Raw genomic sequence first — 72,089 nt, 5'->3', positions numbered from 1 at the left:
ACTTGACTTGCAGTCATTATTTATCGTACAACTTAACTAGAAAATATAGTGATTATAATAATCATGCTTCATTAAAGTAGCATTGAAGAGTACAAGCTCTTTTGTAATCTTTTATCATTATTAAACTATTTCACTAAATGACTTCATGGAAAATTTTCAATTTATTCATATAACCACTTGTGAATTCCAACTTCTAAGTCTTTGACGTTGTACAATCAAACATGTATAGAGTATAACAAGTGTTAAAATTATATAAATAATAAAGACAATAATAATCACTCATTATCTATTTAATCTTATGTAATATGATTATATTCTATTTCCAAAATACTAATTTTTCTTATCATTCTAGTTTTATGTGAGTTGGGTTTGAATTCTAAGTTCACATGCAAATTACTTGAATTCTAAATTCGAGTTTAGACTTCCTTTTGATCAGACCAAACAAGTCTTTAAGTGACTTTACTTTGAAAGTTGCATAAAAAATTCTAGAAATTTTCTTTGCATTTAATCAAAGTTAAACATATCTTAAATAAATGTCAATCAATATTGACTTACTATTTATTTCTTTTAGCTTTGAACATCAAAATGTTCAACATACATCTCTATGTATTAACTAAATAATTATGTGATTTTTGAGCCTTTATAAGAGAAAAGTCTTTTGGTTAACTTTAATTAACAAACTATATAAACAAGGAGAGAACCAATGAATGATTCCAATAAAAGACTGGCTTTTATTTATTTTATGCGTCTTATTAATCACAAGCCAATCTCTTTAATAATTCACATATATGTTTTACTTAATTGTGGTTGGAATAAGATGTCTTATTTATTAAATCTATAATTTGCACAATAATGAATAATTCATAATTATCATTTATACTCTTTGATGAAATAGGTGGAACAAGTATATTTCAAAAATAACAACTGAATTTATTATTCAAAAGAAATATTAAACATGTCACTCATCAAATAAAGGAATCTAAAAACATAGTTTCTATAAAGAATTCTAGAACTAATTTAAAGAAAGAGGACTTAATACAAAGTTGAAAATGAAAAAAATTAATTTCCATATCAGTTATCTTTTGGTCTACCAATCTGCAATCATTTTCTTGTTTCTCTTTCACATTATTTTCTTTTCTTGAATAATGTGTTCCTGAAAACAAGACAAAAATATGGTTTATGGCATAAAAATTGAATAAACTATTAAAATATATTAAAAGGAGATGAGTAAATCATATTTACCTTTTCTTCTTGCAAACTTCTCAAGTGATCAAAAGAATCTCTTTTGATCCTTTCCCATATCTCGTATGTAGATCTAAGATTCACATATCTCAATTTAACATCGTCAGGCATAATCTTTAGTATGCAATGACGAGCCAAATAATCAGAACTCATCCAATCCGCATATTTTTTATGACTATCATAATCATATAGAGTTGATGGATCATCTGGAGGCACATCAATGATTGCATCATACACTTTTAGTTCACCCAGAACTATGTGTATGATTCTGTACCAAACATCAAGATTGTTGAAGTCCAAATGAAAAGTACTTAGTTAGCTATCACGATGATTCAGTGGTTCTTTCATATATTGAGGTTCTTAATCAGGATTAAGAGAATTAACCATTGTTGCTGGAAATAAATAAATAAAATATATTTAATTAAAACATATAATAAATACCAGATTTTATTTATAAAATTAAATATGAAGCATGAATGCAACATATAAAAACACATAAAATATATACTAATCCACGATAAATTAATTTGAAAAATTAATGGACCGCCATGGGGTAGGTCAGACTAACTCCAAATTAATTTTGAGACAAATCTCAATTTCATGCGTGAAAAGTTAAAAACACCTTTTTCTCTTTTGACTTATGAACTACCGCTAGTTTGATCAAGATGTACCAGTCGTGCTCGAAAGCCTAGATACACCTTTGGAGTATAACCCATTATTTTCAATCAATGACTTAACTCAAGAGTGTGCCTTAGGGTCACTCAAACTTTAAATACATCACTAATTATATTCTCATAAGAGAAGTCAACCTTTAGATAAAATAAACATATTCGGAAGCCTTTCTTTAGGGAGGCCGCAAACGGAGGCGACACGAGGCCCTTCCTATGCCTCTCGGTGTTCAACCAATAATGGAGACCATGAGACATATCGTCATAACTCCCTCTTCCACTCACTATTTTGGAAAAAATGTGTTTTTCACAAAATCAATATTTTTCAATTTAGTTGTAAAAATAAATTTAATTATTTTTACTAAATGATATTCTATTAATTACTAAACCAATTAAGCAAAATAAAAAAAAATTGTGCCCTTAATTCTAATTCTAATTTTGTTTTAATTAAGAGAATATCATTTTTATTTTAATAAAATATTTTTCATTAAAACAACAAATTAAACAACGTTAATTTTGACTTACCATCTTAACTAATTATGACTAAATTTATTATTTTATGATTTATCATATATAAACATATAACAAAAAACATAGGACGTTTCTAATAACATGTTTCTACCCAAATGTAATGTATGCTAATTGCATACTTTGTGGGCATATGAATAACATGTTATAATGCATGACAAAGTATTAAACACTTTAATCACATTCAAACATTAATAATAAGTTACTAAAAGCATGTATGGTAACTTTTGGGTATTTCTAGAAAAATTACAACACTTGCAAAAAATACATGAAAATGTAACCTAGACTATTTAAGGCCTGATGAAGAGCACCTTGACCTTGAACCTTAAGATGCAGTCATGTTGAGCCAATGCCACCCTTTTCCATATCCATTTTGAATTATACAACTTTTTAAATTATTTTAAACAAACTTTTAAAAATAAATAAACTTTGGGTTTTAACACCCAAAAAGTTTTTAAGACCCAATTTGAATTTGGGTGATTTAATTCAAAAATAAAATTAAACAATTTAATTTTAATAAATTAAAATTCAAGATAATAATTTTAATTTTGGATATTTTAATTAAAAAAATTTTAATTATGGAAGATAACAATTAAAATATTTTTAATTATGGAAAATAATCAATATTATTTCAATTAAAGAAATTTCCAAATTAAAACCATTTTAATTAATTTTCTGATTTTAAATTAAATTAATAATTAAAACAATTATCGTAACTACACATTAGTGTTTTTAAGATACGAACCCTGGGTGTGTACCAAGTGGGGCAGCGGTGGAGGAGGCCACAGCTGGGTAGGCTGGGTGAGGCAGGACCGCGCGAGGCTGGTAGGGGCGCGGGTGGTGCAGGACCCTGGGGCACGGGCATGCATGCAGTGGCGTGGCTCGGGCTTGGGGTTCGGACCATCTTGGAATTCCACCTAGAATTTTTAAAAGAAAAATTACAAAATTCTCATGCCCCAAAAGTGGCTTACATATTTCATCTAGAAATTTCAAGAACAATTACTAAACCCAAAAGCACCATTATTAAACAACCCTTAAGAATCTATCATCATGAAAATAAATATCCATCCATTCAAACATATATCACATATAATATAAAAATGTACATAATCCACACAACAATTAATAATATGCATATATTAATGACCTGCTCTGGTACAAATTGTTGGAAAAACAATCAGAGTACGCAAGAGAATAGGCGTGGGGGACCCATTTTGTAAACAACAATAAAAAATCCATCCTTCATATAAACAGTTTATATGTTCATGAAACATTCAGACAGAAACATTAACATACAATATTATTAATCATGCAACATATATATAAATATACAATATATTTATATATATATATCATATAAACATATACATAAATATTCAAGAACATGAGTATTTACCTCTTAAAGCCTATCAAGAGTCCTTGAGTCTTTTTGTATATTTATCGATCTTCCTATCCAACGCTTTAAGTACTCAAACCACGACCTTCTAGAGCGTTCTCTACACTTCAAGATATGTGTAGGCACATAGAGTACTTGGGTTTGTAATTTAGGAATCACAAGTATTTCTCAACACATGAGAACTTGGATTATGGTATGAGAAAAGTCAGAATAAAGAAGAAGAAGACAATCTTTTGTCTGACAAAAATTCTGAAAACTATTTCGAATTCTTTCTGACTTATGTATGGCTCCTTGTACATTATGTCATCTCTCCCTCTTATTATTCTATATCATATATATAGAGATTATTCTATTACCTTATTATTCATAATAATAATAGTAATATAATAATAATAATATCATAATGATCATAGGAATTGATTTAGGTAAATATCTAACTTACCAAATTTGAAAATATATATTTTCAAATTATTTAAATATTAAATAAATAAAATAAAAACAACACTGATACAATATCAGTGCAGTGATACACGTATGGCAGAGTCATTGGACTATGTCATGCGTGAACTGCTATTTCCTTTTTCAGGATATTGCATTTTTCTTTTATTTATTTATTTAACTAAAATTAATCTTCCACAAATATAAGGTATTTATCTTCTTAAGGAAAATATGACAACCATATTTCAAAATTTAAATTTTAAATTCAAAATTCAAAATTCAAATTGATGATCATCATTATCATCATCTTTTAAAATTCAATAAATCAAAAACTATTTTTGACTTACCAAATTTATTTTCTCCCACTCAAATAAAATAATTAATTTCAAAAATTTATTTATTTATTTATATATGCATTTCAAAATTATATATTTAAATTAATAAACATATTTTTGAAAATTTAATAATTAATTCCAAATTAATTATTTAATCTCAATTATCATATAATTGTATACTTGACCCGAAGAATAAAATTCTTCTCAAATTTTCAAATTATGATTTTACCCTTGTATCAACTCTTACCTTGATGTGGTGTTGATAGAGCCACCCTAGGGACCTATGGACCTATAATATCAAGCTCCAATAAATATTAGATTATTAATCAAAGCTCTTTGATTAAATAATCGTATTTATTAGTCTCATGATTACTTCACTATAAATATGCGATTGAACTCTTGATAATTATAGACATATATTTACAAAGTACTTTATTAAAGAATAAAATGTCCATTGATATAATCATTACATACAACGTTAATCCTCTATTAGTGGTTCATAATTAAAAGGGAATAAATTTACTGTTTTACCCTTTTAGCTATATCTTGTTCCTATTGTACCATTGACTTTACTAGTGAAGGTTGTGTCACAACAAGTTTGTGACGTAAGCGCTCATATCCTTTTCAGTTCCAAAATCCAACCCAATAGGGAACCATTATTCAATCTATAAGAAGGTATAACTTCCATAACTGTTAAACTATGTCCCCAACCATACAAACCATTGAGTCCCCAAAACAATTGTTCTTAGCCTGATCATTCTGACAAACCTTATCGCATGAATCAAAGGATCAAATGACATATATAGGAGTTCATAGCAACCTCAGGATCAAGATCATCGTGTATATGATCATCGTTTGATGCATTTGATTAATACTATAAAACAATGTTTAAACAAGTATTAACAAATCACATCCGGTCCAGTTCTATATATCACTATATATAAAGTACCTTCACTAAGTGTCCTACTACACTAGTGACCCGGATCTAGGTCACTTGTATTCATAATACTAGCGAACCGTACTAGCACTAATTAATCTAAAGATTCCATAACTTCATTTTACTGCGAACTGTTTTAAGTTTATTATCTTAATCTCGACCATCTTATATCAATATGAGATTAAGACCATATAGATAAAATTTAGAATTTTTTGATATTTACTTAGTATTTTCAACATATTATCGGACGTAGTCTATATATATAATAATTCAAATAAATTATTTATTTCATTTAAAATATTTTTCAACTACAATTACTTTAAGGGAACTATTTCTAATAATCCCATAATAAACATTTGCAAAATTGTTTACAGTATCAAAAGGGTAATTACAACTCAAAAGTTACAACACGCCGACCTAAGCGGCAAAAATAAGGTTTAACCCTAGTTCCTTTGAGAAACCTTGGCCGTGGTGGTCAAGCGGTCACATATGTACACGTCGCCACCTAAGCTCTCCAACTCATGGCTGGTCCAACTTCCCTTTTCCCTTACCTAGACCATATTGCACCCGTGAGCCAAGGCCCAGCAAGAAAACTCAAACATGCTCATAAGCATTTATTAACATATTACCAAATCATAATAAGCATGTCTAGCAGTAATAACCCTACTCATGCATGAATACCATTAAAATAAATGACTGCAACATCATATGGGGCTAGATGCCCTAAGTAAATGAGTTACTGAATCTTATCGGTGCCCATTCCCAAGTTACATGATTAATAAATCACATTGGGGCCCAGCCCTAGGATATGGGACTAATAAGTCACCTTGGGGCTCATTTCCCTATCCTCTAAATAACTAGCCTTGGAGCTAGTCCAGCGTCCCTGGTGCTTTAGTTTTCCACGACCATTGGGTCGGACAAGAATATGATGCCTTCCTAATTAGATTTAATCAAAACGAACAACGTTCAGCACACTATCGTCGCCCTTGACTCATAAGTCAATGCTTTTCGACTAGCGCTCAGTGTTGTTGCCGTCATTGACTCTTAAGTCAATGTTTTTCAACTAGTGCTCAACGCTATTGTCGTCCTTGACTCATAAGTCAAGCCTTTCTCAATTATATAGTGCTAACAGACATTCATCATATAACAAATATTCAGGTACAAAGCATTCATCATGCTCAATCAAATAATCACATGCATAATGTAATGCCCTAATTCCTTAGAGCTGTTACTAAGTGAGTTAAAAACGTGCCTGTAACACCCTGGATAACCAAGACCGTTACACTGTGTGTTTAAAATAGTGCAAGACTTTCTAACCAAGTCATTTAAATAAAAAATGTGAACCTAAATTCATAAACAAGTTCGGTTTAAAAGATTTTGGTCATCAACAGATAGTTTTCATTAAAATAAATGTTTAGTACATGGGATCCCAAAACAGGGTTTAGAGGACATATTAATAAAATTTCCAAAAGTTATAAATAATCAAGGCCACTCTAATGGAAAAATACACATTTTGCACAATCTCGCGACCGTGGCGGCCGAGCAGCTAACAATGTACACCTTGCCCCCAGAGCTCTCCAATCCATGGTTGAACCATCTTACCTTTGCCTTTACCTACACCACGTAGCACCCGTGAGCCGAGGCCCAGCAAGAAAACCATAATATCATAGCATAATCAAATAATTCACAAGACATTAATCAATTATCCAGCAGGTTATAGCATTCACTTAATCAGTGATAACAATCGATAAATCAACAATCTAACATCCAGGTATTTGGCATATCATATTAATCAAATTAACAACAGTAGACATATCATACAATAACTAGGGTCGACACCCTTAGGCCGCACCCTCTGTTTAACCCATTGTCTTCGGCTCACTTAGGCCGAGCCCAGTGTTCAACCCACTGACTCTGGCTTGCTTAGGCTAAGCTCAGTGATTATTTAATTAACCTCAGCTACTAGTGGTCGAGCCACATCCTGTGCGCAAATATTAATTCCGGAACTCTTAGGCCGTTTATTTCATGCTTACATGGCATAATACCATCATACAACATTGCATACAAGTATAGGGAACTCTTAGTCCCAACATAGCCACACAACCGGGTGCAGTTTTCTTACCTTTGATTCCGAGCAGAGAAGGTGAACTAGTTCCAAGCATGGTCCTTAGCCTTGATCCATGGCGATAAACCTAGTCACAAGGGCCATTGGTATCCATCAACTTCCAATCAGAAATAAGATACCTAGGGAATAGAAATTAGCCTCCGGGACCTTAATTTCTACTAAACCGGGTAGTAGAAATTTTCCTGGGCACCTAGGTTCGAACTCTCGAGTCCTAACAATACTTGAAATACCTCAAAGACTTAACTTCCCAAGCGGGTCGTGACTTGGCTTAGCAAGTCATGACTTGCCCCAAGATAGAGAGCAAGCCCGCATGTCAAAGGGGAGGCGGGTCGCGACTTAGCTAGGGAAGTCGCGGCGCGCCCCAAGTTAGAGAGCACCCCAGACCAGAAGAGCCACACGCCCCACGGCGCCCCCTATCTAGGTCACGGTGCGCCCCCTTACACCCAGAAAATTCTAGGTTTTTCCTCCTCCTTCTTCCCAACCAAGAACACACACTTAAGCCCAGAATTTTCCCTATCTTTTCCCCCAAAATTAACACTAAACCAACCATAATTACAAGATTAAATTACACATTTATTAATCATCAAAACCTTAGCTATAATAGCAACATCATTGTCTCAATTCCACCAGAATCAAACACTCCAAAATCCTAGACTATTTCTGCTAAAGAACATAGGATTCAACCCAAACCAAATCAATCAAAAACAAAGATTAAACACCAAGGTTCTTACCTCAAATTGTAGCCTTATTCCCCAGCTAAATCCTTGCTCCAATTCAGCTTAATCCCTTGAATTGTCCTCTGTTTTCAAGCTCCAATTCCCAGCTTGAAACCCTTCTAGATTTCCTTCTAAGACTCCAATTCCAATTCCAAGCCCAAGCTTCAGCCCTTCCTTCACCCTTAGCTCTCAAGCCTTAAACTTCCTTCAATAGCCCCAAGAGTTTCAGTCATCAAGAGAGAGAGAGAGAGAGTAATATGTGAGAGTGAGAAAGAAGTGAGCTGAGGGAGTATTCTATTTCCTTCTACCAATTTCCACCACTTTCTGTCTTATCTCTAAAATAACTAAGTATATCCTTAGTTTATGAAAAGACCATTTTACCCTCCCAAAATAAAACTAACCTTTAACTTAATCTAGGGGTATAATATTCATTTGTTCCTAATTCCCACTAATTCCTCAAGTATTCCTAATATTTACCACTTAAATCCCATCATCCAATTAATCACCAATTATTTACCCAATGTATAATAATCTCCAATATATTTCCTAAATTCCCAAAAATAGCTCCAGGTTCTCCCGAGTCGGGTCTAAATCCCCGCCGTGACTATTTTGCCCATCTGCTCGCCAGGACCGTCTCGAGCCATATGCTACAAATATATCCATATAATTATGTGGTCTCAACAATTTATCACATATAATCAGATTTATGCCCTCAACGGGCCAAAAATACAAATATTCCCTTACAAGCTAAACAGGGCCCACATGTATATTTAATACTCATAAACATGCATTTAATCATATCCATATAATCATAAAATCAGGCATGCCACATAATCATGCATTTTATCATTAATTCACATAAATACCTATTATGCCCTCCCGGCACACTAATCAAGGCCCTTAAGCCTTATTAGCAATTTTGGGTCGTTATAGTGCCATTAGCTCGCTAATCGTCGTTTTAGGTTAAAAGTGTAGCTAAACTATAATAAAAGTTGTTTGAAGACACTAAGTATAAAAATTTGGTCATTCATTGAAAACGTAAAGAGTTATACATTTGGGATCCCAAAATACTGTTTAGAAAATACTTTACATCTCAAAATACATTTAAGGTCGACTTAGGCGACAAATCTACCAATACATTACACGTCGCTCCACGCTCTCCATACTTAATACATTACAAATCTACCAATACATAACCCTGGCCGTGGTAGTCAGGTAGGCCGAACATGTACACGTCGCTCCACGCTCTCCGTACTCATGGTTGGTCGACATTTCCTTTGCCCTTACCTGCACCATAGAGCACTCGTGAGCTGAAGCTCAGCAAGAAAACTCAACACAAAACATATATCATATGCATAGCAATCCATAGTATATAACAAAACAGCCAACATGCTAAACACATACCGACCAACGCCGTCCCAGTCGCTTTACCAGGCCCTGGGTTTGTGGTCTTCACTGAGAGGATGACTTTAGCATCCTAGGAGGGTCTCGCCCAAACAGCCTGCACTCAACGTGCTCAACGCCGTTCCCGGCTCCTTGCCGTAATCGGCTTCTTGTCGTTCTCATCCTTCACCGTTCACTCACAAATATGCATCACATAGCATAATATGAACAAATATTTAAACGCATACTGAATATAAACATTAGGGCCACGCCCTGCAATACAATAGATAGGGCTACACCCCGCAATACAAACAATAGGGCCATGCCTTGCTCTACGGGTACAACAGTTTTCTTACTTGTGTCCCCAGCTATCTGAGCACCGCAATCCCGAGCACAATCCCCTAACCCGAGCCTCGTTGAAAACCTTGTCACAACGCATTCATAATAACCATATATCAAGTTCTAAACCAATAAATAATTTCAGAATATAAATCTAGCCTCCGGGACCGTGGATTCTACAAATCTGGGTAGTAAAATCCTTCTTGAGCCTTAACATTTGAGTTCCCGAGCTAAAAAACCTTCAAACAGCCATTACTTTGCATTTGAGCCGCGACCCAACCCCTTAAGGGTCACAGCGTGCTCAAGTCAGAGGCAAAAATGCCTATTTTCTGAGGGACATGGGCCGCGGCGCTCCAAACCCAGAGCCATGACGCGACTAGGCTAACAGGGGCTTCCAGCCTCTTTGACACACACACACACAGGCCGCGATGCCTGAAGAACAGGGTCGCGGCCCGAGCCCCCAAACCTAGAAAACCAACATTCTTCCTCCATTTTCCTCGAGCCTAAACCCCAATTTCATATCCCAAACACCAATTAAACCCAGAATTAAGTTTAGATTCCTTATTCACATACCCTAGACAACACAACAAGTCCATAAACAACCCCATATACTCAACAAACATCCAAGATCATACTTAGAACCCATTTTCATGCATGCTTTAAGGTTCTAACAAAATTTCAATTGAGTTTAATATATTCAATGGCTGAAATTCCTTACCTTGCTGAAATCCCAACCACAGCCAGCTTCCAATTCCTCAAAGAACTAAGCCTAAAATCCTCCAATTGATCCAAGCCTTCAAACACCAAGGAAGAGAAAGAGAGAACCGAAGGAGAGAAAGACTTGAGCGCTTCTGCCTTGTTCTTCACTTAGTTCTAGTATTTTCTCAAGCCACTAAGTGTACATCCAACCTTAGCCAAAAGTCTAAAAGTCCCTTAAGCGTATCTAAACCCTCAAGTGCCACTAAGGGAAATTTCGTCAATTGCCAAGTCCCGCTAATTCCTCGAGTGCTCCTATAAATCCCCGTTTAACTCCGACATGTCCAAATCATTGCTAAATTATGACTCGTTACTTGGTAATTCCCGAACACATATAACATTCCCAAAATACCCCTAGGCTCCTCTCGAGTCGGGTATTCGACCCCCTTGTGATTATTCAACTAAACTACTCCCTAGGACCGTCTCAGATCGTGCATCACAAATATATGACCACTCACTCGTGGTATCAATCGTAATATACATAAATATTGCATTTATGCCCTCAACGGGCTAAAATTACAAATATGCCCCTAATAGCCAAATGGGGCCCACATGCATATTTAATTCACCTACACATGCATTTCTAATCACATAATCATCAAATTCATATTTTAATGTAATTAAATCAATTATTTCCATCCTGGCACGCTAATCAAGGCCCTAAGCCTTATTAGCAAATTTGGGATGCTACAACTATCCCCTCCTTACAGAAATTTCGTCCTCGAAATTACTTGAATAACTCGGGATACCGATCTTGCATATCTGTCTCAAGTTCCCAAGTCGCCACTTCCACTTTGTTGTTCCTCCACAACACTTTCACTAAGGTGATGGTCTTGCTCCGCAAGACTTTATCCTTTCCGTCGAGAACCTGAACCGGGTTCTCTTCATACGATAAATCCTAATCTAGCTCTAAGTTCTCATAACTCAGCACATGCGTAGAATCTAATACATACTTTTGGAGCATGGATATGTGAAACACATTGTGAACCCCTGATAGAGCTGGAGGCATCGCCAATCTGTAAGCTACTTCTCCAACCCATTCCAGAATCTCAAAGGAGCCAACATACCTAGGGCTCAGCTTGCCCCGCACACCAAACCATTTCACCTCTCTTAATGGAGAAACTCTGAGAAATATATGGTCACCGACTTGAAACTCTATGCTCATGCGTCTCAAGTCTAAGTAACTCTTCCATCGACTCTGGGAGGCGAGCATTCAAGCTCTAATCTTCTCAATCGCCTCATTGGTCCTCTGAACAACCTCAAGACCTAAATATATCCTCTCACCCATCTCATCCCAATGGATAGGTGATCTGCACATCCTCCCATATAATATCTCATACAGAGCCACTTCGATTGTCGCCTGATAATTGTTATTGTACACAAACTCACTCAAAGGGAGATACTTTCTCCAAGATCCCCCAAAATACAGCACGCAGGCTTGTAACTGTAACGCCCTACTACCCAGGGACCGTTACGTTGTGCATTTTAAAAAGTGCTAAACTCGCTAATCGAGTCATTTAGCCATAATCGTATAACTAAGTGCAATTACAGTTTAAGGTTAATTTTTTTGTTAAGATACAACGTTTAACTAAAACATTTACTATATACATTGGGATTCTGAAAATATATTTTAAAGGTTAATTACAAAAAATATTTACAACCAGCCGACCTAAGCGGCAAATTAGGGTTTAACCCTAGTTCCTCTTTAAGCCTTTGGCCGTGGTGGTCGAGCAGCCGCATATGTACACATCATCACCTAAGCTCTCCAACTCAAGGATGATCCAACTTTATTTTGCCTTTACATGCACCACATAGCACGTGTGAGCCGAGGCTCAACAAGAAAACTCAATATGCTTATGAACAGGAAATAACATGTCACTGAATCATAATAACATACCTAGCAATAATAGCCCTATTCATGCATACAAACAAGTCCAAATAAATGATTATGGAGTCTTGCGTCTGAATAGATGACTAATGAGTCAATCTCTGGGGACTTGCTTCTTGAATAGATGACTAATGAGTCAATCTCTGGGGACTTGCTTCTTGAATAGATGACTAATGAGTCAATTTCTAGGGATATGCTCCCTGAATAGATGACTAATGAGTCTATCTCTATGTGGGTGACTAATGAGTCACACCCTGTATAGGTGACTAATGAGTCACACTCTGTATAGATGACTAATGAGTCTATCTCTGTGTTGGTGACTAATGAGTCACACTCTGTATAGGTGACTAATGAGCCACACTCTGTATAGATGACTAATGAGTATATCTTTGTGTAGATGACTAATGAGTCTATCTCTGTGTAGAAGACTAATGAGTCTATCTCTGAGGTCCCATGCCCTCCTAGCCATGTGACATTTCCGTCACCTGAGCTTATAGCTCTGGCTCTATGTAACTAGCCTTTAGACTAGACAAGCACTTTTGTCTTCATCGAACTTAGGGTCGGTCAAGCATTTCATGCTTATGATGATAATGATTATGTCGATTAGATATAATCTTTTCGGCTTGTGTTAAACATGCTACTGCCGTTCTTGACTCATAAGCCAATACCATACGACCAGTGCTCAGTACTACTGCCGAACTTGACTAATAAGTCACAGATTCACAGTCAATACTAGCACCATTGTCGATTCCTGACTCATAGGTCAGTTCCACTCACAAGTAAGCAATACAACCAGGCATATATCATATGTAAAATATCCAAATATAGGGTATTCAATATGCTTACTCAACAATCACTAGCATAATTATGATCATGCAAATTTACAGAGACTCAAGCTCTGATCAATCTCATATTCAACATTCATGCCATGCCCTAATCACATGTATCTTATGCATCACATACTGGGTGCATTTTTCTTTCCTTTGGTCCAAGCACAGGTTACCAATAAATTAGCCACAAGCACGATCCTGTTTCCAAGCCCCTAGTGATAACCTAGTCACAACCATAATATAAAACCTCATCAAAATGAGTAAATAAATACTTCCAAACCCAAACCTAGCATCCGGGACGTCGAATCCTACTCAACTGGATAGTAGAATCGATCCAGACCCTTAGAGTTAAGTTCCCATGATTAAAAACCAAATCTAGGAAAAAATGCCCAAGCTGGTCACGACTTGGCCTAGTGAGTCGCGACTTGCCCCAAGTCAGAGAGCTCCCTTGGCTGGGCACTAGGGTGGGCCACGACTTGAGCCCTCCTGGGTCGCGGCATGCCCCCAAGGCTTCTCCTTTCTAACATCTGACTTCATCCAAGTCGCAACTTGCTAGAACCAGGTCGCGACTTGACCACGAAATCAACCATATCCTTCAATTTTTCCCACTTAAAACCTTCCAAAAACCTACCCAAACATATCCAAATTCAAAAATCAAAGTTCCCAAACACTCTAATTATCCAATACCAATAAAACCCAAGCTTCAATTTATTTAAAAACTCATCAAAACACAAAATCTTATCAAAGCTTAAAAACTTTAAAAACTTAGAACTTAAATCTTGGATTACCTCCAATTGAGTCTTTTCCTAACTAAATCCTCCGGTTAATAAGCTTCTAATCTTCCCTAGAATCGCTATGCCTTGATCCTTGCTTGAATCTGAGTCCTAAAACTCAAGTTTCCATCAAAAATGTGATTGGGTGTCGAAAAGGAAACGGGAGGGAGAGAGAACGTTCTGAATGCTCTTTTATTATTCTGACAGGTTACTTCAAGCTTAAGTAATCTCAAGCAAATCCTAATGCCCGAGGTCCCAAAAACGCCCCCGTGGGTAAAATGGTCAAAATTCCCAGAATTTCCCCCCTGATCTTACTAACTCCCAATTATCATCAAATATTTATTTCCATTACCCAATATCCCGATAATGTGCTAAATACCCCTTGACTCACTCCGAGTCAAGTATAAATCCCGTTGTGACTTTCCCACTAGCTTTCTTCCTAAGATCGCCTCATGCTGACTAACCCATGCATAACCAATTAATATGGAAGCACCACACACATACCACATATATGCCAAATATACCCAAAATGGCCAAAATATGAAAATCGCCCAATTAAACAGAAATGGGCCCACATGCATATTTAATACACCAAAACATGCATATCTAGTCATATAATGATATAACTCACATATTCACATAATGATACACATAAATATCACATAATCATATAATTCCATAATTTGCCATCCTGGCCCCCTAATCAAGGCCCTAAGCCTTATTAAGAAATTTGGGTCGTTACAACTATTCCCTCTTTATAGAAATTTCATCCTCAAAATTTTACTTGAGTATCCTAGAGTATCAATTCCGCATAACTGATTCCAATTCCTAGGTCGCTCGCTCGACCTCACTGTTTCTGTATCTATATAATACCTTAACCCAAGGTATAGCTTTGTTCTTCATAACCTTGTTCTGTCTGTTCAAAATCTGAACTGGCTACTCCTCATAGAATAACTCTACCTCCAATTCCAGATCCTCATAACTCAACACATGAGTCTCATCTAACACATGCTTCCTTAACATGGAAATATGAAGAACACTGTACACGGACGACAGTGCCAAAACTGATGTCAACCCAAAGGCAACCTGACTGATCCTTTCCAGGATTTCAAACTGTCCTCACTAATCTAGAGCTCAACTTGTCCTTATTTCCTCACCCCTTTCCATGGTGATATTCTAAGGATGATACAGTCCTCCACCTGGAACTCCATGTTCCTGCATTTCAAATTATCATAACTTTTCCATTTACCTTGAGAAGCGAGCATCTAAGCTCTAACCTTTCAATAATCCCAATGATCCCCTGAACTACCACAGGATCCAAACATAACCTCTTACTCATCTCATTCCAATGAATGGTAATATACATTCTCTACCATACAACATCTCATAAGGTTCCCCTCCCATACTAGATAACTCTCTCTCTGATTTACCATCAGTCTGAGGATAATGAACTGTACTAAATTCTAACTGTATACTCATCGCCTTCTTCAACCTTTCCCATGACTTGGAAGTAATAATGGGGTCCTCATCTAATAAGATACATCTTGAATTTCCATGAATGCGTACTACCTCTCTCACATAGAGGTCTGTATACTGATCAACCATATCACTTGTCCTTACTGATAGAAGTGAGCTAACTTAAATACTGGTCGATAATGACCCAGTCCAAATCATGCTGACCCACTATCATGGGCAGCCCCACCGCGAAACCTACCGCGATGCTTCCTTACTTCCACTATGGAAAACACAAAGCCTGTTATGGCCTTACTGGTTTCTGATACTCTGTCTTGACCTGCTAACATGTTAAGAACTTTGCCACGTATTATGTCATGTCCCTCCCCATCCCAAGCCACCAATATAAAACTTTCAGACTCTGTTACATCTTCATGGTGTTTGGATGAAGAGAATAAGGGGTAATATGAGATTCATCTAGAATCTCCCATTTAATCCCAGTGTCCATCGAATCCCAAGTCTGATCCTTATACCACAATAAACTCATACCTGACACGGTATAGTACTTAGCTAATCTAGCTAAGACTTTCCCCTCACTCATTCCCATCTGTGGGTCACTTAACTATTTTTTCTTTGATCCTCTCCACCAGAGTAACTCAAACATAATGTTGGCCACCTGGCCCACCAGTAACTCTACTCTAGTTCTGGTCATATCCTTCAAATAACATGACGCATAAGTAATCACTTTTCCCTGTCACTGAGGTTTCATAACAACTTACAAATTGGTTCTGATCTGTAAGAAGACTCAGAACTCTTCCACAAAGCACAAGTAATATCTTGCCCGTCCAAGGAAACTCTTGACCTCTAAGGCATTCTTTGACGTTGGAAAATCTCCAACCGAGAATATACCACAATATTATCGATCATGACGTTCACAAATCCAAGTCAGATAATCTTTGACTACTATGTTCATCTAATCCATCAAAATAACTTGACATTAATCAAATACTCAAAACATAACTCAGCACTCACGGTGCCCATAACTGATACACAAGATAGTCTTCTGTTTATCCTTCTCCCTGATCTTTAGCTGGTACTAACCAGATCAAAGATCCACCTTGGAGAATACCATCTTACTCAATAACTGAGTCCTTAGTTCTTACAATTCAGCTGAAGCCATTCAATACAGTACCCTAGACTTGATCTCGTCCCTGACACCAACCTAATCACCATTCTATCTCTTTATGTAAAGGTAATCCTGACAAATCCATTGGAGATACATCCAAAAACTCACAGACTAATCTAGTCTATCCGGGTCCCACTGGCATGACCTAAGTGGTATTCACTACACTAGCTAAGAGTTCTATGCATCATCCTACAATAGATCTCTCGCTCTAAATACAGATGTCATATGCACAGTGCCAACTACAACAAGGGTTTCCCACTCTCAAGCCCAAGAGTTACCATCCTTTCCTTGCAATCTAGCATTGCCCCCATACTTGGCTAACCAATCTATATCCAAGATCGTACTAAAGTCAGTCATAACCAACTCTATCAAAACAACTGATGAGTCCCTTCATTAATAATCTAACCCATCTCAACATAACCATGTATTATGTGTAACAAGTCTATGATTCTCTAGATGCAACAAGCAAAGAACAACATGGCACCAAAACCAATCAGCACAATACAAAAAAAAATCAAAACTAGAAAGCTGACCTGCCACCCCTGAGGAACCAGCCTCAGTCTTAGTCTCTGACTCTGACTGCATCGAAACGAACACTCGAGCTGGAGTCGAGTTGTCCACCCCCTTTTGCTTATATGTCCTCTGTCTTGGGCTATCCTTCATAAAGTTCCCAACCATTCCACATAAGAAACATGCCCTTGCTCGACATTCTCCCAGATGATGCCTCTTACACCGAGCGCATTTTGGATAAGTCCTCCAGTTCTTATTTTTGCTCGAACAAATAAACAGAGGTATCACTGTTTGAACTCTGTGCTCTCCTGCACTCTCTTTCATAATCTCATTTCTTGTGCTCTCAACAGCAAGAGCCTTCCCTACCACCTGAGCATAGGTAGAGATCTCATGCACTGGGGCAACTCTAATGCCCTGAGCTACACTGGGATTAAATCCCTGGATAAACCTTTCCTTCCGAGCCACATCTGTGGGTACCATATCAAAAGCAAACTTGGCCAACCCATCGAATTTGTTAACATACACTGTTATTGTTGCATTTCCCTGAACCAGATTCAAAAACTCATTCATCTTAGCAGTCTTGACTGCATCACAGTAATATCTTTCATTAAACAACTGCCTAAATTCTTTCTAGTTCATCACAGTTGTATCTCATGTTTGGGATACCACTTCCCACCAAATGCGGGCATCATCCCACAGTACAAATGTAGCACAGATCACCCTATCATGACCTACCACCACCATACTATTGAGAATGGAACTGATCATGCCCATTCATTGCTCAGCTCTGAATGGATCTAGGTCTCCCTCAAAGACTGGAGGGTAGTATTCCTGGAATCTTCCACAAAGGAATTCCCGTCTATTCTCAACCCTGGGCTGAGCCAATACTGGTGCCACTCCTACATAACAAAGGAAGAGGTGTTCCCTGACAGAACCTGCTGTTGTTTCAAACACCTAATCTTTTCATATTGCCTCTGCAATCATAATTGCATATCTGTAAACACCTGTTGGAAATTCTGAGGGGCAAGTGAAGAACTCAAACCCTGGCTATAATTTCCAGCCTCGGTATAACCACTACCAGGTCTCAATATCTGCCTTGGATACATACCCTCTGATTAAATCTACAGTCAATACCTTAACCCATTAAACATGATGAGCATATTCAAAAGCCTTCCCCACGGGAAAAATCATACCACACCACATTCACAAATCATTGCAGTGCTAAAAACATGCCATAGCATTTGTTCATCAATTCATAACCCCTGCTCTTCCAACACACATACCATGCCTCTAACTCAAGCATGAAAATAACACATTTATATATTCACCGAGCAAGTAATCATATAATCAAGAGTCAATCTCTATTAGAATCTCATGCTCCCTAATACAATATGCAAAAAAGAATTTACATTCTATTTAAGTAGTTAAGCACATAAGCACATAAATAGTTACCATACCCTGAGTGAAACTTGTATTTAATGACGAGTGTACATGTCCAGCTTGTCTACAGGAACCATTAACCTTGGCTCGCTCTAATACCAAGTTGTAACACCCTACTACCAAGGGACCATTACATTATGCATTTTAAATAGTGCTAAACTCGCTAACCGAGCCATTTGGCCATAATTGTGTAACTAAATGCGATTACGATTTAGGGTTAAAATTTTTGGTTAAGAAAAAACGTTTACTAAATACATTGGAATCTCAAAAATATATTTTAAAGGTTAATTACAACAAAATATTTACAACTAGTTGACCTAAGCGGAAAATTAGGGTTTAACCCTAGTTCCTCTTTAAACCCTCGATCGTGGTGGTCGAGCAGCCGCATATGTACACATCGTCACCCAAGCTCTCTAACTCAAGGATGGTCCAACTTTCTTTTGCCTTTACCAGTACCACATAGCACCTGTGAGCCGAGGCTCAACAAGAAAACTCAATATGCTTATGAGTAGGTAATAACATGTCACTGAATCATAATAGCATGCCTAGTAGTAATAGACCTATTCATGCATGCAAGCAAGTCCAAATAAATTATTTTGGGGTCCTATGTCTGAATAGATCACTAATGAGTCAATCTCTGGGGACCTGCTTCTTGAATAGATGACTAATGAGTCAATCTATGGGGACCTGCTTCTTGAATAGATGACTAATGAGTCAATCTCTCAGGATATGCTCCCTAAATAGATGACAAATGAGTCTATCTCTGTGTGGGTGACTAATGATTCACACTCTGTATAGATGACTGAGTCACACTCTGTGTAGATGACTAACGAGTCTATCTTTGAGTAGATGACTAATGAATCTATCTTTGTGTAGATGACTAATGAGTCTATCTTCGTGTAGATGACTAATGAGTCCTTCTCTGAGGTCCCATGCCCTACTAGCCATGTGACATTTTAGTCACCTGAGCTTATAGCCCTGGCTCTATTTAACTAGCCTTTAGAATAGACAAGCACTTTTGTTTTCATCGAACTTAGGGTCGGTCAAGCATTTCATGCTTATGATGATAATGCTTATATCGATTAGATATAATCTTTTAAGCTTACGTTAAACATGCTAATACCATTCTTGACTCATAAGACAATACCATATGACCAATGCTCAGTACTACTGCCGAACATGACTAATAAGTTACAGATTCACAGTCAATACTGACACCATTGCCGATTCCTGACTCACAGGTCAGTTCCACTCACAAGTAAGCAATTCAACCAGGCATATATCATATGTCAAAAATCCAAATACAGGGCATTCAACATGCTTACTCAAAAATCACTAGCATAATTATGATCATGCACATTTACAGAGACTCAAGCTCTGATCAATCTCATCTTCAACATTCATGCCATGCCCTAATCACATGTATCTTATGCATCACATGCATCAATTACTGGGTGCATTTTTCTTTCCTTTGGTCCAAGCACAGGTTACCAATAAATTAGCCACAAGCACGATCCTGTTTCCAAGCCCCTAGTGATAACCTAGTCACAACCATAATATAAAACCTCATCAAAATGAGTAAATAAATACTTCCAAACCCAAACCTAGCCTCCGGGACGTCGAATCCTACTCAACTGGATAGTAGAATCGATCCAGACCCTTAGAGTTAAGTTCCCATGATTAAAAACCAAATCTAGGCAAAAATTCCCAAGCCGGTCACGACTTGGCCTAGTGAGTCACGACTTGTCCCAAGTCAGAGAGCTCCCTTGCCTGGGCACTAGGGTGGCCCACGACTTGACCCATCCTGGGTCGCGGCGCTCCCCCAAGGCTTCTCCTTTCTGACATCTGACTTCATCCAAGGTCGCGACTTGACCACGAAATAAGCCACATCCTTCAATTTTTCCCACTTAAAACCTTCCAAAAACCTACCCAAACATATCCAAATTCAAAAATCAAAGTTCCCAAACATCCTAATTATCCAATACCAATAAAATCCAAGCTTCAATTTATTTAAAAACTCATCAAAACACAAAATCCAATCAAATCTTAAAAACTTTAAAATCTTAGAACTTAAAACTTGGATTACCTACAATTGAGTCGTTTCCTAACTAAATCCTCCGGCTAATACTCTTCTAATCTTCCCTAGAATTGCTATGCCTCGATCCTTGCTTGAATCCGAGTCCTAAAACTCAAGTTTCATTCGAATATGTGATCGGGTGTCGAAAAGGAAACGAGAGAGAGAGAGAGAACGTTCTAAACGTTCTTTTATTATTCAGACAGGTTACTTCAAGCTTATGTAAGCTCAAGCAAATCCTAATGCTCGGGGTCTCTAAAACGCCCCTGGGGGTAAAATAGTCAAAATTCCCAGAATTTCCCCCTGATCTCACTAACTCCCAATTTATCATCAAATATTTATTCCCATTACCCAATATTCCGGTAATGTGCTAAATACCCCTTGACTCACTCTGAGTCAAGTATAAATCTCGTTGTGACTTTCCCACTAGCTTGCTTCCTAGGGTCACCTTGTGCTGAGTAACCCATGCATAACCAAATAATAATGAAGCACCACACACATACCACATATACCCAAAATTGACAAAATATGAAAATTGCCCAATTAAACAGAAATGGGTCCACATGCATATTTAATACACCTAAACATGCATATCTAGTCATATTATGATATAACTCACTTATTCACATAATGATACACTTAAATATCACATAATCATATAATTCCATAATTTTCCATCCTGGCCCCCTAATCAAGGCCCTAAGCCTTATGAGGAAATTTGAGTCGTTACACTAACATATCCTTCATTATTTGAATTGTCCTCTTAGACTTCCCATCCGTTTGAGGATGATAAGCGGTACTAAACCGCAACTGTGTACCCATAGCCTTCTGCAGGCTCTCCCAAAACGTGGATGTGAAGGTGGGGTCCCTGTTGGACACTATCGACCTCGGAGCCCCATGTAGTTGCACGATTTCTTTCACATATAATTCAGCATACTGCTCCACAATATAAGTTGTCCTAACTGGTAAAAAGTGGGCATATTTGGTATACCTATCCATAATCACCCACACTGAATCATGTTGTCCCACGGTCTTCGGTAATCCAACCACGAAGTTCATGGTGATATCCTCCCATTTCCACCCCGGAATTCCTAGAGGTTGCAACAACCTTGTTGGTCTCTGATGTTTAGCCTTTATCTACTGACAAGTCAAACACTTGGCCATCTAATCCACCACATCCCTCTTCATTCCAATCCACCAATACAGAGTTCTCAAAGCTTGGTACATCTTCGTCGTACCCGGACGTAAAGAATAGGAAGTGATATGAGACTCATCCAAGATCTCTCGCCGGATACCAGAATCCATCGGAACACAAATCCGGCCCTTGTACTTCAATAATCCCATCTCCAAAATAGAAAATTCTTTAGCCGCTCAAGCTAAAATGCCCTCTTTGTGCTCTCTCAACTGGGGATCCTCCCCCTGTTCCTCCTTGATCCTCTCAAGGAGCGTAGACTGAAGAGTGATGTAGGCTAATTGACTAACCACCAACTCTATACTTGCTCTAGTCATCTCTTTAGCTAACTTATTTGATATCTGCCTCGAACTGAACAACTATCCTGGGCCTTTTCGACTCAGCGCGTCAACCACCACATTGGCCTTCTCAGGATGATATAGAATATCACAATCGTAATCCTTTACCAATTCTAGCCAATGTCCCTAGCGCATATTCATATCCTTCTTAGTAAAAAAGTACTTCAAACTCTTATGGTCGGTGTATATTTCGCACTTCTCGCCATACAAAAATGTCTCCAAACCTTAAGTGCAAATACCACCGGCCCCAATTCCAGATCATGTGTGGGATACCTCTGCTCATATTCCTTCAACTGTCTTGATGCATAATCCATTACTTTTCCAGCTTGCATCAGTACACACCCCAAACCATGTTTGGAAGCATCATAATAGACTACAAACTTTTCATTGTCTGATGGCAGACTCAATATTGGAGCGGTGATCAGTTGCCGCTTCAACTCCTGAAACTGTTCTCATACCTGTCTGTCCATACATACTTAGTCTTCTTACACATCAATTCAGTCAATGGTGTGGCTATCCTGGAGAATCCCTCGACGAACCGCCAATAGTACCCTGCCAATACCAAAAAGCTCCTAATCTCTGGTACACTACTCGGTCTGGGCCAATCTTACTTGGGTCAACCAGAATACCCTCCTTACTGACAAAATGACTCAGACATGTTACTTGGGGTAGCCAAAACTCACACAAGCTGAACTTAGCATATAACCTGTGCTCCCTTAATTGTTGTAATACTAGGCGTAGATGTTGCTCGCGCTCTGTCTCTGACTGAGAGTACACAAGTATGTCATCAATGAATACGATCACAAACTTGTCTAGATAATCCTTGAAGACCCTATTCATCAATTCCATAAAGGCTGCTGAGGCATTTTTTAATCCAAAGGACATAACCAAGAATTCATAGTGTCCGTACCTCATGCGGAAAGCAGTCTTTTGGTATGTCATCCTCTTTAATTCTTAACTGGTGGTAGCCTGACCAAAGATCAATCTTTGAGAACACTGTCTTCCCCTGTAGCTGGTCAAACAAGTCGTCGATCCTAGGCAGTGGGTACTTGTTCTTAATGGTCAACTTGTTCAACTCCCTGTAGTCAATACCCATTCTTAAAGATCCATCATTTTTCTTGACGAACAACACTGGAGCACCTCACAGCAAAAAGCTCGGTCTGATGAATCCCAAATTAGTTCCTTCAACTCTGCCGGAGCCATTCTATAAGGTGTCCTAGATACTGGCTTTGCCCCTGGCACCAACTCTATGACATACTTGATCTCTCGGTGTGGCGGAAACCCTGGCAAGTTTGCGGGGAACAAATCAGGAAACTCACATACTTGTCTGGTCTCACCCAGTCCAACCGACACAACTCTAGAGGTATTTACAATGTTTTCTAGGAATCCTATGCAATCCCCCTGCACCAGGTCTCTAGCCTTCAGTGTCAAAATCATAGGTACTCACGGTCCACTCACTGTCCCCACAAATACAAAGGGTACCTCCCCTTCTGGTTCAAAGGTACCATCCTGCGCTTGTAGTCAATCGTTGCCCCATACTTTGATAACCAATCCATCCCTAGGATCATATCAAAGTCATCCATTGCTAGCTCAATCAGATTCATAGATAACTCCCTACTGTCTATCTCTACTGGCAATGCTCTAACCTATCTCCTAGAGACTACCAGTTCCCCAGTTGGCAACAAAGTCTGAGATCCCCTAGCATACAATTCACTAGGTCTACACAGTTGATCTATCACTCTAGCATAAACAAATGAAAGAGTAGCCCCTGAGTTTATCAATGCAGTAAAATAAGAACCAGCTCTAGAAATCTAACATGTCACGACCGAGGGGCTAGCCTGAACCTCAATTTGGGTTAAGGTAAATACTCTAGCAGGAGTGAGACTGTCGCTATGTTTCAGCTCTTCCTTTCTGGCTTGTGGGCAATCCTTCCTCAAATGACTGATTCTCCCACAAGTAAAGTAGGCCCTGATCCTGCACTCTCCCTGATGTCATCGTCTGCATTGAGGACACACTGAGGAACTCCTCAAATTATCTCCCCCGCCCTGACGACCACTGAAAGCACCCCGTGCCTTCTTATTTGAGCCAGGAGGAACAAAAGAGTCTAGGGCCTTTCTGTTATGTTCACTGGGGCCACTACCCCGGCTAGATCAATTAAAAGGAGGCACCATCCTTCGAGCATTGCGCCTAGCAGCACCCTCTCTCCATATTTGATCCTTGGCCCCCTCAGCTGTAAGGGCCTTGTTCACTACCTATGCATAAGTGGTAGTCCCTGGATCCAAAGTTATCTTAACGTCACGGGTGATCATGACATTCAATCCCCGCACAAATTGATCTCTTCGTGCCATGTCAGTCAGCACCAAATCTAGCACGAACTTCGCTAATTGGTCAAACTTCAACGCATACTCAGTAACAGTCATCCGGTTCTGAGTCAGGTTGGTAAACTCATCAACCTTCGCAGCACAGACTGCGACACTGTAATACTTCTCATTGAATATATTCCTGAACTCTTCCCAGGTCATGACTGCTCTGATGCCAGGGTGTAAAGCCCTGGATAACCAAGACCATTACACTGTGTGTTTAAAATAGTGCAAGACTTGCTAATCAAGTCATTTAGACAGAATGAGAACCCAACGTCATCAACGGATTAGGAATAAAAGATTTTGGTCACAAATAGGCTATTCTCATTAAAAATGACAGTTTAATACATGGAAACTAAAAACAGGGTTTAGATGACTTAGTTACAGCAAATTTCTAGAGTTACAAATAATTCAAGCCACTCTAATGGCAAAATATACATTTTAGGTTTCCGTCCCTGTACAATTCATCGACCGTGGCGGCCGAGCAGCTGACAATGTACACCTCGCCCCCAGAGCTCTCTAACTCATGGTTGATTCAACCTACCCTTGCCTTTACCTACACCACGTAGCACCCGTGAGCCGAGGCCCAGCAAGAAAGCATGACAACATAGCAAGATCAACATCATTAATCAAATATTTCCACAATGCACAACCAGGAATTCAGCAATTCAAAACATTTATCCAATCAGTGATAACACTCAGCAGATTAACAGTTTATCATCCAGACGGTCAACCAATCATATCCTTAACACAATATTCACGTTCATAATCAACAGTTTATCACATCCATCAAATAATATTCAGGGTCGGCGCCCTTAGGTCTCACCCTCTATTTAACACACTGTCTTCGGCTCACTTGGGCTGCCCCCAGTGTAATACTCACTGATTCCGGCCAGCTTAACCGAGCTCAGTGATAAATAAGCTGCCTCAACTACCAGTGGCCAAGCCGTGCCCTGTGCGCAAATATTGATTCCGACACCCTTAGGCCAGTTATCGCATGTCCCATGGCATAATAATACCATCACATGACATGATACACAAATATAGGGAGCACTTAGTCCCATCATGTACACATGGTTAATCACATTCACATAACAATGCATACAAACATAGGGAACGATTAGTCCCAACCTAACCACATAATCAGATGCAGCTTTCTTACCTTTCGATTCGCTAGCTTTGATCACTTGACTCCTTGAGCACGATCCCTCTTGAGCCCTAGCGATCACCTAAACACAATCATAGGTCAAAGTCATCACCAAACCTCAAGTCCAAAACCTAGCCTCGGGACCAATCCCGAGCCCCCGGGAAGTCCTAGCTCCACTAAAAAAGGTGGTGGAATCGAACCCCGAACCCTTGGTCAAAAACCCTTGTAAATAGCCCTAAAATCCCTCTCTGGAAACAGGGCAGCGCTACAGCGTTCTTAGGAGGGCGCTACAGCGCTACAAGCAGAACCAAATTCCCCCAAAAAGCTTGGCCTAGCACTACAGCGCCCAAAGGCTAGCGCTGTAGCGCTAGTCACAGACAGGCAATACCCCAGTTTTCCCTCCTGCGATTTCCTCAAGCCAAACTCAACCAAAACCTCTCCAAACCTTCACCAAACTCAAAAACAACCTTATTAACACACTCCACTCATGCCAAGCACCCCAAATACCCATAACTCAAGCACATGCATCCCTAATCTCAAAATTCACCATAGCCACTTCTAGATATCAAAACTCAGCAAACACTACAACAATATTTAGTATATATTACATTAAAGAATAGCATATATTTAGAAGTGCTATTATTAAGTGGGAGATTAAAACACACGGATCTGAATAGTGGGGATTAAAAACCCACGGGTCTGATTTTGGCGCCATATGACTAAAAACTCAGGCGCCAAAATGAATTTCTGCCAAATTCCCTTTCTCTCAGCCTTTCTCTAAGTTACCCTTTCTCTCAGCCTCCATCTCTCACTCACGAAGTCCTCTCCACCCTCTCCGCCCTCACGAAGACTCACCACCCTCACCGCCCTCACGAAGACTCACCGCCCTCACCGCCCTCACGAGGTCTCTCCGCCCTCAACTCATCTCTGCCTCACCGCCCTCACGAAGTCTCTCCGCCCTCAACTCATCTCTGCCTCACCGCCCTCACGAAGTCTCTCCGCCCTCAACTCATCTCTGCTTCACGAAGACTCGCTCCAGAGTCGAGCTCTTTCTCCGCCTCACGAAGTCACGCTCCAGAGTGGAGCTTCTCTGCCTCACGAGTTCTCTGCCTCACGCCCACTATCTCAGGTTCGTTTCTCTCATCCCTGATAATATAAATGGTTGGCTAAATTTTGTAGATTGATATGATAAAAAACCCATCTTTGATAGAAACTAGATTGATATGCAAGATAACTTTTGTGAAAGAACTTTCTAAGAGCTGTTGACAGAATAAGAGCTAAACTTTAAGGAAGATAACTGTTGTGAAAGAACACCACAGATCTTGAAAATATTGATAACGGTTGGTTGAATGTTGTAGATTGATATGTCACGGCTATTTTCCCAGAACACCACAGATCTTGAAAATATGGCTTTTAAGAAGTTAGTAAATTGAAAAGCTTGAAAGATTATTAAGCATTAAATGTTTGTTAAATGCGTTAACTTTATGAAAAACTGATAGGACAAAGATTTTATGCTCTACTAAATGTTTGTAGCTTGCAGCCATAATCATGGACAAAGAACAATCAAACAGCATAAACAAAGTTACCAGAACGAAAATAGAAATAGGACAATTCTTTGGAGGGCGGCAGTGTTGTTGTTTTTTTTTTTTTTGGTATTGATATTACATTATCGTTTCATCAATTTGTTTTTTATTTTCAAATATCAGCTAGATAATTCTTGATTGAAAACTTATAAATGTTTTTTTTTTGGTCATACATAAATTGTTGAACTACTAAGTTTAGCTAATGCAGGAGCTTCGTGTGTTTACTTATGTAAGATGATATAATATATCTGATTTTCCATGTTTCATCTTCTTGTTACTCATCATAAGTGACTGCTGGCCAACCATAAGTTATTGATTGCAGGGACTTATGGAGGAAATCAATGTTGTCTTAAGTAGAAAGGAGGATGAAGAAGATTTAACTAATGAACTAACACGAATTGATATCATCAAATGTATACAGTCGGAAAAAGTTAGATTTCGAGGTGTTAAACTTTCTGGCCTTGATCTTTCAAAACTAGTAATTTTTCACAACCTTGTGCTTGCAACAACAGTTTTGGTTTTATAAGAAAAATAATGAAAGTCTTGCAGTAGAATTTCACATTTTGGTTAGCCAAGATATGGTTTCTTGTAACGACCTCCTTTCTTAACATACATATATATAGAGTAAAAACAAATTTTAACCTAAATATGACAATACTGAAATTCTGAATTTACAAAAACTTTACTAAACAATACATAAATAATGTTTATAACCTTAACCACACAATACTCACAACTAGATAAAAACTTTATCTTACATACAAATCTTAATACTTTTATAAATCATTTTCGTGGCGTTACTACACCTTAACGTAGAAATGAAAATGTATCCAACTGATAAATTGAAAAGCTTTATGTAAATTACAAAGTTCATGAAATACTTTTTAAAGCTTTAAGTAAATGGTAAAGTTCACAAAATACTTTTAATGAAATATAATAAAACCAAGTTTCTTGTTTATTTATAAAATAGCATAGCAGAACTCCACTCCCTTCAGGTCAGCCCCATATGTACAGTCATGTTGGCCCCACGTATACTCATCAACAATTTATATTTGGGGTCTCTTACCTACAATACAAAACATTATCTGATGAGCTAAGGCTCAGTAAGTAGAATAACTACCTCATATGCATTAAAATAAACATGCAACATGCTATGTATTTTCTTTCTTTCACTTTCCTTTCTTTTGGGCCCTAGAGGATGCTGCTGCCGGCATTACATAGGGAATCACATTCCCACCTGAACATAAACATGATAATAGGAAATTTCCCTCATAAACATTCATCATATAGGGACGTACATCTCCCTCCTTACATTTTTGGGACTTAGGTCTCCCAAGCAGCACCTCTACTTTAACGTTTTCAATAACTTGTCTGTGAACATTAAGCGTGCTTATGCATAATATAACATTCTTGAAAATAACTTATGCATAAGAACAATATGACAGATTAACATATAAAGCATATAAATGCACATAAGACACATAAAATACTTGTATTGTAGATGAGGATTCTACTTACCTTGCGTCTTGATAAAACAATCGAAATTGTTATCTTCCTGATAAAAACACAAACTATTAAATTACATAAAATCTACATTATGAAATGTTAGCTTAAAATTGTTATTATCCCATTTTTCCTGTTTTAGTGCTTATTTTATGTCCAGGCGTATGGTCATACTATAGTTGTCCATGACAAGGTCCTGATCTAAAAGTCGTGGTCATGGTCATGGTCATACTGAAAAGTCCAGGTCATAATACTTGTCCATAATAATAGGGAATAAGGTCATAAGAATCCATAATAATAGTCCAAAGTATGACCATAGCCTATATAAGTTTACTATTATGAGGATACATAAAAAATAGTTCATATTTCAATTTTGGCATTTGTAAAATATGACGACATGGTAAAATAATCCATATATAAATTTTAGCATTTTAATGGCATAGTAAAGTAATCTATATAAATTTTGGCATTATAATGGCATGGTAACATAATCCATATATAAATTTGGCATTATAGTAAAATAATCTATATATAAATTTTTGGTATTATAACGGCATAGTAAAATGATCTACATATAACTTTTGGCATTATAACGTCATAGTAAAATAATCTATATATAAATTTTGGCATTATAACGGCATAGTAAATTAATCTATATATAAATTTTTGCATTATAACGGCATAGTAAAATAATCTATACATATATAATAACTAAATAACTGAAAGGAAAGGCTCGGGAAGAGCTTACCTAAAAGGCTAGCGTTATGGACAGAACTTCGCCTAGATCTCCGAGGTTTAGAACTTTAGAAGGATGTTAAGAATATTTTTTTTTTTGGGTAGAGTAAGAGAAAGGAAATGAGGTTTTTTGTGATTTCAAGATGAGTTTTGGAAGGGCTATTTATAGGAAAAACTTGGGATACTATTCTAATAAAATATTAAAAATAATAAGCATAGTGGAATAATAACATATTCAAAATATCAAGCATAGTAATTTGCTTAAGTCATCAATGTGTCACTACTGCATCAACATGTGGAACCCATGGGGTGGACCCCGCTGTGGGACCCATGTGGACCCTACTGTGGGACCCTTGCGGACCCCACTGTGGGACCCACTATGAATAGTACCTGGTGAATAGTAAAAAAATGAAAATTTCCCAATCTTCTTATATTACTTAGTCTAGCATTTTTGACTCACAAACTTTTCTGAAAAAGTTTCTCTAACACCCATAAATTAATTATTCCCACCTATTGGTTACTTCAACAACTTAGAATTGTTAAAATCCCATAATAGAAAACAACTACACCCCCAACGGTCATGAACACTATTCACCAACGGTCATAAACGGCTAGTTTTTGCCCTATAAATACTTGTTCCTTCAACCATTTATTTGCACAACTTCTTCATTTCTTAACCTTCTAGATAAAATTCATCATCAAAACATGAATTTCTCTTTATTTTTCATAACTTTAGTGATTGTTTGCTTGTATTTAGCATCATTCTATGGGTATTATACTAATGAAATGCCCATGAATGTTATAGTTGCATATTCATTAGTTATTCTTCCACTTTACTTAATAGCTCTAACATTCGGTTAGCATTGTAATGCACTCAAAAATGAATAAAAAAAATCTTCTCTTATCTTTCATAATTGTTATAATTTGTAAAAAGAAAATGGGAGTTACATTTCTAGAGCAATATTTCTTCATTGAAAGAAGGAAAGCTTCATTTAATAAAGACAACACTCTTGCTTACTTTGTTTTTGAAGTTTCACTTAATATGTTTCTGTGGAATTGTAGGATTTTTCTTATGTGGACTTCAACCATGCTTGTCTTAGAGATGTATTCTTCTCACGTGCAAACCTACAGTGTGCCAAGTTCCGGGTAGGTATTGCTTTAAAGTAATGCATCTATTTACGATATAATAGTTTTTGAAACATTAATAATATTACATTATTGCTGTGTACTAATTCAGTACACAAGATATTGCTGGAAATGAATTAGAAGTTTTTTTTAGGATGTTGAAGCTACCAGGGAAACTCTTTGGGTTAAGTTTGAATTTTGGGTAGCAAAATTGGTGTATAATGTTAAAAGTTTAAGGTAGTATTGTTCTCTGGTTTTGCCAGGGATTGGAATTGTGTTTTGTAATTTGTTAATTTACAATCCCCAAGTGTTTTGCATATTGTGCTTATTCATACCACATTTTCCTTGTATTAGCTTTACAATAAATACAAGTTTGTTTCTTTTGAAAAATAAATAAATAATAAAGGATTAAAGCTTGTTTATGTCTGTCTTGAAAACAGATTATTAATTTCCATGACCACTTGAAATTTTTATTCTGATCTTCTTATTTTGTTTTTCTTTTTGGGCTGGTATCTAATTTTGCCTTAGAATGTGGATGCTGAGGGTGCGATCTTTCATAATGCAATTTTGCAAGAGTAAGAAAGTTAAAGAGCTACTCTCTTTCAGTTCCTTATTCTCATATCTATTTTACTGAAGAAAAAAAAAACCAAAAAAAATTAAATGATCTTATTTTCTTTTGAAAAGATGTGAATTTACAGGGGCCAATCTTCGCGGAGCTTTATTAGCTGGTGCTAATCTTAAGAGTGCAAACCTACAAGGCAAACTCTCTACACTCTGATAATCATTAAGTAACTGTCATTAGACACATCATCTTGATCTTAAACAAAGTTTCGTTTCTTATCAAAAACCAAAAATGTCCTATATACAATTTGGCTCCACTCATGTATTTTCCTGTTGCATCATCTTGTATTTCTTGGTAATTGCATGTCTTTTTAATGTAAACTCTACTTTCATACAGATCCACCCTTTTTTCTTACTGTGATAAGAATAATCTTGAAAATCCCTTACCTTGTTACCATTTTATTTGGTTTTATTTGTTATGGTGTCATGGGGATATAAATACTCTATACCACTTACTGTAAGGGAGATTGGATATATTAAATTTGACAAACTCTTCAGTGTTTTCTCTCATTTTTGGGGTTTCTCTCCTTTGGCCATGGATTTAGCTTGATTTTATCTTTTATTTCCAATTTCACTGCATCAGTTTTCAACTATCAAATAGGATGGTGATGAAAGTGAAAACACCACAACATCATATTTCAGCTCTCCTTTGGCTTAATACTATTATAGATCTCTGCATTGTTTATTATATTCTTTATATTGATCTTGGGTCAGAATAACTGTAAACATCTTGTGTCACTTCTAAAAAAGTGTTCACAATGTATTTAAAAGATGATAATTTTCTTTGATATAAAAGATGTGGAGGATTTGTCCTACTTCATTTGCCTTCTTTTTATGCTTGTTAATTTCCTATCCTATGTAGTACTATCAATTTTTTTAGTACTCCTTGCCAACTTTTTTGTTTGAATAGTTTTCTTTTTTAGTTATTTTAATTTTAATTGCATAGTTTATCTAAGTTTATAGAGTTTTCTTTTGCAGATGCATGTTTAATTGGTAGTAGTTTCTGCCAGGCTGACCTCCGATCTGCACACTTACAGGTATAAGATTTTAAATTATATTACTTCTTCCTTTTTTTTTTTTTCTCTTTTTCTTTTATAAGATGCATCTACAAGATACTTGAACTCGGTATCATTCGCACACTCATCCACCCAACCACTCGAGCTAGCTGCTAATATAATCCATTATCCTTTTTGTTTTTACCATCTCAACTATATATTGATGAATGAGAGAATTTTATAATAGAAGAGCTTCCTAGGTATTCTTTTTAAGTTTACTTTAGCCTATAAGTAATCAAAGAAAGTAAAATGACATGGAGAAGATCATCCTAAAACCAAGCAAAATGTTTAAAGTTTTCTTTTTGGGGTTTTATTTATTTCTATTTTTCCTCTCTCAGAATGACGATCTTACTAATGCCAATTTAGAAGGAGCTATACTATAAGGAGCCAACTTGAAGGTAAATATTATTAAACTGTGTTTGTATTTATGCATTTTGGCTTTCATATATTAGTCATATGATATTTACCCTCTTGTGCATGTACAGTGCACACGCTCTTCCATTATCTTATAGGAAGCTTATGACTGATGCATTATCACCTTTGTTGGCTTTCTATCCCACAGGTAATTAAAAATTTAAGTAAGCTTTATCTTTTGGATTTATTGTTAAATTTTGTAATCTGTCATTTAAATGAAGAATATTCTTGCAGATGTTGAGCTGGATATGAATGGGAAACAGTTTTCTTGGCAAGTATGTTCAATTCTGAATTCTTTATATCTGAGTATAAGATAAATTTTGTATCTTGTCATGATCAAATAATAAATGAAGTTTTATCATTTTTTTTTTTTATGTAACTTGCAGATATTGATTATATTTTTGGGTAGTTGATGTTCAATTCATGTATATATGGTGAAGTGGTGGTTGATTACATCACTGATAGGGAACTTCTTTGATAAGATGCCTCTGTTAATATGTTCTTGTTTGTTTATTCCTTTTTAAGATGTTTATAGAAAACAGTTCTTTTGCCCATTTTTGAAACTGTTTTCTATACCTTTTGCCTTTGACCTTTTTTTACCTGTAAAAGGCTAAAGGTATAAGAAACAATTTTTGCTTTTTACCTGTTTTTGAAAACTGTTTTCTTTAATCATCTTAAAATGTATATTTTTGAGTTAAAATATATTTTAGTTTCATAAATGGCAATTCTATAGGTTGAGCTTGTGCTAACAATTCAATGACTTTGTATTGCTTAGAACTTAGGCTATCTGCAAACTTCCATTTATCGAAGAAACCCGCCTTCTCTAAGAAGTTGCCAGAGTAGAAAACACATTGACGGTATTCTTTTAAATTGCAACACCATTGTTTCTTTACGAACTAATCTAGGTCATCAAGTGCCATATAAAAAGAAAGGTGCTTACCTGTTAGGATTATAACCGTATAAAGTTAACTATTTCACCACTTTCTCATTTTATTTTCCTATATAAGTATGTGATGGGTTTTGTCTTTCGAGGTTTCTTATTGGGTATCTCTGTATGTAGGATGAGGAGAGTCAGAGGAACAAATTGGGTATGGATGTGATATTTGTTCATGTGACTTATCCTTTAGCAAAAAAGATAGTTTCTTTCTATAGAAGTAATATTGATCATCCGAACTTGATCAGTACTCAAGTCAAACAAGACATTGATCCAGAATCCAGGTATTTTGTCCGTTGTTTCTTTTTTATTTTCAAGATTTGGTGAAAATGTAGAGGTTTCCACATAGACATCCAGTATATTCTGTGAACATGAAAAATCTTTTCTCTAAATCAGAAGTCATTTTTACAAGATGACAAGAAATTTTGAATTAGTTCTTTCGTGCGAGCTTTTCACAATTTTAGTGCTAACCTTGCTGTATATCCGTAATCTTGCAGTGGTGGGATGAATGGTTACATTTTTGTTTCTAATAGACCAGTGCAGCCTGCGCAAATAGATTCACCAATTAGTGGCATGGATATGATTGCTGATAATAAAATCTTGTAAGTTGCATGTTACTTCCTCATCACGTCTGGACGTATACAAATGAGAATCTTTGCTATCATATTTGATAAATCTTTGTTTCTGTTTATTTAGGTCAGTGTTCTACAATGTCCAGCCTTCCATGTACACATTCCTAGACCACCAAGTGGAGTTCATTATCCAAATAAGGTACAATGGTTTGTATTTTTTATAGCAGTTAATATTCTAAATCTTGGAAGTTTAATGCAGCATAATTCTATGCGGGACTTGAAAAGAGTTCTGAAATTTTACTAGATAAGGATATACAACTTTCTTCGATAGCATGTGCTTCCAAACAATTCTCATTGGAACTAATGAAAATAAATTTTGGTAAGGAAACCTTTGAAAATATTTTAATCTGAACTAGTTAATTTGGTGGTAGTAACTCAAGAGGGGTAGCTCAAATGGTGAGGCATGTAATTTACTCCAACAAGATCTGTTGTTCAAATTTTTCCTGGGCACCTACATAGCAATTGCTATGGTTTCTTGTTCAAATTTTTTAGGTGGAGAGCCTAGTAAAAAAAAAAAAAAATTGGTTGTAGTAACTTTCATTACCAATGATTTATTTTTGTGTTTATGAATCAGTTTATTAACCTTGTTTGTTAGTTTTAGTCTGGACTCTAGAGTAATTGTTTGTGTGGCATTAATGATGCCTGGCATCTCAGCTTTTCCAATTAAATTGTGTGATTGGATTGGAAAACAAACATTTGGTTTTGAGCACCAATGGCACCTTTTAACTTTTAAATGACCTGATTTTTACACCTACCTTTTAATTTGAGACAGAGTGTTGATGGAAACTTTTCAATGAGAAAACTTACTTTATTTGATGCTCCCAGTTTCTCTTGCTTTGATTATAAACGCATGTATATAGTACACACACACACACACAAACACAAATATATAATTTGGGTCAAGCTGATTTTTGGTATTATGTTTATGCAGTCTATCCTCAAGAAGCATGTTAAACCCACACCATTTTTTTGGCATGAGAAGTCTGCTGTTGTTGGACGGTTGCATTCTTTAAGGTGAGAAGGCCCTAATATTATCTTTTTATAGAGCAGATTTTGCTTGTAGTATAATTGCATGGCCAGCTGATAAAGTTATAATTAGGTAATTAACTTTTTTTACGTACTCTTTTAGTTTACTATAACTTTAAGTTGAAGCATTACTTATTTAAATTTTGTTGTAGCTAAACAAATGGACTCACAACAAAGACAAGTGCACAAAGGATGATGAATTGAAGGATGGAGCAAGTTTCACGCATGGTTTACTTTTGTGTTTCTTGTAATGTTTCTATTTTTCATTTTTGAAGTAAAAATTGTTCAAGATTATAAAACTTTATTATGTTATGCTTTCAAACTTAAGTTAGACCTAAGATCTCATGCAGTAGACACATTCATGGTTTGAATTAGTTATTGTTTAATGTAATACTTATGGTTTATCAATCTATTGAGAATTACATTTTACGATTAATTTTGAATTTTTTTTTTATCAAAATACAATAATGAAAATCTTTTAATTAAAAAAAAACCATATAAGTATACTTATCAAAATAAAATTTAAAATTTTATTACTATATGTTATGATTTAAAAACATATTATAAGCGTAAAATCGTTATGGTTTATATAATATAACAAACTAAAAATGTTATCAAAATAATCAAATGTAACTGTTGAAAAGTGTTATGAAAAAAGTACAAGATTAAACTTCAAATTTATAACCAAAAACTCTATCTAAATGTTATTATTTGAATATTATAGCACCTAAAAATGTGTTATTGAATAGTTTAAGATAACACCGAACATAACATTCAAAAACTGTTATAGAAAAGACTGGACTTTTAATAACAGGGGCTCTGTTAGCATTTTCAGAAGTGCTATCAATAGTCCCGGTTAGCAGTTTTTAAGTGTTATGAATACTGTTTTTTCTTGTAGTGAGAAACAGTCAAAACATCAAAGTTAAAAGCTTAGAATTTCTTACCTTTAGTGGGAATTCGGTTTCAAGACAACCTCTACACCTCCTTAGCTTGCTCTTCCTCATTCTTTGGCTTGAATTCCCTAAAGTCCCCATCAGATTCAACTTAAACACCATAGTTCAAAAACCAAAACCAGAAACTGAAGAACTCTAAAGTCTTACCTCAGGTGATGTTGTGTTCTTGCTAAACCCCTACCAGTTCTTCAAACCTAGCTTAGGATCCTTGATGCTCAGCCTAACCCAGCTCTCCTCTGAGCTTTGCTCCAAGAAAACCCAAGAAAAGTGGTGAGAGAACCACAAACCGACCCTAGAGAAAACTCTCTGTTTTCCTCTCCTTTCTCTTTTCTTTCTTTTCCTTCTTCAGACTTCTGTAGTATTCTACCACTTCCACTAACATAAAGCCTCAGTAATAACCATCTTTAAAAATCCAAATGACCTGAATGCCCTCCCTTTTATTTCTAACCCTTTAATCCACTTAAGGGCATTTTAGTCATTTCACCCCAATTCCCGCTAACTCCTCGAGTGTCTCTAATATTTACCGCTTACTACCCAATACCTAATTAATCAGCAATAATATTCCTCGATATCAAAATAGACTCCAGTATACTCACTAAATTCCCATTTATACCCCCAGGCTCACCCCGAGCCGGGTATAAATCCCCGCCATGAATTTTTCGCTAATCTGCTCACTAGGATCGTCTGGAGTCACATATCACAAATATATCTACATAATAATGTGGTCTCAACATTATCCTACCAATATACATACAAGTACACAATTACGCTCTCAATGAGCCAAATTACCAAAATACCCTCACAGCAGAGTATATTGCCCCATGCATGCCTTTATCATCATATAATAATATGACCCACATAATCATGCATATAATCATATAATAGCACAGCGAATCAATTATGGCCCTCCCAGCCTCCTAATCAAGGTCCTAAACGTTATTAGGAAATTTGGGTCGTTACACAGGGCCAAAGGCCTAGGTAACTGCTTGTCACATGGCTAGGGAGCGGAATCCCACGGTTATGACTCTATGGTCATGCGGTAGGTTATCTTGGTGACTAGTTCATCAAACACCTATCTTGGTTAAGCTAGTGAAATGATCACTTATCTATTAAGCCCTGGTGACTCTATCGTCACATGGCTAAAGGGAACGGAACCCACCTTAGTGACTATTACAACTGTCACTCTTCTATTTGGGATAAAAGCCCTGGATGATTATTATGATCATCGGTTGATGTTGTGTATTTATCATTACGTGAACCCATTTTCCTTTCTGAATAGGGCTGTTTTGCTAGGCGTGTGCCTTATGATTTGATGACATGTTATTACTGTTCATGAGCATATTAAGTTTTCTTGTTGGGCTTCGGCTCACGGGTGCTATGTGGTGCAGGTAAAGGCAAAAGAAAGTTGGACCATCCTTGAGTTGGAGAGCTTAGGTGATGATGTGTACATATGCAGCTGCTCGACCACCACGGCCGAGGTTTGAAGAGGAACTAGGGTTAAACCCTGTTTTGCCGCTTAGATTGGCTGGTTGTTAATATTTTCTTGTAATAGACCTCTAAATTATATTTTTGGGATCCCAATGTATATAATAAACGTTCTAATGAAACGTTACTTCTTAACCAAAAAATTTAATCCCTAAACTCTAATCATACTTAGTTACACGATTTTGGCCAAATGACTCGATTAGTGAGTTAGCACTGTTTTCAATGTGCACCGTAACGGTCCCTGGAGTTTAAGGCATTACACTAAATACCCAAAATTCCTCTTGACTCACCCCAAGTCAAGTATTGGTCCCGTTGTGACATTCCCGCTAACTTGCTCCATAGGATCACCTCGTACTGAGTAACCAAAATATATCCACATAATAATGTGGTCTCACATAGATATCACATATATGCCAAATGTACCCATAACCGTCCAAATTACAAAAATTGCCCTTCTGAGAAGAAATGGGCCCACATGCTTATTTAATACACCTAAACATGCATATCTAGTCATATTATAATATAACTCACATAATCATGCAATGATACACATATATATCACATAAGCACATAATTTCCAAATTTTCCATCCTGGCCCCCTAATCAAGGCCCTAAGCCTTATTAGGTAATTTGGGATGTTACAGTAGGTGTGATGCTCGTGGCTACAACAGGGCTTCTTGTAAAGCTGACTATAAATTCAATGTATCAGTTTGGACTCCTTTGTATTTTATTCACTCTGTTTTGATGGGTTTCCCATGTCTTTTTATTCATGGTTTCCATGTTGTTTTTTTCTTGATTCATGTTGGATAATATATCTATTAAATTTTAAAATTGATTCTGGATATGCTCGATGCATGCTGGATTCATACTCGATAATAGTTATTTAATAGATCTATTAAATTTAAAAGATATAATCTGGATATGCTCGATGCATGTTCGATAATAACTCGATATAGCTCGATGCATCCTCGATAATATACCTATTAAATTTAAAAGATTAAATCTGGATATGCTCGATAATAGCTCGATATGCTCAATAATAGCTCGATATAGGATCGATGGTTTTTACAAAATGGAAAAAAAGCAGAACTTGTAATTTTTTCCCCTAAAGAACCTATATATGTACACAATCATCGTCAAAAAATGAAGAGCCGAGCATTCTCAAATTTTGATACTATACTCGCTCTTATAAAATATGTCCAATCATAAAAAAAAAAACTATATACTAGTATCAGTTGATAGTGTCTAATGGAATCCCATCAAGGTCGCACATTCTGATACCACAAGTCCGTCATCCACTTGCTCCTAAACAGATCAATATTTTCATTGCAAATGGCGTCTAATGGAAGCCCGACCATAAGATGCTTGACATGCTTGATAGCATACATACCACAATCTCCACTGTAAAAGACATATAAACATTAAACGCACAATATTATAAATTTGCTTAAAAAGTGAAATTTTATAATGATGATGTTGTTTACCTTCTCTTAGACTGAGGGACCTTGTAACGCCCTGGATAGCCAATACCGCTACATTTTGTACTTATAAAGGTGCAAGACTTGCTAGTCAAGCCATTAATTTAAAAATGTGTCACTAAACATGTATGAGCTAGGGTTAAAAAGGTTTTGGTCTCAAAAGTTTCATTTCATATAATTAAACTGTTATATACATGGGATCCCAAAAGGAACGAAGTTAAAAAGTTGAATTACAGACTTCCAAAATAATACAAACAACTGTTAGCCATACTAAGGCAAAATGGACAATCTTTGGGTCTCGCGTCCCTGTCTAAACCTCAATCGTGGCGGTTGAGCAGCTGGCCATGTACATTCCGCTCGCAGAGCTCTCCTGATCAAGGTTGGTCAAACTTGCCCTTGCCTTTACCTGCACCATGTAGCACCCGTGAGCCAAGGCCCAGCAAGAAAACATGTGTAACACAAATAGTGATAACAGATAGTAAATTCATTAAGCATGAACTCTCATCTAATAATCCACATTAATCATTCAACATTTATTCAGAATTATGGATGCAATCAAACACTTATAACATTCATATCACATAATAATCAGGGCCGACAACTTAGGCCGCACCCTTTGTTTACCCCACTAACTCTAGCACGCTTAAACCGAGCTCAGTGCATATTAAGCTGTCCTTGGCTACCAGTGGCCAAGCCTCGCCCTGTGCGCTAGTGTAACCCTTGGCACCCTTAGGTCGTTGGTTCACTAATTAGCTTGCATGGCATAATACCATCTTTTCAAGCATATACTACAGGGAACCCTTATTCCCGTCACATATATTCAACCAGGTGCAGTTTTCTTACCTTTGATCTTTGTAGTTTTGGTTTACGAGCAACACTCCTCAAGCACGATCCGTTCCCGAGCTTAAGCTTTTATCACCTAGTCACAACCAAGGTATAGGGTTCCATTAATATTCAAATTAGGGGTTCTAGTTATAATACTAACTTCCGGGAATCCAAATCCCACCAAGCACGGTGGTGAAATCGATCCCGAGCATTCTAGACCACATTCCCATGCCTAAAATTCCCAAATGTTTAAGTGCATAACCAAGGGCTGCGACCCTTGAAGCTTAGCCGCGACCCTGCCCTCAAAACAGAGCCAAGGGCTTTCCTGGAAGGAGACACGCACTGCGTCCCTTGCCTTGGGCGCTGCGGCACTCACCTTTGGTCGAGCCTCCTTGGCTCATCTTCAACCTAGGGCCGCAGCGCTCTAGAACAGAGCCGCGGCCCTTCCCTTCGAGCCCAGAAATTTCACCATTTCAATCCTTAAAACCTTACCCAAAATCACCCCAAAGCTTCCTAATTCAAAAATAAACATTCCCAACACCTCTAGGATAACTTTAGAAACATAACTCAACAGAAAATTTAGCCTAAAACTCATAGAAATCCATGTTTCAATCTCTGAAACTCAAGAACCTCAAAACACCCAACCAGCCATGCAAAACTCGAATTTACACCTCTAATTATGAGTTAGAGCTTACCTCTTCAGTTGCACTCCTTCTCTAAGCAAACTCCCAGCTAAATCTCAAGTTTATCAGCTCAAATTCAACCTTAAACATTAACAACACAATCATCTCAGTACCCAGCTAAGAACTCAAAGCTTCTAACTTCAAAACACAGTTAATTCTTACCTTAGCTTTGATTAAGTTCTTGATTGATTCTTGAGCTAAGCCTTTAAATCACTTCTTCAATCCACTAAACTTCAGTTGAATTCCAGCAAATTACCTCTGTTTTCTTATGTTTTCCTTTGAGAAAGAGAAGAGCTGAGAAGAAAGTCTAAGTCGGTTTATTTCTTCTGTCTACAACTTTTTATTTTTAGTAAGTTATCCTTATCACTTAGGTCAACCTAAGGCTCGGGGTGCCGGAAACGTCCCCGAGGGCAAAACGGTAAAAGCCCCCAATATTCCCGCCTAGACTTCCTAACCTCAAATATATCTCCATATATTTATTTTCATAACCCAATAGTCTAAATAGTTACCCGATACCTGAAATACCCCTGACTTGTCAAAAGTCAAATGTTAAGCCCTGTTGTGACTTTTCCCCGCTAACTAGCCCTAGGATCACCTCGAGTCGTGCTCTGCAGACCTACCCACATAATAATGTGGTTCTCACAATTACCATATATGCATATCACATTAATACCAATATAATCACACAAGCATTATTAATCATATAATTATGCATTTAAATCCATAAAATCATTCAAATTACATTTAACCCAATAATGCCCTCCTGACACACTAATCAAGGCCCTTAAGCCTCATTAGCAAATTTGGGGTCGTTACAGACCTCGTGTCGCTGTAGGCACCTGTTAGTTTTTTATCATGTGATTGACAGTGCAGCGGAAGCATAAGATAACATTTCAATGCGATAATAAAAATTATTAAAGTATGAGAACGAATTACTCTAGGAACCATAACTAGAATGGGATCTTTCGAATGCAACATGAATCTGAATAAAAAGAAAAATAAATACCTTTTTGTAAATGTAGAACACGTGTAGATCAAATAGCGTCTTAGCCTCTTAACCCACCATCTTTCATACTATGGCTCGTACAAAGAGGAGACAAGTGGATTTTTATGATATTTGGTAGGATACACAAGAAGACACTTTTGAATCTCAACACATGAGAAAGTGTTCTTCTCACAATACAAAGAGAACAAAGTTCTCTATTTTTCTCTCTTGGAAAATGATGTGAAATTGCATCTGATGTCTCATCTCTTTTTCTTGATGTTATAATCTATTAATATAACAATAGAAAGAAGACCTAGCCCTAATATCATTGAGCCTATGTGTGGGTCATAGTCTATTTGGACTGTGGTTGGCACCAACTACAGGGCTTTGGGCCTTGTGGTATTTTATCTCTGTAAAATGTTATGTTTTTGGGTCTTTATCATATTATTTTATGTATTTTACAATTATACCACAAAATTAAATACGATTAAATTAATTTTCAATAAAAAATTAACAATATAATTTTATTTTCCATTAAATATTATTTCATAAATAATATTTTAAATATTATTTCACAAATAATATTAATTTGTGAGGAAAAATTAATACTTTATTATTTTTAATTATTTTCTTTTAATACCAAAATTCTACCTCCGTGTTATCGAGCTAGTACGGGCACAATATGAACCCGTAGTTCTAAGCTCCAATAATTTAATTAGTTTCACTAACTCATAGTTCCATTAATTAATTTATTAGCTATGAATTATTCCACTAGAAATTCATAGATGAATTCTCACAACTACAGTCTTATATTATTAGAAGTTATGACTATAAAGTCGTCCATTGATTTAGTCATTGCATGAGTTATGAACCTCTGGTAGTTGTTCATAATTAGAGTTATGTCTTAATGTCCATTAATATCTCTAATTATGTCTTTATCAATTAGTTTCATTGATCCTCTAATAAAAAATATTCTATAAATTTAATTACAAATGAAATTTTTTGTTCCCTAACATAAATTTAGCGCTCCATGTTCAAGCCCTGAAGCAACACTAAAAGGAACAACTAATCTCCTTTCATTTAAGTAAGGAGTAGATTCCATATCTGTGAAGTATGTGCCCAACCACTTGTAGTTCTATGACTCCAAGATATCAAGAATTCGGTCGTAGGAATATTGAACATTACCCAATAAGTCAAAAGTCATAAAATCACAAATAGGAGTTCATTACTCACTTTAGAATTGAGGCCAAGTCTCAAAAGACCATCGATTGATGAATGTTGAACTTTTATATTTTAACGGAGATTATCAGAATTTATTTCTTTCAACGTGTCACAGTCAAGTATAATCTTGATTGTATATGGTACCTCTATCTTTTGGTGTCGCTACACTTAACAGTCTGGATAAACTAATTTGTCTTAAACAGAAGATAGACCGTACTCATAATCTTTATTAGATAAAGCTCCCACTTTATTTAGCGATTATAGACAGATTTTATATTATTATATTGAATTAAATCCTCTTGTATATATATATATATATCATTATGCATATGCTTAATTCATGAGTGCAAAATATTAACTTTATTTTATTAGCAGTAATCGTTCATGCAAAAATATGCTTTAAGGGCACAAATTTCAACAATCTCCCACTAGCCTAAAGCAAATGAGACATGTCGCGTAATCCTAAATCTAAGAAATGGCTATCAAAACTTGCAGCACACAACATCTTCGTAAAGGGATCAACATAGTTGTTCCTTGATTCAATCTTCTGAACGATTACATCCCTCTATGTTCTATCTTTCTTATGAGATGGTATTTACACTCTATATTCTTGGCTCTCTTATGGCTTCTCTGATCTCTTGAGTTGGCAACTGCTCCACTGTTGTCACAGTAGAGTGTTAGGAGTAATGCCTTAAAAGCATGTAAATATATTTTATTGATTTAAATAAAAGTACAATTTTATTATATTTGAATGTTATAATTACTGGTTGAATTAATTATATAATAATATCAAGATCCTTATTCATTCATGAGAATATGATCTTGTATTAGTACGAGAGAATTAAGATCATATATAATGAATAAAATAGTCAGCAACATATTAAAGCAAGGAATCTTTAATGAATGGTTACTGTAGCAACCCAAATTTGCTAATAAGGCTTGGGGCCTTGATTAGTGTGCTTGGAGGGCAATAATTTTTATATTGTATTAATATAAGTGAATTTAATGAATATGTGATTAGAATGCATGTTTAGGCGATTAGATATGCATGTGGGCCCCGTTTGGTGGTTAAGGGCATATTTGTAATTTTAGCCCGTTGAGGGCATAAATGTGATAATGGTGATATATTTGTGATGCACGTTCCGAGACGGTCCTAGGGAGATGTTTCGCTAAAGGTTGCAACGGGGTTAAATACTCAGCTTGGGAGAAGCCTAGGGGTATTTTGGGAATATTATAACTTGAGTTTGGGAATCTTTGAAGTAATGGTTAGTGGTACTTTGGTAACTCGGGTAATTATAAGTAACTCTTGAGGATAGTTACTTTAAGTGTGAAAGTGTTATTTTTGCAAGAGGATAGGGAAAGTCTAGGTTGCCCTTGAGGATTAGTTAGAAGATAGATTAGAAGGGAGGGCAATTGGGTCTTTTGGTTTAGGGGATAGATAACTTTGGCTGAATGAAAAGTTAGAACGTTCTCACCTCTTTGTTTATGCAAGAGTTGTGTTGGGGAGCTCTAGAGAAAACAAGGGGAAAACAACAAAGAAGAAAGGAGCTGAGCTTCTTTGAGGCTAGGACGGAAATCAAGGCTGAGAATTGGGTTAACTAGAATCAAGCAAAGGCCAAGGTTAATTCAGAGGTAAGATTTCATATTTGATTTTTAGGTTTCTTTGCTTATTTTGAGAATTTGGGTTGAGTGGTGAAAGTTGGATTTGTGGCTTGATATTGTGAGAATTCAGCTTGGGAAGCAAAGGGGTTTAGCTTGGAGTTGGAATTGGAGGAAGCCCAGAGTTGAATTTCAGTTTGAGGTAAGAATTTCGTGCATCTTTGAAGTTGGTTGCTAGTGTGGTTTAAGATTTCTGAAGGGTGGTTCTAGTTTTGTAAGTTCTGGTTTAAGTTTTATGAAGTTCTTAGCCAATTTGTGGATCATGAGTTTGAATGTGTGTTTGGGCTTGTTACTGATGTTTTAGAGTTGCCATGTCGTCTATTTGGGGTTTTGGAATGAATTTGGGACTTAGGTATGCCTTGATATCGATTTGGGAGTGTTTTGGCTCGGGAAAATGTTGGGAAAAACCTAGATTTCTGAGTTTGCGTATAGGCGCCGCAGCCCTGTTCTTCTATGCCGCGGCGCTAGGATGAATCAGGGGAAGGGAACCTCTCTGGATGCCGCAGCCCCTAAGGGTTAGTGCCGCGGTGCTAGGCCATTTCTAGGTAGGGGAAATTTTCAGTTTTAGGCTTTTTCCCAGGGGGCTCGGGGGACGCTTTCGCCACCTTGTGTGCGGACCCGGGAGGTCCCGAGAGCTCGGGATTGGTTCTGGGAGATGTTTATGAATTTATTAGTAATGAGAGTGTGATGTATGTGTTGTGACTAGGTTTTCAGCGAGTCTCGGGTTAGAGGACCGTGCTCGAGGGTTCAGTGCTCAAGAAGCTCGGATCACAGGTAAGAAAGCTGGTGTACCCATAGAGCAGGGCGAGGCCCCATAGTTGTATTGCAGGGCATGGCCCTATATGATTATGTGTTGAGTGTAGCCCATTGGTTATGTTAGTATTGTTTAAGTTATGTTTAATATGTTGTGTATGCATATATGTGAATGATCGGCAAGAGCTGAGAACGGTGAAGGCCGGGAATGGCAAAGGTCGGGAACGACGAAGGCCGAGAACGACAAAGGGGCCGGGAGCAGCGTTTAGCTCATGGAGTGCGAGTTGCCAGGGTAAGACCCTAAAGGATACCTGGGATATCCTTACGGTATAGACCGTAATCCAGGGCCTGGTAAAGCGCCTGGGACGTCATGGCCGTATGTGTTTAGCTCGTTGGCGAATTTGTTATATACTGAGTGGTTCTTATGCGTATGTTATCTATTTATGTGGAGTTTTCTTGCTAGGCTTCGGCTCACGGGTGCTCTGTGGTGCAGGTAAGGGCAAGGAGAAAGTCAACCGACCATGAGTATGGAGAGCATGAGGCGGCGCGTACATGTCTGGTCTGCCTAGCTGTCACGGCTAGAGGTACTTTTTTTTAAGATGCTTTTAAAGAACCCTATTTTGTCGTATAGTCGACTTTAAATATATTTTGAGTTGTAAATATTTATAAACAGTATTTTGGGATCCCAAATGTTAAACGTTTTATGATTTTTAGTAAATGGAATTATTTTCAAAGTTTATGACACTACTTATGGTTTAATTACACGTTTGCCTAAAACCTCGATTAGCTTGTTAAAAGCATGGTTTAAACTCACTTAGCAACGACTCTAAGGAAGTAGGGCGTAATAACTTGGTATCAGAGCGAGCCATGGTTTATTGGTTCTGGAGATTGACCGAACATGTACGCTCACTGTCAATGACAAGCTCGACTCAGGGTTGGTTGGTATGATTGATTAATATGCTTGAATATGTGCTTGAGTGCCCTGTTTGCCTTCTTATTTCATATAGAGCATGATGAATGAGTTAACATATGCATGATGCTAGGGCATGGCCCGTTGTGTGTTATATGTTATCTGTATGTTATGTGGATTGCTGTTTTTGGTTGACTGTTGTTATTGGGAGGTGGTGTTGGACTTTGTTATCATGCCTGATGAGTGGCGTCATTGATTGCAGGCATATAGTTGTGATGCCTCGACAATCATCTAGACTCCACGGCAGTCGGGCCGAGGATGACAATCAGGGTCAGGACCCTCCACCTGCCCCATAGAATTGGCAACAAATGTTTGCCGAAATGGAAGCAAGGTTGCAACGAACAGAAGAAGAACTTCGACAGTTGAGGCAGCAGGCCCCTCCACTGGTCACTGGGTTACCAGTTCAGTAGGTTGTGGCGCTAGTGCTGGTTAAGCTTGTGATGGAAAACAGGTGGGAACCTTTGTATGAAAGGTTTAGAAAGCAGCATCCTCCCACCTTTGAGGGTGGATCAGACCCACTGCGGGCAGAGTAGTGGATGAACATGGTTTCCTCTATCCTGGATTTTATGAGGGTTGAGGGGAACAAGAGGGTTTCTTGTGCCAGTTGCATGTTTAGAGAAGATGCCTGCATCTGCTGGGATGTAGTGGTTCAGAGAAGGAATGTGACAGTCATGACTTGGGAAGAATTCAGGAATATCTTCAACGAGAAATATTACAGTGTAGCAGTCCGACCTGCAAAGGTTGCTGAGTTCATCAACCTGACTCAGAACTGGTTGACCGTGACAGAGTATGCTTTGAAATTTGATCGATTGGCAATGTTCGCGCCAGATTTAGTGCCGAATGATGCGGCAAGAAGAAACAGGTTTGTACTGGGATTGAACATTATGATCGCCCATGATGTGAAGATCACCTTGGATCTAGAGACTACTACCTATGCTCAGGTTGTGGACAAGGCCCTTACAGCTGAGGGGGCTGAGGACCAGATTTGGGGAGAGAGCGCTGTTAGGCGCGATGCTAGGAGGACGGTGCCTCCTTTTATTGGATCCAGTCGGGGTAGTGGCCCCAGTGAGCAGAAGAGGAAGGCCCCAGATTCCTTTGTTCCTCCATGTTTTGATAGGAGGGCACGGGGTGCTTTTGGTGGCCGTCAGGGCGGAAGTAACAATTGGAGGAGTTTCTCAGTGTGTCCTCGGTGCAGACGACGACACCAGGATGAGTGCAGGATCAGGGCCTGCTTTGTCTGTAGGAGTGCTAATCATTTGAATAAGGACTGCCTTCAAGTCAGGAAGGAGGAGTCGAAACAGGGTGATAGTCCCGCTCCTGCCAGAGTGTTCACTTTGACTCGGACTGAGGCAGAGGCTAGCCCCTCAGTTGTGACAGGTCAGATTTCTAGTGCTGGGTCTTTGTATATTGCATTGTTTGATTCAGGAGCTACCCACTCGTTTGTGTCTACTAGGGTGATAGATCAGCTGTGTAGACCTAGTGTTTTGTATGCTAGGGGTTTTCAAACTTTGTTGCCAACTGGGGAACTGGTAGTCTCTAGGAGATGGGTTAGAGCTTTACAAGTAGAGGTAGATGGTAGGGAATTGCATATTGATCTGATTGAGCTTGCGATGGATGACTTTGATATGATCCTAGGGATGGATTGGTTAGCAAGGTATGGGGCGATGATAGACTGCAAGCGTAGGATGGTGACTTTTGAAACAGAAGGGGAGGTACCCTTTGTATTTGTGGGGACGTCTAGTGGACCGCGAATACCCATGATTTCAGCATTGAAGGCTAGAGACCTGATGCAGGAAGGCTACATAGGATTCTTAGCAAATTTTGTGGATACCTCTAGGGTTGAGTCAGTTGGACCAGGTGAAACTAGATTGGTGTGTGAATTTCCAGATTTATTTCCAGCAGATCGGCCAGGCTTGCCGCCGCAGCGGGAGATTGACTTTGTTATAGAGTTAGCGCCAGGGGTGGAGCAAGTATCTAGAACACCTTACAGAATGGCTCCGGCAGAGTTGAAAGAGTTAAAGATTCAGTTACAGGAGTTACTGAATTTGGGGTTCATCAGACCGAGTTCCTCACCATGGGGTGCTCCAGTGTTTTTTGTTAAGAAGAAGGATGGATCTCTTAGGATGTGCATTGACTACAGGGAGCTGAACAAGCTGACCATTAAGAATAAGTATCCATTACCTAGGATCGATGACTTATTTGACCAGCTACAGGGAAGTACAATGTTTTCCAAAATTGATCTCCGATCAGGTTACCATCAGTTAAGGATCAAAGAAGAGGACATACCAAAGACCACTTTTCGCACAAGGTATGGACACTATGAATTCCTGGTCATGTCCTTTGGATTAACCATGCCCCAACAGCTTTTATGGATATGATGAATAGGGTTTTCAAGGACTATTTGGACAAGTTTGTGATTGTGTTCATCGACGACATCTTAGTGTACTCTTAGTCAGAGACAGAGCATGAGCAACATCTGCGGTTGGTATTGCAGCGGTTAAGGGAGCATAGGTTATATGCTAAGTTTAGTAAGTGTGAGTTTTGGCTACCGCAAGTCACGTTTCTGGGCCATATCGTTAGTAAGGAGGGGATTATGGTTGACCCAAGTAAGATTGAGGCAGTAAGAGATTGGCCTAGACCGAGCAACGTTCCTAAATTTAGAAGTTTTCTGGGATTGGCAGGATATTATCAGCGGTTTGTTGAGGGGTTCTCCAAGATAACTACACCGTTGAAAAAATTGACGAAGAAGAAGACAAAGTACGTTTGGACGGACAGATGTGAGAATAGTTTTAAAGAGTTGAAGCGGCGACTGATCACCGCTCCAGTGTTGAGTTTGCCGACAGATAATGAGAAATTTGTGGTTTACTGTGATGCTTCTAGAAAAGGTTTAGGGTGTGTGTTGATGCAAGCTGGTAAGGTGATAGCTTATGCAATGAGACAGTTAAAGGAGTATGAGCAAAGATATCCCACGCATGATTTGGAGTTGACAGCGGTGGTATTCACACTTAAGATTTGGAGACATTACTTATATGGTGAGAAGTGCGAGATATACACTGGCCATAAAAGTCTGAAGTATTTCTTTACTCAGAAGGATTTGAATATGCGCCAAAGACGGTGGTTGGAGTTGGTTAAGGATTATGACTGTGATATCCTATACCATCCTGGGAAGGCTAATGTAGTGGTTGATGCATTGAGTCGGAAAGGCCCAGGATAGTTGTTCAGTTTGAGACAGATATCTGATAAACTAGCTGCGGAGATGACTAGAGCGAGAATTGAGTTAGTGGTTGGACGGTTAGCCAACATCACTCTTCAATCTACACTTCTTGAGAGGATCAAGGAGGCACAGGGGAAGGATTCCCAATTGAGAGGTCACAGGGAGAACGTCTTAGTCGGAGCAGCTAAGGACTTTTCTATTTCAGAGATGGGGTTACTGAAGTACAAGGGTTAGATTTGTGTTCCAGTGGATTCTGATATCCGGCGGGAGATTCTAAATGAATCGCATACCACTCCCTACTCTTTACATCCAGGTACAATGAAGATGTACCATGATTTGAGAGCTTTGTATTGGTGGTCGGGCATGAAGAGGGATGTGGTGGATTATGTGGCCAAGTGCTTAACGTGTCAGCAGGTCAAGGCTGAACATCAGAGGCCAGCAGGGTTGCTGCAGCTTCTAGGGATTCCAGAGTGGAAGTGGGAGGGCATTACCATGGATTTCGTAGTTGGCTTGCCAAAGACCATGGGTCAGCATGACTTGGTGTGGGTGATTGTGGATAGATATACCAAGTTCGCCCACTTTTTACCTGTGAGGACGACTTATACTGTGGAGCAGTATGCTGAATTATATGTGAAGGAAATTGTTCGACTTCATGGGGCTCCGAGGTCGATAGTGTTAGACAGGGACCCCACTTTCACCTCCAAGTTTTGGGAGAGCCTGTAGAAGGCTATGGGCACACAGTTGCGATTTAGTACTGCTTATCATCCTCAGACAGATGGACAATCTGAGAGGACGATTCAAATATTGGAAGACATGTTGCAAGCCTGTGTGTTAGACTTTGGGGGATCTTGGAGTAAATATCTCCCTTTGATTGAGTTCTCATATAATAACAGTTATCAGACGACTATCGGAGTGGCTTCGTATGAGATACTGTATGGGAGAAAGTGTAGATCACCTATCCATTGGGACGAGATGGGTGAAAGGAGTTATTTGGGTCCTGAGATAGTTCAGAGGACCAATGAGGCGATTGAGAAGATTAGAGGGCGAATGCTCACCTCCCAAAGTCGCCAGAAGAGTTATTCAGACCTGAAACGCAGGAGTGTGGAATTTCAGGTTGGTGACCATGTGTTCCTTAGAGTTTCACCGTTGAGAGGAGTGAAACGGCTCGGTGTTTGAGGCAAGCTAAGCCCTAGATTTTTTGGTCCCTTTGAGATTCTGGAACGAGCTGGGGAGGTAGCTTACAGGTTAGCAATGCCTCCAACCTTATCAGGGATTCATAATGTTTTTCATGTATACATGCTCCGGAAGTATGTATCAGATTCAACACACGTACTGAGTTATGAGAAATTGGAGCTGGACCAGGATTTGTCCTATGAAGAAAAGCCAGTTCAGATTCTTGATCGGAAAGATAAAGTTTTGCGGAGCAAGACCATTGCCTTGGTGAAAGTGCTGTGGAGGAACAAAAAAGTTGAGGAGGCGACATGGGAACTTGAATTAGATATGCGGGAGCGGTATCCCGAGTTGTTCAGGTAATTTTGAGGACGAAATCTCTGTAAGGAGGGGATAGTTGTAGCGACCCAAATTTGCTAATAAGGCTTGGGGGCCTTGATTAGTGTGCCTGGAGGGCAATAATTGTGATATTGTATTAATATAAGTGAATTTAATGAATATGTGATTAGAATGCATGTTTAGGCGATTAGATATGCATGTGGGCCCCGTTTGGTTTTATGGGCATATTTGTAATTTTAGCCCGTTGAAGGCATAAATGTGATAATGGTGAAATATTTTTTATGCACGTTCCGAGACGGTCCTAGTGAGCTGTTTCGCTAAAGGTCGCAACGGGGTTAAATACTCAGCTCGGGAGAAGCCTAGGGGTATTTTGGGAATATTATAACTTGAGTTTGGGAATCTTTGAAGTAATGGTTAGTGGTACTTTGGTAACTCGGGTAATTATAAGTAACTCTTGAGGATAGTTACTTTAAGTGTGAAAGTGGTATTTTTGCAAGAGGATAGGGAAAGTCTAGGTTGCCCTTGAGGATTAGTTAGAAGATAGATTAGAAGGGAGGGCAATTGGGTCTTTTGGTTTAGGGGATAGATAACTTTGGCTGAGTGAAAAGTTAGAACGTTCTCATCTCTTTGTTTATGCAAGAGTTGTGTTGGGGAGCTCTAGAGAAAACTAGGGAAAAATAGAAAAGAAGAAAGGAGCTGAGCTTCTTTGAGGCTAGGACGGAAATCAAGGCTGAGAATTGGGTTAACTAGAATCAAGCAAAGGCCAAGGTTAATTCAGAGGTAAGATTTCATATTTGATTTTTAGGTTTCTTTGCTTATTTTGAGAATTTGGGTTGAGTGGTGAAAGTTGGATTTGTGGCTTGATATTGTGAGAATTCAGCTTGGGAAGCAAAGGGGTTTAGCTTGGAGTTGGAATTGGAGGAAGCCCAGAGTTGAATTTCAGTTTGAGGTAAGAATTTCGTGCATCTTTGAAGTTGGTTGCTGGTGTGGTTTAAGATTTCTGAAGGGTGGTTTAAGTTTTGTAAGTTCTGGTTTAAGTTTTATGAAGTTCTTAGCTAATTTGTGGATCATGAGTTTGAATGTGTGTTTAGGCTTGTTAACGATGTTTTAGAGTTTCCATGTGGTCTATTTGGGGTTTTGGAATGAATTTGGGACTTAGGTATGCCTTGATATCGATTTGGGAGTGTTTTGGCTCGGGAAAATGTTGGGAAAAACCCAGATTTCTGGGTTCGCGTATGGGCGTCGCGGCCTTGTTCTTCCGTGCCGTGGCGCTAGGATGCATCGGGGAAGGGAACCTCTCTGGGTGCCGCGGCCCCTAAGGGTTAGTGCCGCAATGCTAGGCCATTTCTGGGCAGGGAAAAATTTCAGTTTTAGGCTTTTGCCCAGGGGGCTTGCGGGACGCTTTCGCCACCTTGTGTGGCGATCCGGGAGGTCCCGAGAGCTCGAGATTGGTTCCAGGAGATGTTTATGAGTTGGTTAGCAATGAGAGTGTTATGTATGTGTTGTGACTAGGTTTTCAGTGAGGCTCGGGTTAGAGGACCGTGCTCGAGGGTTCAGTGCTCAAGAAGCTCAGGACACAGGTAAGAAAGTTGTTGTACCCATAGAGCAGGGCGAGGCCCCATGGTTGTGTTGTAGGGCACGGCCCTATATGATTATGTGTTGATTTTAGCCCATTGGTTATGTTAGTATCGTTTAAGTTATGTTCAATTATGCTTTGTATGCATATATGTGAATGATCGGCAAGAGCTGAGAACGGTGAAGGCCGAGAACGACAAAGGGGCCGGGAGCAGCGTTTAGCACGCGGAGTGCGAGTTACCAGGGTAAGACCCTAAAGGATGCCTGGGATATCCTTACGGTATAGACCGCAACCTAGGGCCTGGTAAAGCGCCTGGGACGACATGGCCGTATGTGTTTAGTCCGTTGGCAAATTTGTTATATGCTGAGTGGTTCTTATGCGTATGTTATCTATTTATGTGGAGTTTTCTGGCTGGGCTTCGGCTCACGGGTGCTCTGTGGTGCAGGTAAGGGCAAGGAGAAAGTCAACCGACCATGAGTATGGAGAGCGTGAGGCGGCGCGTACATGTCTGTTCTGCCTGGCTGCCACGGCCAGGGGTATTTTTATTGAAGATGCTTGTAAAGAACCCTATTTTGTCGTATAGTCGACTTTAAATATATTTTGAGTTGTAAATATTTATAAACAGTATTTTGGGATCCCAAATGTTAAACGTTTTATAATTTTCAGTAAATGGAATTATTTTCAAAGTTTATGACACTGCTTATGGTTTAATTACACGTTTTCCTTAAAACCTCGATTAGCGAGTTAAAAGCACGTTTTAAACTCACTTAGTAACGACTCTAAGCAAGTAAGGCGTTATAGTTACTAGTACAATTTACTAAGCATACGGGATGCAAATGCTCTAGATTTGGATTGCTGATGTGGATAGACATCTTAGTAAAGGTGTTGTATATAATAGAGATTATATATGACAGGACCGATGAGATATAATTACCTTTGACTGATAAGTCGAGTCTTTTAAAATAGATATGTCATTGACTATTAAGCCAAGCTCTTCATCAGATAACACAGATGAATCATCAGCCTATAAGCTAAGCTTCTGAATCAGATATACAGACAAGCAGTTATTACATAACACAGGTAAACATAACACATTGAAAATGTTTAATAAAACATTCTTAGCATAGTAATAATCATGTACTATAATCGGGCCAAGCTCTAAACACAGACCGTGTATTGTTTTCTTACCCCAGGTCCTAAGTAAAAAGTGTTTGACGACCCCCGAGTACGGTCCTTTCCTCCCGAGCCTAACGGTTCACCCTAGTCACAACCATAACAATGAATAACTATAAGGAAATGAACTAATAAAGGCTTCAGGACCAAGTCCTAGCCTCCAGGACCTTGCATTCTACTAACCCGAGTAGTAGAATCATTCCCGAGCCCTTAGGTTTGGGTTCCCAACTTCCAAAACCCAATTTTCCTTATTTCCCGAGCCATGGCACCCCCCCCCCCCCCCAGTTAAGGCCGCGATGCAATAAGTCAGAGAGTCCCTGAGCCCAAAACCACAGGGCACGCATCGTAGCGCAACTCGCCTGGCGCCGCAGTGCCAAGACGGTTTGAGGCACCTGCTTGTCCCTCTGAGTTCGCAAGTGAACACAGTAAACAACTTTAAAACTCAAGTGAACATCAAGATTCAATAAACTTCAAAACTCTAAAACAAAACCAAACCAAAACTCAAATAACTGAGTTACCTCTGATTGAATTCGACCCAGGTATGATTCCCGTAGCCTAAACAACTTCCTACTTGCCCTTAACCTTCTTAAAAACTCAGTCCTCCTTCAAAACCTCCAAGCTTAAAGAGAGAAAGTGAGAAATGAGAGAGAGAGAGAGAAAGAGAGAGAGAGAGAGAGGATGCCCTGCTTTGTTTTACTCTGTTTTCCCCTACTTCCTGAGTTATACTACTCAGCCAACTCAAAATAACTAATGGTCTAAAGACCAAAATTCCCTCAAGGCAATTCTCTCCTCTCAACGCCCCTCGAGGGCAAAAACATCAATTATACTCCCGTCTCACATAATACTTGAAATTCCCAGTTAATTCCGCTAAGACCGAAATTTTACTAACTCTCCCAAAATATGACTCATACTCTCGTAAGTCCCGGTAACTCACCGAATTACTGAAATACCACTTGGCTCACCCCGAGTCGGGTATAAATTCCCTGTTATGACTAAACCAGTATCTTGCTCGAAAGGACCGACTCATGCAAAATATCTCAAATATATCCACATAATAATGTGGTCTCACTCACATATTATCATATAATTACAATTAGACCCTCAATGGGTCAAAATTATAAATATGCCCCTTTAAATAAAAGTGTGCCTGTTTCGCACATTTAATACACCTAAAGATGCATAATCAACTATATAATAATATAATACATGCAATTCACATAATCATATCAATATCCAATTAATTCACATAATATTCTAATATTGCCCTCCCGGGCCCCTAATCAAGACACTAAGGCTTATTAGGAATTTTGAGACGGTACAATATACATAGAAAGTGAAATTTCCCTAAAAAAAATAGTTTATTTCATTTTAAATTTTGTTGCTTAATCTTTCATTCAAATTAGTTAACGTTTAAACATTTAGGCTTTCATTTTATTTACATGAAATTAATTAAAAAATATTATGTAAACCTATTTATAATATATATTTTAATAAAAATTTAATTATTCGTATAAATTTCATGTCAATCTCATTAAATATATAAACGAGATAAGTTCAATTAATTATGTTACAGTGTCGGACACAAATTCTCATTCCTAAGTCCTAACCGTACGTTAATCTCTTTCTTTTGTTTTTTTATTAACTTTAATTGTCGTAAATGTGTGGTATATTATTTAAAATTATTTGCAAATTTACTTCAAATGATATGGCTTTCACTTAAATATTAATAATAGGGAGAGAGAGAGAGAGAGGAGTAACCTAGTCTTATTGGGTAGATATGGATCGATCTAAAAGGTTACGTTTTGAATAAAAAATCAAATAATTTTTATACTAATTTATTTTTCCTCAATATGACTAGTTTTTTTAACATTAGATACATAGTGCTAGGGTTTATGTCCTAAAAGCATGTAAAAAAACATTTTATTGATTTAAATAAAAGTACAATTTTATTATACTTGAATGTTATAATTATTGTTTGAATAAATTATATAAATATAAAAAAAAATTCATATTTATTTACGATAATATGATTTTGTATTAATACGAGAGAATAAGATTCTCTAAAATGAATAAAATGGTCAGTAATATATTAAAGTATGAAATCTTTAATGAATGGTTACAAGTACGGTTTACTAAATATATGAGATGCAAGTAGTCTAGATTCAAATTACTAACGTGGATAGAAATCTTGGTAAATGTGTTGTATATAATAGTGATTATATATGACATGACTGATATGAATTAACTATCTTTATAAATTTGTCGTTTGCCATAAAAATTTAATTTTTATCATAATAGATGATCATTTGTAGATCAGTCTAAATCATGAGTTATCATGAACTCTTGTTTGTGTTTATTGGATATTTTGATTCATTTGTTAAAGTTTCTTGGTATAGTGAGGCTAGCGACTTTTGTTTTTGATATTTAATATCATTAATGGATGGGAACATGATTTTACAATAATGGAGTCCATGCTTTCCTAACGGATCGAATATTGGTTCTCTTAAGGGATAATTCTGGAACTGAATAGTTATTGAGCTCAAATCTATAACTTTATTATAGATTAATTATTCACTAGTGAATTAATGGTACTAAATGAACAAGAGTTAATTAATCGAGTAAAATGATAATTTTGACCAGCTCTAATTAACGAACCAATAAATAGATGACAAAACTTCATTTATTTATTATATCAATGGACTATAAGAGAAAACTCTGTAAATATAATTCTATAAATACTTAGAGTGCAATTTCATATTCATAGTGGAGTAATAATGGAATTAATAAATAAGATTATTGAATTAAAGAGTTTAATTAATAATCTCGTTTATTGGAGCTTCGTATTATAGGTCCATGGTCTTCAGGTCACTTCTATCCAACATTGTCAAGGGTAAAGATGTCACAAGGAAGATTTATACATAGAATGACTAAATTCCAAAGGAATTAATTTTACATGTCAATGAAATAATTATGTGATAATTATGGGCAGTTGATTAATTGTGAATTAGTTAATTAATTGACTATATAGTTTTTTGTATGTTAAAATAAATATTAATCATGTTTGGATAAATATTTGGGAGAGTTTAATTATTATCTTATTATAAAATTTCTTTTTTGAAGAAATAAGATAATTTATTTAAAACTGATAGTTTTTAAGATAAAGTTAATTTTGAATTAACTGTTATTGTTATCCCCAAAATTTGAATATGATGACGTGGCAATAAAAGTGACAAGTGGCAATGCACGGTAGTGAGTGACACATTAATAATCAATGTATTGACCAAGGAGGGCAAAGGTGTGAGATTAATCTTTGCAGTTGTTATATTACTGGTCATGAAAATTATTTATTTGGTTTGGAAGTGATTTGACCGACCAGGTAGAATATATGTCCGACCGGTAAAGATTTTTGACTGGCCAGTAAAATGTTCTGGTCGACCAGTAAGGTATTTTGGCCGACCAGTCAAAAGTTTTGCCTGACCAGAAGAGTGATTTGACCGACCAATCTCACTCCAGGGAGCAAAGTTGGCAGACCAGATAGACCAGAAGCTCAGCCTATGACTCTTCAACAAAATTTCAGTAACGACTTTAGTTAGAATCATCCATAGTTATAGTGAAAATCTCTCAGATATCCCGAAGAAATCGCTTATATTATTTTTTATATTTGATTATTTGTTAGATTCGTTAGAATAACCCAATTATCCCGATTATTGGGGGATTTTTTGTACGATCCATGAGCCCATAAATAAAGAGCTCATGGCATCATTGAAGGGGACTCTAAGTCGAATTCTAATTTTCCTGAGAGAAATTTTGTATTCTTGAGAGAGAAATCTTGTACTTTTTGATTTTACACTTAAGAAACTCAGTTGATATAGGTTCATCTGATCTTAAGTGTAGTTCTATATATCACAAATCTAAGTGGATTAGGCTATTACCAATACATTGGGGCTGAACCACTATAAAAATTATTGGTGTCGTATTTTCTCTTGAAGGTTACTGTAGTTTTGACGTCTATTTATCGTTGGCCAAAATCGTGGTCAACATTTTTGGTGCTTTCATTGAGAGCCTGAAGAGAAGAAATGCACTGCAATCATACCATTATGGCGCCCAAGAATACCAATGCGGCATCCAAGGAGTCAGGCACGTCAAAAGAGCCTGATAGATCAGAAGGTCCTGGACCTTAGAACCCTGAGACTGAGCGCAGGGTCTTTCTCGAGGAGACGACTCCAGAGGTAGAACAACTCCAGGAAGCCATGGGGGCCTTCCAAGAGGAGATGATGCAATTTAATGCTCGGCAAGAGTCATTTGTTGAAGAGATGGCTAGGCAAAAAGCTGCATTTGAACAGCAAAAACGGGAGATGGATGCCAGAAGCGAAGAGATTAGGCAACGGCAGGAGGAGGCCGATCGGCGACACCGCGAGGCTGCACTTGCTCTGGAAGCGGCAACGCAGTTGACCCAGGCCAATGCCCAAACTGCAACACAAGGAGCAGCTGCCCAAGGAGCAAGGAGTGATGATGCTGGTCGAAGAACTGCTAGCAGAGCCAATTCTCGGGGATCAGACAGAAGTAGGAGTAACCCCCCTGGTCGGGAGGATGATGGGGTCTGCTCCAGAACTGCCTCGACACAAAGGGAGAACTCTAAAACTCCCTCCAGGAACCACCGATCAGAAACTTCTAGATCAGGAAGTCACCGGTCGGGCAGTAAGAAAACTCCACCAAGGTAGGTTCAGACCAGAACTCCTCGAGATAAGGGAACTTCACAGTTCAAAGATGGGCATGGTCGTGATGAGGCTGATATTCATCACATCGACCGATCAAAGGAAAAAGAGGGCAACAACCAACAAGGAGGAAAAGACTACCCGACACGTACAAGAAGGCCACCGCTACATCCCGACCAGCAACACAGTGGGAGAGGGCAGGTTCCGTGCGGTAAGCCTTCTGAAAAAACTCGGAGCACAGTGTTTGATCGCCTAGGAGGACACACTTCCCAGAAAGATCTAAGGGATGTTGTCAGAGACAAGAGAAGGACCGCCCCAATCGAAGGGAAAAATCTGAACTACCCTGTCAGCCAGGTAGAAATACTTGACGATAGTATACCAGATGGAAATGCCCGACCGGGCGATCACGACCTTGGAACCCCGTCAGTTGTGCCAGCCATCCAAGCCCAGCTTGATGCGCTAGCGGCCGTGATGCAAGGTTTGTCAAAGTGACCCTCCGGAATGGAAGTAATAGACCACAGAAGTGGTAGTCCCTTTTGTGCTAGGATCAAAGCAGATCAACCGCCAGCTAAGTATAAAGCACCAGTTCTGCCAGTATATACAAAAAAAAGGCAGATCCTATTAGACATGTTGGGAAATTTGAGGACCAAATGGAACTGCTCGGTGTTCGGTGTAGAGTCTTTCCGACTACATTATTCGATATTGCCCAAGAATCGCATTGGAAATTCAAGCCAAACTCCATTACCTCTTGGGAATCTTTTAGGAAGGAATTTTGTAGGAAATTCAGTGCTGCTCGAACACCTCCAGTTTATGCCAACCATTTGGCTGACATCAAATAAGGAAAGGATGAATCTTTAAATAATTATATACATAGATTCATGAGAGAGGCCAACCGAGCAACTGCTGTCGAAGACGAGGGGAAGATGGTTGTAATCTCTTCTGGGATAACTTATCGGAGCCCCTTGTGGGACAGTATACATCGCAATCCAATTACAACACTCCAAAAATTTCTTGACCGAGCAGAAAAATATATGAAATTGGATGACACGATTGAGAAAGGAGAGAAAGGCCTAAATAACCCGAGCGGACCAACTGATCCTCCTAAGAATGGAGGAAATGGTCAAAATGGCCGTAAGAAACGTGGGAATAACAGATCTGACCGCCATGACGAAAAGAAGGCTAAGTCGGGTCCGAACGATAAGCCAACCAATCATGATCCCCTATTTACAAACTACACAACTCTTTCAGCTAGCCGGGCAGAAATCTATCTCGCTAGTCATCAAGAAGTTCCCTACAAGAAACCTCCACCCATGAGAAAAGAGATATGTAAGAGAGACATGAACAAAATTTTTCGGTTTCATGGAGATTATGGCCACGACAAAAATGAATGCAATCACCTCAAAGATGAGATAGAATTTCTTCTTCGGTCGGGCAAGTTGAAAAAGTATCAAGCAGAGACACCCCAAGGAGAAGGAGGCAGCAGCAATCCTAGGTTCAAACGACAGAGATCTCCACCCTTGCAACCCGGGCCTATGGACTTTACCTTAGACACTATATGTGGAGGTCCACACTTGGTTGAGAATAGTAACAAAGCAAGGAAGTGGTATGCCCAGACACTTCGGCAAGAGCGAGAGTGCTAGGATCGGATTTGGTGGACGGAACCTAAAGAGGAACTACTGGAATGGCGAGCATCTGAGGACATTTTTATCACTAAAATATCGCTTTCAGAGTGGTAGCTTAATTTCAAGTTGTTTAACTTGTTATTTGAGTTTGGTTTATGAGCTGGTTATTTGTTAACCAGTCATTTATTTATTTTTGAACAATTTTTGTTGTTTAAGACTCATTATTAGACATGCTTTGTCCTTTTTAATTTACGAGTAATAAAAGAGACTACGCTCAGCGTGGTCGATTCTTGCTACAAATGTGCATGTGTGTTAATTATCCAAATAGTGTTCAACTGGTCGGTAAAATCAGACAGTGTTCAACTGGTCGATACATTCAAGCAGTGTTCTCGAATATATGTCCATATATTCTATGTGTTTCACGAGTAATTAACTGCTCAAACAGATTCGATCAAGTAGTAAGTGACCAAGGATCTTTCAACCCTCGATCACTTGGGGGGGCACATGGGGTATACTGGTATATAATTTAACACAGGCAATAAGAGTACGAGTTAAGATATTTGTTTTTAGGCTGACTTGTAAATTTTCGAAGTCAAAAAAGGCCATTAAGCTAACTTGTTTGACAAAGCTTAAGTAACTTGGAATTTTTAAAAATTTCAAGTTAGAAGCAAATATTCGTGTGACAATAAACATTATGCTCATAAAATGTTAGAGCAATAAGAGTGTGAGAAAGCATAATTAGCAGGGACTTATGAAATGTCTAGAATTTCTAAGTTAGAAAACTAAGTACTCATGCGAAAATGTAAGACATACATCAGAGTGACTTTACTATTCACAAAAAACTTATAATGTTGTAAGTCTAAGTAGACTTAGAATGTTTCAATTTAGCAAAGAAAAGTAAAGTATAAAATTGTCTTGACAGAAAGTGCGAGAAAAAGAAGTAAACTACTGGCTGGGAACAAAGTTTTCACTGTTCTAATTGAGCATGGCTTCTGGTCGGCCAAACATGTTCTCTGGTTGGTCCAAGATGCTCACTGGCCGGGAAGATTGTTTCCTGGTTGGTCAGCTAAGGCATGCCTCGCTATGCGCAGCCCTTGTGCCCGGAAAATGGACAAGTCATTCCTTCTTTCCAAGGAATCTTGACGACTTGGGAAGCCATTCTTAGGGCGTTGCATAGGAGACCTTCATATATCCCTGCAACTTGGTGTGGGGTGTTCAAAGAGACAATTTCCCGTATTCACACTTGTCCCCGAGTCTATAAGCATTCTTTTAAGTGTGTTCGTAGACTCTTTCATATGTTATTTGTGTGATTTGATTGGCTTATATGCATCACTTTCCTTGAAGGGGCATAGAAGGCTCACCTTTTGAATGATATCTTAAAATGAATGAGGAAACACAAAATTGACCTTGGTGGTGTGTTTCTTTGTAATTCATAAAGAAACACAAAAACCACCCAATTCTGGTTGTGATCCAAATGTGACCTTAAGATGTGATGAGGGCCAATCATTTCCAATCGTGGATCCCAAGGTTGACAAGGCTCTTGATCTCCACCATCCATCCAAATTTGATCAAATGGCTAGAAAACCTTGACTTTCCTTATAAGTACCCCAAGACTTGAACCCACTTATTCACACCAACACCTATTTAGCTTAGTGGTATTTCCTTCAATCTATATCTAGGAGCTCCAAGGTTCTAATCTTCGCAGAGGCATTTTTAAGGTGATTTTCGCCCATTTTCATTTATTAATTAATTATCTTTTTCGTTGCTTATTTCCTCTCATACCAGGTTTGCATTGTAGTTGCGCTAGGCGTTCTCTTGCTGCTAAGGATTCGCTCTCACTTGTCGCTCGGCCCTTCCTCACGCACCCAAAAGTCTGTCCTCACACATCTGCGGATCCACACATACACACTAAGGCATACCTTCTTCCTCCAATGATATGCATGTTTCCTCTATATTTTATATAAGGGTAGGGTCACTAGTTGAAATGCACTCGTTCCTTAGAGGTTTTTTTTAACGGCCCATCAAGCACACACGCATAGGACCTTTTCTTATACCCCTCATACTTATGTTGTGCATATAGGGTTGTCTTCACGCACATACATCATCGAGTCTTAGCTGGCCCATGGCGTCTAGGTGGTGTTCTGAAGGTCATCTAGTATTGAATTTATCGAGTTGTCATCCTTCGATTCTGAGGTCGACGTTTGCAAACCCACTAACCATGGGGGTGTGCGAATGATCTACCTACAGAGGTTGTCCTACCTTAGGCAGAAGGTCTGTGGCCTTGAGAATGAACTCGAATATGTTACTAGTGGCGAGGGTTTAGGTTTCCCCCCATGACATGAAACGTATGTCTCTCAACTAAAATCAACCCTTCAGGATTGTATAGCCGAAATCGCCTGCCTAGAGGAAAACCTGCCACTTGAACCTTTTTCTTTCTGTGGTGAAGAATCCTCAAGATATGGAGGTCCAGTCCGTGGGGGTGCTCATTGTGAACCCCTTGAACCTGAGTTTCTTTCTATGATTTTCCCCACTCTTCCTCACCTGCCCTCGGTCTCACATCATAGGGTCAAGCAAAGTGCGGGTAGACGTAAGGCGCGTAGAGGACCTTCTAGGGGGTTGAGGAAGTCAGTCGCTCACAAATTTCCTGGCTCTGTACAGGTACCCGACATGCTAAGGAGGACTTCCGACAATTCTGAAAACACGTGTATCACGTCCACTCTTACTCGTGTTAAGGTTGCCAACATGTTGAAGGCCCACCAACTATCGCCGGACATCCAATTTATAATTTCAAACCATAAGGACCGTGCATCTTAACTGCCCAAAGGGCTCGTTGCTTTTAATGACTCAATAATCAAATCTGGTGGAGTTTTGTCGCTTCACCCCTTTTTTGTCAAGGTACTCAACTACTTTGAGCGCCCCTCCAACTGTCCCCCAACTCTTGGGTGGTGCTCAGTTGTTTATACGTATTACACAAACAAGTGCTCTCTAGAGGGTCTTCCATGAGTGAGGTCCGTCACCTTTATACCCTTAAGGTGAACCCAACAGCCCCCGGCTTCTATCAGCTTTAGAAAGTCATGGCTCTTACAGGGTATCCCCTGGTGGAGGGCTCCATTTCCCATAGAGGCTCATGGAAGAGTGACTTCTTCTTCACCCCCAGTGTGTCCACCCAACATACGCGCTTCAACACTTCAAGTAAGCTTATTCCCACCTTGAGTTCGTATATAAGATATTTCTCTATTACCCCTCCTTTTTCTAGTTTATCTAACTATGATTATTTCTTTTTTTTTGTTCGTTGGTCTCGAAGTGGTTGTCGGCCCTACCTTGATATCTTCGACTCACGATCGAGTGGCGAAGATCCTGGGTGTGCTGGCCTTTCGTAAACATGCATGTGTCCTTTTCACAGAGGGCAACCTTTATTTGTACAAGCTGCTATCTCCGGATCAAGTTGTTTCCTTATGCTCTGTCTCGTTCATATCTACCACTCTGTGGGTATATGGTGGTGATGAAGACAGTTATGATGAGGAAGCTGATAAAGATTACACCTACCCGTCGGGTGACCATATGGACACGGAATATGAAACAAAGGTGGAGTCTAAGAATTACTCATGTTTACGATCCTTGGCTGGTGGGGGCTAGGGATGTTGCTGACGACGAATACACCGACGAATACACTGACGATGCTACTTCTCAGGTTCCACCATCGGTGCCAGGTGGTGAGTCTGCTTTCAACGCCCATGCTCCCCCCCCCCCCCCTTCTATGCCAAAGAGGAACTTTGTTCTTCCTTCTTTTGGTGATGCCCTTCCACCCTCGTGGGGGGGAGGGGGGCTTTGAGGCGGGTGTCTTTGGGTGCCTCTCTGCCTAAAGAGGTGACTCTGTGCCCCTTTGCCTCTCATGCCTCTGCAGACGGGTCAGGACCCTCTTGATCTCCTTCCTTGTCTAAGCATGCTTCGACGGGTATACATACTTCCCCCGGTCGAGCTTATGCTTCTGCTTCTGGAGGCCATCCTTTGGCAAACCAGTATGGAGAAGCCATGATCTGTTACATGGGCAACATTTCTGAAGGTGAGTGGGGGTCTATGTACAACATTCCAGATGCCGAGTTGGGTGAGGCCTATATGCGAGCCTCCATGGAGGTATTTATCAAAACACTCGATGTATGTTTTTGGGTTTCGATATCGCTTGACCATTGATGTTTTATTATGTTTCTTTGTCCTAACTTAGGCTTCCATCCTGGGTCACCGACTTGTCGCCTCAAGCTCCTCATCCACACAATGGCTACAGCTCGAGCTCGAGGGGGAAATGAAGAATCTCTCAATGGCAGAGGCAGAAAAGGATAATTTGTCCACACGGGTTCGCGATATGGAGGGTCAGCTTGTTGAAGCAGTTTGCCAAAGGGACGTTGCATTATCCAAGGCTACTTCGACCTCTCTCTCTCCAACACTAGACTTGAAGCTACCATCCACACTCTAAACGAGAAGATTAGTGCACTTGAGGCCAAACTTGTAAATTCTAAGAACGGAATAATTGAGCGCACACTACACGCCGTGTGGAGGACCATTCTTAACATCAACCTGTCTCCCTTTGGAGAGTATGCAACTGGGAAAATATCTGAGTGGTAAGGTCAGGGTGGAAACCCGTAGATCCCTCTTCAAGGCTTATTTGTATACATATATGTTGCTGCCGTGTAATCCTCCATATTGTTTTCCTTTTTCTTTTTTTTTTGAACTCCTCATAAATCTTTAATGGTGTGTGGAACTCTTGATTTGTATGTCCTTGTTTGTTTTTTATATCGACTATGAGGATGCATTGGCCTTTCTAGCCTTTGTCTTTCTCTTTTGATTATCAAACTTAAGGGACTTTGGTAAGTCCCTCTTATTATTATGTTTTGATGAATTCCTTGTGTCTTCTTTGGGCTGATGACAATAGTCTTTTTTGCGCACCCTAACTATACTTGTAAGGATATACTAACCCTTTAGGTTCTTGGTATCCTTTTATATTCTTTGTGCGCGCTTGTAATTTTGTGCAAGAAGCGTCATTCTCGTCATTATGTATAGTACTATTTTTACAAGGGTCTTTTTTCGAAACCTTTTTTGGCTAGCCGAATTAGTAGTCATTCTAGACTTATTGGGAGATGCCTTCCTTACAGCCTCACACCCTACGGGGGTGTCAGCTTTTGGTTGGAGGTCATCTTTGTAAAAAAAATTCTTTATTTTACTATTCCCTTGATATTCATAAGGGTAGCTAATCCTTTTGAATATAAAAGACAGCTTGCCAATTTAATTCTTTTTTGCATATATACTTGCCTCCTGTCCTGCCCCCCAAGTGCTTGGTGAAATTTATTCCATCAAGCACTTTGATGGATGTTTGCATAGGGAATAAATGTAGCATGTGAAGTAGCGAATATTTTCATTCATAGTAGGCATATTACAAAGACATATATGAAACAGTTACATCTACTTGTGAGGTTATCTGGGTAACCTCTTTGATTCTTATCTGTTGAAGTTAGCATAACATACAATAAACTAAATACGGATATTCTTTGCATTGGATATGGAAGTCTTACTGGTAGTATTTCTTGAGGTGTTATGTGTTCCATGTTCGGGGTATTACAGTGTCATCCATGTGTGCTAGTTTATAAGTGTTTGGCAGTATGCATTGGGCGACTTGGTAAAGTCCTTCCCAGTTCGCCCCTAGTACCCCCCCCCCCCCCGGGTCTCGTGTGTTGGGGAGTACTTTTCTCAGCACCAAGTCTCCTACCCTGAACATTCTTTCTTGCACCCTTGAGTTGTAGTGCCTTGCTGCCCGTTGCTGGTATACTGCCACTCTTATATGCGCCCTTTCCATTCTTTCTTCTAACATATCTAAGCTTTCTGACATTGCCGCATGGTTGTCTTGGTCCTTGTATGCATGTATCATGAAGGACTTAATCTTCATTTCAATCTAGAGGATAGCCTCACATCCATATGCTAAGGCAAAAGGGGTCTCCCCAGTGGTTGTGCGCGGTGTGGTCCTATAGGCCCAAAGCACATTAGGTAGCTCCTCGACCCAGGCTCCCTTTAGTTTCTCTAGCTTCATTTTTAGGTTCTTATTGAGGACTTTGTTAATGGCCTCCACCTACCCATTGGCCTGCAAATGTACAACAGCTGAGAAGCTTCTCCTTATTCTTTTCTCCTTACTATACTCCTTGAACATTTCCCCCTCAAACTGGGTGTCGTTGTCAGAAATGACTTTGTAGGGCACTCCATACATGCAGACAATGAATTTGTTGACAAAGGTGGTGATCTGCTTGGCCATTATTTTTATAAGAGGTTCTGCTTCAACCCACTTGGTGAAGTAATCTACTGCTACGACTGCGTACTTAGCTCCACCCCTGCCTACAGGAAGGGCGCCGATCAGGTCTATTCCCCAAATAGCAAAAGGCCAAGGGCTGGTCAGGCTAGTTAGCTCATTTCTGGGCTTCCGGGAGTAGTTTGCGTGTCTCTGTCATTTGTCACACTTTCTCATGAAGTCACTTGCATCCTTCTCCATAGAGGGCCAGTAGTACCCTTGCCTCATGGATTTCCTGTCCGTGGATGGCCCACTCACATGGTTGCCGCATTCACCCTCATGTATTTCATATAGAACTTTCATTGCCTCCTCTTCATCAACACACCGCAAGAGTGGCACAAAAAACCCTCTCTTGTTCAAGACTCTGTCTACTAAGGTGTACCGGGCAGCTTTATACACCAGCCTCTGAACCTCTCTCTTGTCTGTTGGTAGAGCTCCATCCTTCAGGTAGTTCATAATTGGGCTGACCCACGATTCTTTTGGGGTGTTGATCATGTGAACCTCTACTTCAGTGATGCTTGGCCTGAATAAGTACTCCATAAGTACGAACTTGAGGATATCTCCATCCTTTGTGGTGGCCAGCTTTGCGAGGGCATCAACGTAGGTATTCCTCTTTCTTGGGATTTGCTCCATGCTATACCCCTCCAATTGCTCCAGATAGCATTTTACCATTTTTAAGTATGCGGCCATCTTAGGACCCCTTGCTTGATACTTTCCCTTCACCTGGAATACCACCAACTGTGAGTTGCTAAAAATATGTAAATGTGTTACCTTTAGCCCCTGGGCCAACCGCAATCTTGCTAGGAGCGCTTCATACTCTGCCTCGTTGTTCGAGGCTTTAAACCCAAATTGTATCATGCAATACATCTTGTGTCTTCTGGGTCCAGTCATCACAATACCTGCTCCAGCTCCCCCTTCGTTGGATGCTCCATCCACATGGAGGCTTCATTCCTCAAACTTCCTTTCCTCTTTCTTACCGACTGACTCACCCTCTCCTATATCTCCTTCTTCATTTGGTCGATAGGTGAACTCCACTATGAATTATGCGAGCACTTGCCCATTGATGGAGGTCCCTGGGGTATATGTGATGTCAAATTGACTTAACTCAATTGACCATTTCATCAGTCTTCCTGAGGTTTTAGGTTTGTGCAAGACCTGTCTCAAGGGGTTATCAGTGAGTACCTCAATCACATGGGCGTGGAAGTAGGGAAACCCAAGAACTTTCCTAAAGAGACTCCGAAGGTGCACTTGAGTGGATTCAGCTTCATTCGGTATCTTTGGAGTGTGTCGAACATCTCACTTAGGTCCCCGTTGAGTTCTTCAGCAATCTTCACCAACATATCGTCAATGTATACCTCCATGTTCCTTCCTATCTGGTTAGCGAACATCTTGTTCACCAATCTTTGATAGCTGGCACCTGCGTTCTTCAATCCAAAAGGCATCACTTTTTAGCAGTAGAGTCCTTTATCTGTTATGAATGAAGTATGTTCTTTGTCAGTTGGGTTCATGGGTATCTGGTTGTATCCAGAGTAAGCATCCATGAAGCTAAGTAACTCATGGCATGTTGTTGCGTCCACCAGTTGATCTATTATTGGAAGCGGGAAGCTGTCCTTAGGACAAGCCTTATTGAGGTTAGAGAAGTCCACACATGTCCTTCATTTTCCATTCGGTTTTGGGACTAGTATGGGGTTCGATACCCATATGGGATAGAACGCTTCACAGATAAACCCATTCACCTTTAATTTGTCAACCTCCTCCTTCAAGGCTGCATATCATTCCGGGTCGAGCGCTCATCTTTTCTGCCTAACTGGCCTTGCCTCGGGGTCAATATTTGAATGGTGGCACATGATGGAAGGATCTATCCCCACCATGTCTTCGTGACTCCAAGAGAATATATCGAGATTATCCTTCAGGAACCTCACCAATTTCTCCTTTGTGTCGTCTTGAAGGTTTTTTCCCACCTTCAACTTTCGCAATGGCTCTTCCATTACAATGATTTCTTCTAACTCCTCCACAGGTTTAGCCTCTAGCTCCTCTGTGACTCGGGGGTCTAGTTCCTGCTGGTTTGTGCCTCCATGTACTACCATCGCCATTGGTTCCCGTGGCTTTATAGACGTTCATAGGGAGATGTTATAACACTCCCTCGCTTCTTTCTGTTCCCCTTTCATACTCGCTATTCCCCCAAAAGTTGGGAACTTGACAGCTATGTGATATATTGAAGTTATCTCTTTCAATTCTCTTAGGGATAGTCTCCCCAATACCGCGTTGAAAGGTGAAGCACAATTTACCACGACGAAGTTTGCCATGATAGTAGTTTGTCTGGGTTGTTCTCCAATGGTGAGGGCCAATTCGATTACCCCTAAAGGTTGTATCGAGTTCCCTATGAATCCGTACAAGGAGGAATGGAAGGGTCTCAAGTGTTTGATGCCCAAACCCATCTTCTCCAAGGCAGGGCAATACAAGATGTCCACAGAAATTCCATTGTCTGTGAGGATCCGATGAACCCTTATGTTGGCCAATTGGACTGTCAACACCAAAGGATCATTGTGGGGGGAAGTGCACCCCGTGCATCCTCCTCCATGAAAGAGATTGAGTCATTTTCTCCCTTAAAACTCTTCGGGGGTCGTTGCTCCAGGCTCATGACACACGGTGGTGGACTCCGTCTGGCTTCTCTAGCGTACCTGTCTCGACCCTTCCTAGACTCTCCTCTAAACCCCGGGCCTCCGAAGATCATTCTCGCTTCTCCTTGTATTTCCGGGGCTCTTTCTCGGGCCCGAGGTGATGCTGGCCCATCCTCCAGTTTTTTATTTTCCCTTCTGACATATCTTCCTAGGTGCCCCCTGCGTATGAGCTCCTCAATTTCTACCTTCAAATGGGTGCACTCTTCTATGGTATGGCCAATGTCCTTGTGGTATTGGAAGTATTTGCTAGGGTCCCTTTTGGACCGGTCTTTTCTCATCGGCGGGGGTCTCTTGAAGGGAACTTGGCCTTCATTTGTTAGGTAGATATGTTCTCTGGTGTCTGTCAGGTTTGTATAGAAGGTGTAAGACGTTTTCCTGGAGTCGCTTCTACATTTGGGCCTTCTCTGGTGGTCATCTCTCGGCCCCTCGTACACCCTCTTCTTTTTTGCACCATTCAAACCTTCATGGGTTGAAGGCTTGTTGTGGGATTCGTTTTTTCCTTCCTTTAGGTTCTCATGGCCATCCTCGACACGAATGTACTTTTGTGCTCTTTCGTAGAAGTTGTCTAAGTCGGTGACCTCCCTATTGAGCATATTATCCCAAAGCTTACTACCTAGGCGCACTCCAGCCATGATTGCCATTTTGAGTTCTCCCCTGGTCAGACTTCCCACTTAAGTCGCCTCCATGTTGAACCTATGAATATAGCTCTTCAAGATTTCTCCTACACCTTGCTTTATGTTAGCGAGGCTAATGCCCGGCATGGTGTAATCGCGTACGACATGATGTTGTTGGAGAAACTAGTCAGAAAATTGTTGCCATGACCTAATGGTTCCCGGCCTCAGTCTCTTGAACCACTTGTACACAGGCCCTTTCAGCGTGATAGCAAAACAGTGACACCTTGCTCTACTATTGATCCCTCTCAACTTCATTAAATCATTGAAGGCGTCCAAGTGGTACTTGGGGTTCGAGGTGCCCTCATAAAGGATCATATGAGGTTCTTTAAAGTTAGCTGGGAGTCGTTCAAACTAGATTTCTCGCATGAAGGGTGACTCATAGTCAAACTCTTCATCGATAATGTGCCCCCCAGACGCTGTGACGATCTTGCTCCGAAGGCTCCTCATCTCGGTGTCCAGCTCCTGTCGCCTCCTATTCAAGGAGTCTCTCAACTCAGTAGAGTTTTCCTTTCTTTTCTCTTTGCCCTTCAAAGGGGCCATAGGAGGTGTCGTCCTTACTTTTGACCTCTGCCCATTGAGTTTTTCTCTTAGGCTAGGGTCGCCTCCTTTGAGGTGACTTCGGCTTCGTTCTTACGACCATTGTCGTCCCTCCGCCTTTGCTCCTGGGGGTATTTCGCCGGTCTAGGTCCCTTATGGTACTTTGTCTGGGGAGTTGTTCTGGTGGAAAGTCGGATTCTCCCATCGTCTATGGGGACAGTGGTTTCCCCTCTTTCACACTCTTTCTCTTTATGCTTCGAAAGAGGTATGCTCGACTTTCCTTACAGAAGGACGTTTAAAACCTCATGCATGTTCTCTAGTGTGGTTTCCATCCTTCGATTATTTTTGTGTAACTCGTGAATCTCGTCCTCATAGAAGCAAGTCCTTGAGCTGGAACTCACCGAGTGCACTCGGGGACTCTTGCCTAGCCTATGCGTCGAGGGACCCGGGTTTCGGTGGCCAGAGCGTGGTGCGACTGGGCGCCGAGGATGTGGGTGCGCTGGAGGCTCAGAATGACCATTGTCGGGTTGGACAACCAGGGATGATGCATCCTTCTCATCCCTTGGGGGAGGACGTTCCTCCAGCATATCTCCATGCTTAGGCGGAGGAGGATCTTTCCTGGAGGCCCTCAGTTATTCTCTGTCCAGGTGAACCTCAGCATCTTGTATTTGTCATAAGCGTTTTGAACGCCTTGGCATTTTTCCTTGCTGGAAGTGATGAAATAACATTGGCTTGATACTTGTCCTTCCCACAGACAGCGCCAAACTGTTGACGGCAGAAACTCGTCAATGATATATGGATGGAAAACTCAAGTACTTAATAAGAGGCTCATGAACTCAAAAGAACTTGCAGAAATTTAGAGAAAAATTGCCAGTGAACAATAAAAGAAGACTCATATATTGCTCTTAGAATAGTCTGGTATTACACAATTTTTCCAACCCCTTAACTTGAGGGGTGAAGGTCTATTTATAGCTGGGCTCTGATGGCCCCTAATACATAATGGTCCCTGGAAACAAAGTTGTACGCAGGTACACTGTCAGGGTATTGGCCCAGGTCTTGGCGGAGCAGAAGGTTATGGTGTCGGAGTTGGTACATGATTAAAGGCATGTAGATCATGCCCCCATGCTTTGTACGAATTTTTTTCTCCACAACATGTTGGGTACGGATGTCAGAATCATGTCTTTGTTCTCCTCAAGGTCGTAGACCCTGTACCCTTATGTGTGCCCAGTGCATGATGGTTCTTCTTACACCTCTAAGATACATATTTCCCCCAAGCCTCCATATATTTTACTATGTGTGGGAAATATTTTATTAGAAGAGGCAATACGCCTTTCACGTACCTTCGGTCTAGTGAGGTGTGTGGGGTC

General features: G+C 39.0%; 1 protein-coding gene and 2 long non-coding RNA genes across 3 annotated transcripts; all 3 read left to right on the top strand.

Moving 5' to 3' along the window:
* The first annotated feature begins 30,948 nt into the window (after window positions 1–30,948).
* On the top strand, window positions 30,949–31,845 carry LOC133789730 (uncharacterized). The gene is made up of 3 exons (XR_009873676.1): window positions 30,949–31,020; window positions 31,528–31,574; window positions 31,684–31,845. It is a non-coding gene; the product is annotated as an uncharacterized LOC133789730 (long non-coding RNA).
* A 2,073-nt stretch (window positions 31,846–33,918) lies between these two features.
* On the top strand, window positions 33,919–34,629 carry LOC133791866 (cold-regulated protein 2-like). Its single transcript, XM_062229774.1, has 3 exons — window positions 33,919–33,946; window positions 34,150–34,307; window positions 34,521–34,629. Exons 2-3 carry the CDS (start codon window positions 34,180–34,182, stop codon window positions 34,627–34,629), a joined length of 237 nt encoding a protein of 78 aa, XP_062085758.1. The 5' UTR covers window positions 33,919–33,946; window positions 34,150–34,179.
* Window positions 34,630–34,733: 104 nt separating this feature from the next.
* Window positions 34,734–36,008, top strand: LOC133789728 (uncharacterized). The gene is made up of 3 exons (XR_009873675.1): window positions 34,734–34,794; window positions 35,587–35,669; window positions 35,834–36,008. It is a non-coding gene; the product is annotated as an uncharacterized LOC133789728 (long non-coding RNA).
* Window positions 36,009–72,089: the final 36,081 nt, after the last annotated feature.

This window comes from Humulus lupulus, chromosome 7, assembly GCF_963169125.1.
Source record: "Humulus lupulus chromosome 7, drHumLupu1.1, whole genome shotgun sequence".
Lineage (NCBI taxonomy): Eukaryota > Viridiplantae > Streptophyta > Magnoliopsida > Rosales > Cannabaceae > Humulus > Humulus lupulus.
This window is presented reverse-complemented; position numbering and strand designations above follow the sequence as displayed.

What these genes read in the sequence shown, in the direction of transcription:
- LOC133791866 (XM_062229774.1), top strand. Translation starts at nt 34,180, where the DNA reads ATGGATGTGATATTTGTTCATGTGACTTATCCTTTAGCAAAAAAGATA. An exon ending in GACATTGATCCAGAATCCAG is followed by an intron (nt 34,308 to 34,520) that starts GTATTTTGTCCG and finishes GTAATCTTGCAG; the next exon opens with TGGTGGGATGAATGGTTACA.